Source organism: Giraffa tippelskirchi, chromosome X (genome assembly GCF_054371585.1).
Source record: "Giraffa tippelskirchi isolate mGirTip1 chromosome X, T2T-mGirTip1v1.2.pri, whole genome shotgun sequence".
NCBI classification, from domain to species: Eukaryota; Metazoa; Chordata; class Mammalia; order Artiodactyla; family Giraffidae; genus Giraffa; species Giraffa tippelskirchi.
This window is the reverse complement of record NC_137289.1, coordinates 111884500-111956588: the sequence shown is the minus strand read 5'-3', so window position 1 is coordinate 111956588 and position 72089 is coordinate 111884500.

The window sequence follows — 72089 nt, the reverse complement described above, 5'->3', positions numbered from 1 at the left end:
TGGTTCTCATTTGGAGGGTGTGGAGGTGGGGAAAACACTCTCCAAATGCAAATACCAGGCTATACTTTAGGCCTAATGAATCAGAGCCCAGAGCAGAGGCACCTCTTCCCTTCCTCTTCTTTTCCTATCCAGAAAAAGCCATGGTGCCAAAGAGCAGAGTGGGTTGAGGGCACTGGCATCTGTGGGTGATAAGTGTGGTACCATTTTGATTGTGCCAAGGTTCAACAGATGTCAAGAGAGAAATTATTGGACAAGAAAATTCCTGGGTACAAGAGACCTGGTTCAGCTATACTGTTTATTCCCTGTGTCTGAAAGTAATTGACTTACTCTCTTAACAATTTCTTAAATAGGAAATGTGCTAATGAGAATAGGTGCTTGATAAAAGTTTAGTGCTTGACTGTTCATTCTTGTTGTTGATGCTATTCATGCTATCAATGAAATGATGAAGAATTAGGTGTTATTATTTGCAGTGCCTTTGGAGAGTCCAGATGAACACTGGCTGCCTGGTTGAAGGTTGATTTATACTGAATACTTCCTCATTATGCTAACCACAGATCTCATGACAAAGTTGATTTCCCCTTTCTCCATTCTCAAATTTTTAGGAATACTCATTGACAGCGTATTAACCCTCTTGAAAAGAAGCTTGGCAATATGTATAAATGGGATCAATTAAACAGAGGGTTTCCCTGGTGACTCAGATGATAAAGAGTCCACCTGAAATGTGGGAGACCTGGGTTCAATCCCTGGGTTGGGAAGATCCCCTGGAGAAGAGAGTGTCTACCCACTCTAGTATTCTGGCTTTGGAGAATTCCATGCACAGAGGAGCCTGGTGGGCTAGTCTATGGGGTCACAGAGAGTTAGACATGACTGAGTGTCTTTCATTTTCACTAAACAGAGAGCTATCTAAAGAAATTGACAGACTCCTAAATTTTTTCTGTATCTGGGACAGTTGTTAACACTAAAATATTATTTGGATGAAGTCAGGGTTCCTTTTTGTTCACTACTGAATTCTCAAGACCTAGCACAATGCCTGGCACAGGAAGGTATTCAATAAATATTTGTTTAATGAATTAATTAATAATTAAATGCTACCTACATGTCTCTGGATAAATCATTAATGTGTCTCACCCTCATTTTTCTCTCCTATAATACAGGATTAATAATACTTAATCCTTGGATTATTGAAAAAAAAATAGAGGTAGTGGATGCTATGATTTGCAGCCTGGATTCTCTTTAAAGCATGAAGCGCTCATTCCCCCCACTGTTGGAAGTTTAACAGCTGACAGCTCTCAACTGAGTCCCACTTTGTGATTTGTCTCAGCTGCAGAGAGCCACCTAGCCCGAGGTCATGCTCTGTTCCTGGGACAATCCCACCCCCACTGCCTATCCACCACGGTATATGAAGGCTCAGCTCCCTTCCTCCAACTCAGGATAGCTCTGTTGAGCCATTTTAGCTCTAGAGTGCCCCCTGAGATCAGCTGAGGCCTTCAGTGGAACTACATTATAGTCCAACTTCTTTGTCTGCCTACTTCTGCTTCTCACCCCTCCCTTCCCTAGGTGTTGATCCCAAGAGCAAGCCCTAATAAATCTCCTGCATTCTGATCTCTGTCTCAGCCTCAGTGTCTGCTTTCACAGAATCCAACCAGAAACGGAACCTTGTTATTGTTGTTGTTGTTCAGTCACTAAGTCATGTTCGGAGCATAGTGTATGCTAAATAAAACACTTACTGGGTCTGGCTGTCAAAGAAGGATCCATTAGAATACATAGCTGTTTCTCCCAGCTCAAGAAGCGGGCTCTTTCATGAGTTCTGACAGTCCTAATAAAAGTATTTTCTGTTAAATCCTCATGGATGAAGATCAGGGAAGGAGTTGCTGTATTGGCCTACCCACCGATGTCTCTTCCAGTCAGTGCAGTGTAGTAGGTGAGCAAGTGGATTTTGGAATCAGACAGCCCTGAGTTCAGATACCAAGCTTGCCATTCACCAGTTATGCAACTTTTGGCAATTCATCTTTCTTACCCTCGGTTTCTTCATCTACAGAATGAGGATTATAAGAATTCTTAACCTCCTAGGGTTGTTATGAGAATTAAATGAGATAAAGTAGGTATTGCTCATAGCATGGGGCTAGTTAGCGCTTAATAAAAAGAGTTGTTATTATGCCGTGATCAATGGAGATTTATAACACAATCAAGGCCCAGAAATGACTTTACAGATATAGAGAGCTGGGCTCTGATCATGTAGGCAATTGTAAACATCTCTGCGTTAAATACAGAGATGTATCAGGCCCAGATCCCACTCCAAGGAAGGACTTTGTACTCCAGCTGTCAGCTTGGTCTGGGTTTGCTTCAGCTGTGGGAAGCCACCTCAGTCCAAGAACACATGGCCTTTACAATGACCGAGGGAAAAGAGGGGAATAAAGTCCCAACCGTTTCAGTCCAACACAGGAGTGCTCCCGGGCTCCCCAGGAGAGGGGGGATTGATAGAGATTTTGTCCAGCCTGCAACACATTTCAGCTTCTCGCTCTGACCCATCGTGCTTCCGCCTCCCCCTCTCCAGAGCTGTGGAGCCCTCATAAATAGGCTTCACCCTAAACCCCATCTCAGGGTCTGCTTCAAAGAATCCAGCCTATGACAAAGACTGAGAGTGCAATGAAAGGGTACCTCTTCAGTTTCCACTCCCCCATAACGCCCCCCCCACTCCCTTTGTTCATCCTTTTATCTTTCAATCTTATCCCTTTGTCTGTGTTTTGTACTCTCCATATTCAGAGCATTTTGTTTTAATGGCCTGTTGTACACAGCTTGTCCACGAGCTGTCAGGTCATGGCAGAAGCCTATTTAGACAAGTTGTCAGGTTGAACAGGAGAAGAAAAAAAATCCTAAATCAATGTGTTTTCGCATGCAATCACACGTGGGCTAATTTATCTGCAGCGCGTTCTACCCTGCCAGTTTGGCATAAGGGTCCTCAGACAAGGGGGCTGCGAGTTGGCTGATTAACAGAGCGATTTTTATTGGGAGAAGGACAACACCATTGTTTTATGGTAATTATCACCATTTGAACCTGTGCACACGCTCATGGGGAAGATTAAAGGAAAGGCTCTGTATGGATGATGAAGCAGCTCCAAACACGCATGGGCTCGAGGGCTAGAACTATTTAGAATATTAACATTCTCTACCTTGGAAAAAGCCCCTGGGACGTGACAGAGTGGCTAACTTTTTAAATAGTTCTTGTGCCTTATCCGTGGAACTGAATGCAAGTGCGTTCTGTTTCTAGGGTTGGGAAAACAGTAGGATGACTTGCTTGGAGATTAACAGTCAAGTCCATTTCAAGGCTAAGAACAGAGCCAGTCTTTTTATGAGGTGTGAACTAGGCCATTCAACATCCTCCCTTACACGTTACAAAAACCAAAACCAAACCAAAATCCAAAAAGCAGCACTCAAACACGCGTATGAGGTTTTATTTTATTTTTTTCAGAGAGTGTTGTGGCTGTGGTGGTTTTACACTTGAAACACACCACAAACTTTAAAATACTTACTGGGTGAATTGAAAACTCCAGCTGGGGAAAACACAGACTTTAGTATTTGTTTTCTTTGATATTTGATAATTCTCTTGGCATCTTTGTCCATTCCTACTGCCATATCTGAGTTTAGGACAAGGACAAAGCGAAATAAGTCTGTCACTGCAAGGCAAAGCAGACAAGCAGAGAGCTATAAAAATGGCTTGCCGACTGGAAATGGCTGCTTTAAGGGTTGGTGGTATATGATTAACTTAAAAGAATCTTGCTCAAATTGTTAAGAACAAAAATCTTTGGGGTCTGCAGGTGTATCGGTGGCTAGAATTAGAAACACACGGTAATGGGGACTATGACTTTTGGAGATCGCCCGACTTCTACGACTTTCTCTGCTTTTTATTTTTATTCCCTTTACAAGTAAGAATCATTAAATGCTCTTCTTGTGGCTGGAGCAGGAAAGAGAAAGGGCAGGGGCATTTCTGAGAATCATTTTGTTAAGAAAACCCAGGCTCACGGATCAAAACAGCTCTCTTCCCTCCAAAATGAAGAAGATACATGTCTGGGCACTCTGGAACTCCTACCCAATCAAGAAATGCTTGCCCCATAAGGGAACATTGGGAAGCTGAGCTGCTAAGAGCTATTTTAGAGCCCACAACCAGACTTCCATTCTGCTGCCATTTCTAGAATGTCTTAGAAAGACAGAGAGATTTCATAATTGAAAAATAAAACATTGGACATGCAAATGTAATAGTTTGTTTTCACCTTTTGTAAGGCCACTGAAAATTTTGCTCAGGGAGAGGAAATCAATTCTCCATTAAGAGAAGATGCTCAGTGTAAATAAGGGATATCATTTGCTTTGTAATTATGAACTTAGATGAAACTGGCAATAGGATATGAACCAGATATATGTTTCAGCTGTAGCTTCATGCTTGAGCTTTTTTTTTTTTTTAATCATTATCTGATTTCTTTCGATTTACTGAAATTTTCTAGAAAACAAATTTTGGCCTCCATTTGTTTTTTCTCAAAATCACCAATGATCATTGATTTACTCACTGATTTCTGTGGTATAGCCAGCCAGTGGCAAGTACTGTGCTAGATGCAGGAAACATAGAGCTAAAGGCACAGCCTTTGCTTTCAGGTTGCACACGGTCTAAGGGAGGAGTGGACAAAATGAGAATTATTGAGCCAGTGAGTTATGAGAACTGACACTTTGACAGTTTCCTTACTGTCCCCCAGCTACTAGCCTGAGTGCTTCCATGTATCATCACTTAATCCTTATGACAACCCTGTGAAGTTGTTGCTCAGTTGCCAAGTTGTGTCCGACTCTTTGTGACCCCATGAACTGCAGCATGCCAGGCCTCCCAATCCCTCACCATCTCCCAGAGTTTGCCCAAATGCATGTCCGTTGAATTGGTAATGCCATCCAACCATCTCATCCTCTGTCATCCCTTCTCCTATTGCCATCAATCTTTCCCAGCATCATTTTCCAGTGAGTCAATTCTTCGCATCAGGTGGCCAAAGTATTTGAGCTTCAGCTTCAGCATCAGTCCTTCTAATGAATATTCAGGGTTTATTTCCTTTAGGATTGACTGCTTTGATATGATCTTACCTCCCCTGTGAAGTAGGTAACCTTATTAACTCCAGTTTTCACATGGGGAAAAGGACAGAAAGGTTGTTATTTGCTGAAAATCACACAGCTAGTAAGTGGCAGAGCCAGAATACAAAGGCAGTTGGACAGGTTCAAAGCACATGCTCTTCCCCAATACTAGGGGCTGGGTGGGATTGAGGTGGGGACTTGGAATGGGGAATAGTCAAGGCAAGCTCTCTAGAAGAGATGACATAACAACCTCAAAAATATCTTCATTGGCCATGTCGGGATGAATATGTATGGAAACCTAATTACTGTGTAAGGCAGAAGGCTGAGGGCAAGGAGCTAGAGTTTCCAGGACTTGTCTCCAGGGAAGAAGGATCCACACTGCCTGAGGATGGCAGTGCTGTAGGCCAGTGTTTCCACAACTGTGGTCTTGAAACCTTAGTGTTCTCTGAGTCAATGGTGCGCACTTGGACAAAGAGGATTCCAGGATCAAATAAGCCTGGGAAACGTTTGGTTCAACAGAGGAAAATGGGTTTCTTCAGGTTTGAAAGACCCTTAACAGACTCATGTACCCTGTGGAACACCAAGAGGGAAATAGAATCCGAGCACAAATTCTTCCTTCATAGAAAGTCCTATGAAGACCTCATAGAATAAGTGGGTCCCAGAGAACACAGTCTGTGAAATGATATCTTCCAAGAGGCATGGAGGGGCTCAGGTGGGCTAGAACCCCGAGGCCTGCTCTGTCCCTTGATTGGATGGTAAGAGAAGCCCTACATTGGGTGGCCAGTGCTGGATTTGGTGTTCAGTGCCTTTTATTTTGTCAGTGACCAGGCTCGTGTCTAATTATTTGAGCCCTCTCCCTGCTCCTTTGGTCCCTGGTCTCCTCCTCAAGGTTGTGGACTGTTCTAGTCTACCTTCCAGGACCTGTGAAGCCAGCCTGTTTCTCTAGCAGATGGTCAATTTCCAAGGTTTGCAACCAAGAGAGCTGCCTGGTACACCCAGGACGTAGACTCCATCTCCTCTGGGCCCTCGTAGATGTTCCAGCGCCAGATCTGATGGCCAAGTCTAGTTCCCCTGGACTTGGCCTTTGACCATGAAGACTCTGTTAGCCTTAACTTTCCAGTTGGCTGAGCTTCTCTTGCTAGTTTTTCCTAACTAAACCTTCCCTGTTTCTCCCTGCTCTTGCTTCCTCTGTTTTTCTCTCCCTCCTTCCCTTCTACCCTTCCCTCCTTTGACATTTACTATGCAAGTTCTATGGGAGCCACTGAATTAGTTTTTAGTGCTGTCTCACATGATTTCTGGTTCCAAACCAACTAGCTAAACTCAGGTCAAATGACTGTGCCATAGCTTGGTGAGTGGAGGGACATAGTTATTGTAAGGGCATGTATGAGGGGCTGTGTGAAAGACTAGACAAGAAGCATATCCTTCACATATGGTTTGCAAGTGCATGTAAATCTTGTTGTGTGCAGATACTACTGGGATTCATAAAATATATCTTAACTTCTATGAATTAATATTGCTTTTGTCATGTATTTTTTTAATCAAAGCATACTATAAATGCTATTATCTTGTTCAGTTCATTTCAATTCAGTTGCTCAGTTGTGTCCAACTCTTTGTGACCTCATGGACTGCAGCATGCCAGGCTTCCCTGTCCATCACCAACTCCTGGAGCTTACTCAAACTCATGTCCATTGAGTCTGTGATGCCATCCAACCATCTCATCCTCTGTCATCTCCTTCTCCTTCCATCTTCAATCTTTCCCAGCATCAGGGTCCTTTCAAATGAGTCAGTTCTTCGCATCAGGTGGCCAAAGTATTGGAGTTTCAGCTTCAGCATCAGTCCTTCCAATGAATATTCAGGGCTGATTTCCTTTAGGATGGACTGGTTGGATCTCCTTGCCATCCAAGGAACTCTCAAGAGTAGTGTCTATGAATTCTTTGATATTGAAAGGGGTGGTCCTTTATTCTGCCTTAACCTCAGGCTTTGGAGTCATCCCAACTTGAGGTCAGATTTCACTTCTGTCACATATTACCTCGGTGACTTTGGGCAAGTTGCTTAACTTTGAAAACCTTAATTCCCTTACCTGAAAATGGAAATCATACCTACTTCATGGGTTTCCATGGAGATGAAATGAAGTCATAAATGTAAATCATCTGACAAGTTGCATTGTGGCTCGATAAATAATTATCGATATTGTTAGGAAGAAATAGAAAGGAGGTGGGGAAGAGAGATGATAGTGATGGAAAAGCATTAGCCATGAGCTAGGTAGGAGATGGGGATACCAAGGGAGATTGAAAACAGCTTTCTCTGCCATTATATGTCTTCTGCTGTATCTTTGACTCTTCTGAGGTTTAGCAGAAGTTCATGAACTGAAAAGAACAAGCAACATTCTGACAGACATGCTGACCAATGCTAGGAGACACTTGTATTTTTGCTACCCCACATCTGAGTCACATTCCTATATTCCTGGATGGAGTTTGGTGGGAGACAAAGGAGGGAGTGGCACCCAGTGTTTAGTGGTGACCTCCAGTGACAGTGGCAGCGAACAGAGGCAGCAGTGCTTGGGATTCTTGCTGCACTAACCTATATGTGCTGGTGGTCACGAGCTTCTTTTATCATCTCATCTTCTTGCTTTTTTGTCAAGTCTGTGAGCTAATCAATATCTTACCCACAGATTCTTCTTCAGCCTCCATTCTCTAGGGTCAATTTCTGAGGTTTGCAAACAAGAGAGCTGCCTGGTACACCCAGGATGTAGACTCCATCTCCTCTGGCCCCTCTTAGATGTTCCAGCTCCAGATCTGATGGCCAAACCAGAGCTTTTCTGCCCAGCCCCGCTTACATGGCAGAGATGTTGTGAATGCCATTCTGTCCTGGTTCTACAGCCTGTCTGCCAGCGTGGTTGGTGTCAGAAACCCCATCATACTGTATTTTCTCTCTGTCCTTCTGTGTCTGTCTCTAGCTGTCATGGCAGTGGGACCAGGGGCAGGGACAGTGGAGGAATGACTGCAAAGGCTGCCTAGCGCCATGTGCAGCAAGGTCCTAACTGGTGGCTGTTTTACTGATGAGTTATCTTTGTAGGGTCACTTCGTTGCAGAGATGACAGCAGTTAAACCCACGTGTGGGGCGGCAGACAATGCTAATTCCCCCTATTCTGTCCTCTCCTCCCTCCCTCCACATATTGTCCCCCAAGAATCAGCCCTCCAGGACACCCTATGGATGCCCTGGTCCAGGTAACGCTCTTGTTTGTTGTGGAAGAAGACGAGGCAGGGGTGAGTGCTGCTCTGAAATCTCAGGCTCCCTGAAAGTGCTCCATGGATCCCACATGCCTGCAAAGCACTCTTGTTTTGTTTTCGCATTTCAGATGTTAATTATAAGGAAGAGAATTAGGCATATAAAACAAATTACATTGGCAGCATTTGCTTCACTCGTTCACCACGGAGCCCAGGCGCCCCTAATGAGATGTGACTACAGATCATCGTGCTTCCTGCAAACAGCCAGTTGCTTCTAACGTGGTAGAGCCTTCCTTGTGTTGCCTGAGAATTAGCCACAGGTGTAGCATTTGACTTGGGCGAGCATCACCCGCCCAGGGATGGTTGGTTAGGTCAACAGCAGGAAGAGCAAGGGAGAGAAGAGAGAAAGCGAGAGGCAGATACCCAAGGCTTTAAAGCTTCCTCATAATTTCCATTAGGCGCTCCTCTTCCACCCCAAATAAATGCATAAGCCAAGAAAAAGCAGTGTATCTCTGTCCTTTCTATAGCAAGCAATTCTGCACCTGCCACCAGATACAGGCAGTGAGTGGTGTTTTTTTTTATCAGCATTTAATAATACTAATGTCCCCAGCGGAGAACAAATGTGCATTCTACCATGGGTCGAAAACTGTTTGTGGGCTAATTGGAAAACATTACTTAATGTTTTCTTTAATTGAAATTAATTACAAGACCAGAGTAAAGAAATAAGTCCATACGTGAGATTCTAAGACCTCACACTATGATGTGAAGTTTCCCTAGGAGAATTTGTCCTAAGAGAATACCTGTGGCAGCCTATAGAATATGTGTACGTAAATATCTGTCTTCCTTGTGAGCGTGACTCTTCTAACATTATTGAGATCAGCACAGGTATAATTGACTTGCTGGCTTAAAAAAAGGAGAAATATGATATTGGATCAGAGGAGCCTACTTAGAGAGAGGCTGTGACTTCTTAGGTCAGTCAGCTACTAATGGCTATGGCATTTGGAGCCTCGGTTCTTTCATCTGTAAATGGCTGGACTAGAGCTCTCTAAAGTAATTCAAGCTTGAGCATTCCGGGTTTCTCATTTCCTACCCCAAGATTTTGTCTTGAGATTGCTAACCATGAGACATCAGAATTGAGGCGGGGGGAAGGAAAGTTTTTGAAATAATGGAACAGTTCTAGAGAAGTTATTTTGATTGGAGTTCCAACTTTTAGAGATAGTCAATGTATTTATCTCTGAAAACTGCATTTTTAAAGGAGCAATACAGCAGTTTTTGAGCTGAGTCAAATGTGCCTCTGAGAACAACCCATTAGCAACTCCTGACTACATATGAGTTTGAATGAATCAAGCTGTATTCTGCAAAACCATATGTGCATGTAGGTACAACCATCCTGTGCTGTAAACATCTCCCAAACCATGTTCTGAGGACCAGAAGTATTCTGGGATCTATAAGTTTGGGTGCAGTGGAGAGGGAAATTCTGTGGTTAAAGAAACTTTGGGAGTGCTGAAACAAATTATTTTGCAGGTTTCTTCATAATAGGATCCACAGAGCATTTGCCATGCCAAGGGGCTGTGTGATTTTACTGGGTCATTCAGTTTGTGGTGTGTGATCTTATTTGACTTTTGAACCCCTTTATGAGTATGTCAACAATTCATGGGAGACCAGTGTCCTGCAGAATCAATTTAAGAAAAAACATGTTATGTAATCAGAACAAGTTATTTTAAGATTTCAGCTAAAAGTCCAAGCAGAACAAGCATAGAAGAAAGAATAAACTAGAAAAATACAGAAAAATGTGGACTTTGATCAGTTTCCTTAGTGAAAGGATTCAAATCAGAATAATTATTGTTAGATTAGGTGCAATCAAATTATTTTTTATAAGTGGAAAATGCAAAACCCAATGATATGTTAAGTAAATTTGATTTCTTTAAAAGATAGAGAATTCTGTTTTTATCTTAGAACATTTTTAAGTTGTGTTGTTTAGAAAAGATACATGATTGATGGCAATTTTATTTTTCCATTTTAATAGCTAGTAAATCAAAATCTATTCACATAAAGAAGGAAACATATTTTCCTTGTGCTAAGAAACCAGCGGGTAAATGTCTTAGTGCCATGAAGGGGATTGTGGGTGTGATGTTCTTGTTATTAACATGAGTTAGGTATGATATATCCAAAGAAATTCTGTTTTGCAAATAAACATTAAATAAGGCATCCTCTAGAGAACAAAGATGACCCCTAGAATGTAGTTAGCAGGACAACCAATAAGAATGTAAGAGTCAGAAGTTACCAGGATATTTCTTATGTAGGTAGAAAATTATTTTTTCCCAAAGTCATAAGATTGTGCCTATCAACAAAACAGATGTCTCAGGAAGAAATTTTAAAGTGAGTAAAAAATTTCATCCTGAGCATAAAGAGTTTGTTTGTGTACTCATTTGTTAGAAATGCCATCTAAAACTCAATTTATTATTCTTTATTTTGATTAACAATATGTCTTTGTTCCTCTTTCTTCTTCCCTTCCCCATGTTGCTTAGCACCCATTATCGGTGATATCAGGAGGAAGGGGAAAAAAAAGGATTAAAAAATACCACAGAATAATTTATCAGAAGGAGTACTTCCTGAATGCACTGTAATTTTGCTCTCAAGTAAGAATTTTAAACCTTCACTGAGTGATTCTTTGTCTCCTGGGAAAAGGAGGTTTCCCTTCCTGGGTGGGTCAGCGCTCCCGTCTGCCTCACACCAGACCATCCCTCATCGTAACTGCGGCTATTATGCTGCTAGTTGAAAAGACCCTGGATTTATGCTGTACAGCATGGGCAAATGGGACACCAGCCTGTAAAGTTTGATTGATCGGATCTATAGGAGGCCGTCTGAATGCCACCGAGGCGTGTGGCTGGTGTTCCTTAGTCCCTGCAGCAAGCTGCCATGGTGGGGCTGAGCTGGGCCACTTCAGGCGGCCTGCACTTCTCAGCCTCACTCAGCTTAGCTGTGGTGACACAGGCCAGGGGCAGTGCAAGCTGTTTGGGGCTGTGTGCTAACCACGAATGACAGATACCTTTGCCACTGGCTCGTGCTTCCCAGCAGTAGATTCTTAACTAGAAACAGTGGGAAAACCACCCTTCTCCTCCAAAGGGGACTGCAGAGGTGAAGCCTGACTTGTATTTCACATTGTAATGAAAAGATGGTTACATGCCAGCAGGATATTAAAACTATAAATACTGTAAAAGATGAGTTGGCAAACACTGTTTCCTCAGAGAAGTCTTTTCTTATGCCTCAGACTGGGTGAGGACCCTCTGTTGTATAATGCCCTGATTTCTTCCTTTGTGGCATTCACAGGTGTTGTCATAAATGAATGCATTATTTAATTATTATTTCTTGTGCTAAGTCACTTCAGTCATGTTCGGCTCTTTGTGACTCTGTGGACTGTAGCCCATTAGGCTCCTCTGTCCATGCGACTCTCCAGGCAAGAATACTGGAGTGGGTTGCCATTTCAATTATTTCTTATTGGTCCCCAAATATTTAATGTTAATTCCATATAGATAAAGACCTTTCTGTTCCTGCTGCCTAACACTCAGGGCAAAATACAATTTTAGCCCTGCCCTCCCCTCCCCTCCCTTTTCCTTCTCTCCCCTTGCCTTCATGAATAATTTAGTCCTAAAGCCATTAGGTGGGGCAGAACAGGATAGGTATCCCTAGTGGCAAGGGGAGTGGCTGTGGAGGCCTACACCTAGATATCAGAGCCCTTGCAGGGGGAGGATGGCATCCATGCCCTCACACAACAAGAGGAAAGGCTCCTATAACTTATATCCCATAACAGAAAATTCTTGGCCTACTCAGCCACTTTGGGAAGCAGGGAGAGGGCCATCAAATTTTGAGTGCAATTAGACAAAACATCTGTTAGATTGATTTTTTTTTTCATTGTTTCAACCAGTTCTTGTGGCCTTGTAGAGACAGACCATTAGTTAATTTAGTTTGATGGCCAGTAGTGTATGTGCTAATTGAATTTTTGACTGGATGTTTGGGAATCATAAAAAGATATATTTGTGTGTGTGTGTGGTGTAACAGAAAGACCACAGCCTTTGAAATCAGACAGATTTGGCTTTAGCCTCAGTTTCCTCGTTAATATGATAGGATTGATAATAGATTTGCTTGCACAGTTGTGTTAATTACATAAAATAAACTGTCCATATTCATTCATTATTGACTCTTGACATAAGATTCTCAAAGACAGGGTTGCTTCATATTTTGTGTGCCAGGGACCCCCTTGACAGTCTTGTCAACCCTATGGATTCTTTCTTAAAAGAATGTTTTTAAGATGCTTCAAAAGTATACAGAATTAAAAAGGGATCCAATTACATTGAAATATAGTTATCAAAATATTAGTAAACACACTTGTGATAAAGTAATTTATATGTTCTATTGATATATTCAGTGGCAAGATCTAGTGACAGATTCCATAACTGCCAAAATTTTGAGGCAGAGATGGGCATAAATGATATACTGAGATATCTGAACAACTGTAATGATACAAACAAATCTGTGATATTTATTGGTAGCAAAGACATAACAACTACTATTAAAACTGGGGTCTGTTTCCTATACTCATAAACAAACAAAATGCTACATTTTAGTTAGAGGTTAGCTTCTATAAAAATGTCAGAGTTTTCCCATCTAAGTTCATGGACCTCTGAATGCTAGTGTCAAATTTCTCCATGGAGCTCAGGTTTAAAACCCTGATTCTAAACTAACATTGGGCTTCCCTGGTGGCTCAGTGGTAAAGAATCCTTCTGCCAGTGCAGGAGATATGGGTTCAGTCTCTGGGTCGGGAAGATCCCCTGGAGGAGGAAATGGGAACCCACTCCAGTATCCTTACCTGGAGAATCCCATGGCCAGAGGAGTCTGGCAGGCTCCATGGGGTCGCAAGAGAGTCAGACATGACTTAGCAACTAAACAACAAGATAACACTGACTTACACAAATCTTTCTATGCCTCTCACCTTTTTCTGAAAGTTAATACATAGAGCCTCTCTGATGGCTGAAGAACTTTCTGCCCTCCAACTGTCATTATGGGTTTGTCTTCACCTGGAGATTCTGGAGCCAAGGCCTGAGGCCACCTGCATCCCCCTCTGTTGTATATTTGATGCGCCAGGGCCTGACCCAGCAGAGCCTGGGTATGCTTAGACCTTTGAAATGTCCAAAACAAGGTGGCCCTGCTTGCTCATTGAGGCCATGTGTATGCCCAGCAATCTTTATGCTTTCTAATTCCCAGCACTGGCCAAGCTGGCCAGGCTTGCTTCTGAGGAAATTCTAATGTAGCCATAGCCACTTGTGTTAAAAAATGATCTCCCTTGCCTCCAGCAAACTATTTGTCCTCTGAACTTTATTTATAAACACCCCCATGGTTAAGGCATCTGTTTCTTCACATTCATTTCCTCGGCTCCGGTCTTTCTAGCCCAGAAGGACAGTTTCAGCCTGTGGGTAGGCCAGGTGAGAGAAGCAGGTAGCCTGTGAATGAGGCTGGGAAAAGAAAGGCTCACCACAGGCCCCACCGAACAGGCAGATGGAAATGCCAGGGAAGCGCTCTCTCTGTCCTCACCTCCTCTGGAGGTTCGGGGGAAGCAGTAAAACTGAAACGTGATTTTTGCCTCTGCTCAGGCTGTAGAAACAAAGGAGGTGGAGCAATGAAGAATCCAAGAAGAAAATAAAAGCTCCAGTTTCTACATCAGAAAAAAAAAAAGCTACAAAAGTTGGAAGAAAATATCTCCTTGCTTTTATCATTGATAAAGATAAAGAATATGTGTGGCTTTTTCTGCTTGGAAACTGGCCTCTCATGTCAGCTCAGAAGAAATGATGAAGAAACAACATGGACTTTGCCACTTTGCAGTTACTGTTGGTAGCTGAGCTTTTCACAAACTCCCTCATGCCTCTTTTGGGAAGGAAGTGGAGGAAACTAGGTCACTTGGAGTTGAAAACAGAGAAAGGAGAGAAGTGTAATTTTGTGCTGGCTCAAGAGGTGAGCTGGAAATTACCAGTGAGAGGCCTGGGCAAGGACTCCCTGAGGTAGCTTCTTGATGTATTACATTAACAGTGCAAACTGTCCACTGAGAGAGCAGAGAGGACTCTTGGCAGGCAGAAGAGGAAAAAGATGGTGTGCTAGACAGCTTCCATCTCTGTCTGAGGAAAGGATTTCCCCTCTAAGGCACCAAGCATTAGTAGCAGTTCCAGGCCCCTGGGTAAAAGAGGACAGAAGGAAGAGAGGATGATTAATTAAAAGGGCAGGCTGACCCTGAAATGATCAAATGAGTACTAATGACTCCTATCAGCCTCCTTGGTAGAAAACAAATTATGCTAAATGCTTAGAACCACCATGAAGGTCCCTATCAGGCTACTTTTCTGACTCTAGTTTGGCTAAAGTCTCACACCTGATTTTTACCATGCAATGTAGTCAAATTTCAGGCCTTTGAGAATGTCAGTGTGTTTATCTGTAAGATAAACTTTCTCTGACAATAGTTACAGCTATCCTCAGTCAAGGACATGTTATGCAACCGAAGTGGGGGCCTTCTGAGATAGAATGAAGGAGAAGATTCTGTAACCCCGATGCTGAGATCTTTCCTCTTCTTCTGTTTCTTTAAGTAATGTTGACATTTTCTGTGACCAAAAGCCATACTTCTTCACTGTACATCATTAAGTACATAAAGGGAAGAAGAGAGAAAGGGAAAATGTAGCCTCTAGTTTTACCACCCAGAACTGACCATGGTTAACAGCTTATCTTCTTTATTTCTTCTCTTTCCTTGGTTTCAATTTTGTCTATAACATTATAGATTAGATTAGATTTATTTAAAGCTATTTGTTAATGGGAAGAGAAACTGATGGAGGTCACTCCTTTGGCTTCAGGTTGCTCACAGTTCAGTGCATCACACAGTTGGTCACTTGCCTGACTTCCCCCATTGGATGATGAGTAACTTGATTGCCCCAAGCAGTTAGACCCTCCTGCTTGGTGCCTCTTGCCATTTTGGATGGCCCTCTCTTATCATATTGCCAGTTCTTGAAGTGCTATTTTTTTCAAAGACCATTCTTTTAACCAACAATAGCTCCTACTTTAGGTCAGGGCCAATGCCAGCTGCTTTAACATACTTTATTTTATTTAGTTTGGCTCATTTTTATATTCTTAAGGTGGGGCCAGTGCCTGACACCCAGGAAGTTGAATTTTAAAACTAAGGTATTTTGGAAGGAATGTGAGCACTGGAGTTAGACTGGGTTTGAATCCCAGCCCTTCTGTATATCTGTGTGACCTTGGGCCAGGGATTAAACCTCTCTAAGCCTCAAGGTCCTCATTTGTAAAATAGGTATAATACAGTCTTAAATAGAGGCCCATGGTGAAGATGAAATGAAATGATAAATGGAAAATTGTGACTCATGCTATGTGTTCCATACATAGAAAATGAATGAATGAAAAAATAATGAATGACTGATTAGAGTCCAAGATATCAATCTAAGGGCTACTCTGTATGTTTACATGGAAAAAGAGGAAGAACTGAGACTCAGCCTTTGGGCCCTAGGGTCTTCAGTCTCTCCCCTTCAAATCTGGTCTCAGGAGAGGTACTAACATGAACCACTGAATTTTAGGTGTGAGTTTAAGTGGACATGACTCTCTGAGAAACATTTGCATTTTCAATCAAATTTCTAATTGTCTTGTTTAAGTTTGGAAAATTTTAGAGGGTTCACGGTTTCCCCTGGAGCCCATCTGTGAACCCTCTGCCACCCATTAAGGACCCCTTATGTCTCAACAAGTATTGATTGGGAGGTCACAGAGAAGTAGATGAGAGACTTGTCTGGTAGGATGCATTTTAATTGGAAGCAAATCAAGATGCAATTTTAGTAATTGAGGCAGGAAGCAATAACCGCCTGTACTCTGGTGGTACCCGTCTGTGTGGAAAGGAAAAACAGATTCCAGAGAGCTTAAATGGTGAGAGTTGAGCATCGTGAGGTCTAACCAGATGTGAGGAGAGAGGGAAAAAGAACAATTCGGAGAGGCTCTCAGCTTCAAACCTGAGCAGCCGAGGTAATGGTACTTCCCCTGGGACCTATAAGATAGCACAGAGGGGAGCTGGCTCTCTGGGGGAATAGATGATAAATATGGTTGTGCATGTGTGCGTGCATACTCAGTCGCTCAGTTGTGTCTGACTCTGCAACCCCATGGACTATAGCTTGCCAGGATCCTTTGTTCATGGAATTTTCTATGTGAGAATACTGGAGTGGGTTGCCATTTCCTCCTCTAGTTGTAGCCATGAAGAATTTGCAGTGGTTGGGAAGCAGCCAGGGTAGGGGGGATGTCTACCAAGCAGTTGTTGTTGTTCAGTCACTCGGTCATGTCTGATTCTTTGTGACCTCATGCACTACGGCACACGAGGCTTCCCTGTCCTTCACCATTTCCCGGAGTTTGCTCAAACTCATGTCCATTGAGTCATGATGCCATCCAACCATCTCATCCTCTGTCACCCCCTTCTCTTCCTGCTCTCAGTCTTTCCCAGAATCAGGGTCTTTTCCAATGAGTCAGCTCTTCACATCAGGTGGCCAAAGCATTGGAGCTTTAACTTTAGCATCAGTCCTTCCAATGAATATTAAGGGTTGATTTCTATTAGCATTGACTCGTTCAATCTCCTTGCTGTCCAAGGGACTTTCAAGAGTCTTCTCCAACACCACAGTTCAAAAGTATCAATTCTTCAATGCTCAGCCTTCTTTATAGTCCAACTCTCACACTGGTACATGACTACTGGAAAAACCATAGCTTTCACTAAACCGACTTTGTTGGCAAAGTGATGTCTCTGTTTTTTAATATGCTATCTAGATTTGTCATAGCTTTCCTTCTAAGGAGCAAGCAGTTAGAAATGCAAGGTCCTCAGATGGCTTCACAGCTGAATTCTACGAAAAATTTAGAGAAGAACTAACACCTATCCTACTCAAACTCTTCTAGAAAATTGCAGAAGGTAAACTTCCAAACTCATTCTATGAGGCCACCATCACCCTAATACCAAAACCAGACAAAGATGCCACAAAAAAAGAAAACTACAGGCCAATATCACTGATGAACATAGATGCAAAAATCCTTAACAAAATTCTAGCAAACAGAATCCAGCAACATATTAAAAATATCATACATCATGACTAAGTGGGCTTTATCCCAGGGATGCAAGGATTCTTCAATATTTGCAAATCAATCAATGTGATACACCACATTAACAAACTGAAAGATAAAAACCATATGATTATCTCAATAGATGCAGAGAAAGCCTTTGACAAAATTCAACATCCATTTTTGATAAAAACCCTCCAGAAAGCAAACATAGAAGGAACATACCTCAACATAATAAAAGCCATATATGATAAACCCACAGCAAACATTATCCTCAATGGTGAAAAATTGGAAGCATTTCCCCTAAAGTCAGGAACAAGACAAGGATGCCCCTCTCACCACTACTATTCAACATAGTTTTGGAAGTTTTAGCCACAGCAATCAGAGAAGAAAAAGAAATAAAAGGAATCCAGATTGGAAAAGAAGAAGTAAAGCTCTCATTGTTTGCAGATGACATGATCCTCTACATAGAAAACCCTAAAGACTCCACCAAAAAATTACTAGAGCTAATCAATGAATATAGTAAAGTTGCAGGATATAAAATTAACACACAGAAATCCCTTGATTCCGATACACTAACAATAAGAAAACAGAAAGAGAAATTAAGGAAACAATTTCATTCACCATTGCAATGAAAAGAAGAAAATACTTAGGAATAGATCTACCTAAAGAAACAAAAGACCTATATATAGAAAACTATAAAACACTGTTGAAAGAAATCAGAGATGACACAAATAGATGGAGAAATATACCATGTTCATGGATCAGAAGAATCAATATAGTGAAAATGAGTATACTACCCAAAGGAATCTATAGATTCAATGCAATCCCTATCAAGCTACCAATGGTATTTTTTCAGAGAACTAGAACAAATCATTTCACAATTTGTATGGAAATACAAAAAACCTCAAATAGCCAAAGCAATCTTGAGAAAGAAGAATGGAACTGGAGGAGTCAACCTGCCTGACTTCAGGCTATACTGCAAAGCAACAGTCATCAAGACAATATGGTACTGGCACAAAGACAGAAACATAGATCAATGGAACAAAATAGAAAGTCCAGAGATAAATCCACACACCTATGGACACCTTATCTTTGACAAAGGAGGCAAGAATATACAATGGAGAAAAGACAATCTCTTTAACAAGTGGTGCTGGGAAAACTGGTCAACCACTTGTAAAAGAATGAAACTAGAACACTGTCTAACACCATACACAAAAATAAACTCAAAATGAATTAAAGATCTAAATGTAAGACCAGAAACTATAAAACTCCTAGAGGAAAACATAGGCAAAACACTCTCTGATGTAAATCATAGCAGGATCCTCTATGACCCACCTCCCAGAGCATTGGAAATAAAAGCAAAAACAAACAAATGAGACCTAATTGAACTTAAAAGCTTTTGCACAATGAAGGAAACTATAAGCAAGGTGAAAAGACAGCCTTCAGAGTGGGAGAAAATAATAGCAAATGAAGCAACTGACAAAGAATTAATCTCAAAAATATACAAGCAGCTCATGCAGCTCAATTCCAGAAAAATAAACGACCCAATCAAAAAATGGGCCAAAGACCTAAACAGACATTTCTCCAAAGAAGACATACAGATGGCTAACAAACACATGAAAAGATGCTCAACATCACTCATTATTAGAGAAATGCAATTCAAAACCACAATGAGGTACCATCTCATGCCGGTCAGAATGGCTGCTATCAAAATGTCTACAAACAATAAATCTGGAGATGGTGTGGAGAAAAAGGAACCCTCTTACACTGTTGGTGGGAATGCAAACTAGTACAGCCACTATGGAGAACAGTGTGGAGATTCCTTAAAAAACTGGAAACAGAACTGTCATATGACCCAGCAATCCCACTGCTGGGTATACACACCGAGGAAACCAGAATTGAAAGAGACTTGTGTACCCCAATGTTCATTGCAGCACTGTTTATAATAGCCAGGACATGGAAGCAACCTAGATGTCCATTGGCAGACGAATGGATAAGAAAGCTGTGGTACATTTACACAATGGAATATTACTCAGCTATTAAAAAGAATGCATTTGAACCAGTTCTAATGAGGTGGATGAAACTGGATCCTATTATACAGAGCGAAGTAAGCCAGAAAGAAAAATACCAATACAGTATATTAACACATATATGTGGAATTTAGAAAGATGGTAATGATGACCCTATATGCGAGACAGCAAAAGAGACACAGATGTAAAGAACAGACTTTTGGACTCTGTGGCAGAAGGCAAGGGTGGGATGACTTGAGAGAATAGCATTGAAACATGTATATTATCATATGTGAAACAGATCGCAGTCCAGGTTCGATGCATGAGACAGGGTGCTCAGGGCTGGTGCACTGGGATGACCCTGAGGGATGGGATGGGGAAGGAGGTGGGAGGGGGGTTCAGGATGGGGAACACATGTACACCCATGGCTGATTCATGTGAATGTATGGCAAAAACCACCACAGTATTGTAAAGTAATTAGCCTCCAATTAAAAAAAAAAGAAATGCAAGGTCCTGCAGGAAAATGGTTCCTTTCAACACTGACGACATTGTGATTCTATGATGACTGGGTGGGGGGGAGGCGGAAAATGGGGCCAGAACATTCATTTGGAAGTCTTCACCTCACCATGTGAGATGGGAGGAGCCAGGAAGGTGAATACATTGCCTGAGAAAAACAATGTGGAAAAATTCATATAGGATCAGGTACTGAATTTTGAAATAAAGCCATTTTTAGGGTCCAAACTACAAGAAATCAAGAGAGAGAGAGAGAATGCCAAACAGGGGGATATCTCAGCAAAGTGTGGACCACCCAGCCAGAAGAATTAGGACACAGGCACATTTCAAAAGACTGAGACAGATGGAGACTGAGAGGGGCCTTACCTCCTGCTGATGCTGAGCCATGAGCTGAGATCCTGCCCAGGAGAAGGAGAGGGGGCAGCACAGGGAATTCTGAGTTTGTTTGAGTTTTAATCTGGATGACTGAGAAAATCACTGAAGTGTCTGACAGCCCATTAGTGATCAGACTGTTTTCTGCTTCAGACAGATGGGAGTACCAGATAGAATTTAAGTCCAGTTTATAGGAAATTTTAAAAAGGTATGATTTTGTATAACTTGAGTCAGTGACTATAAAATTCATACTGTCCAAACCATAATTGCTTGAATGCAGAGAAATATCTATTGTCTTCTCTCTTGACAGGTGTATTGATAAATCACCCCTCCATTATCTGATTTGATTTTCCTCATGAAACAGGTAAAGCAGATGTCAAAGTTTCATTTTACAGAGGTGGAAACTGAGGCTTGAAAAGAGAAAGGAACATTGCCAAAGTCACAGGGTTTATGAGTGGCCATGCAAGAACCATAACCCAGGGCTTAGGCTACTGAGTCAGAGTTTCTTCTATACCAGAACCTCTTTTAAGGATAAGGGCAGGGTTTCTTAATAGCCCCTTGGGAATCTATTCAGTTTATTTCTTTCAGGTTACATAACCCAAGTGATAGAATCTAAAGGATCTTTGCGGTTAATGTGCTGACATTTGTGCTTATTAATTGTTGTAAAATAGGAGTGTTTCATGAGCATGTATGTGCATGCATTTTGGATAAGATAATTCAAAGATGATTTTGAACCATGGGCCTTTCAGCATCTCTCAAAGTGTAGGATAAGGTAGCAGCCAAAAGTACTGATTTTCTATGTAAATCTGGACACATTCTCTCCCTTCCCTTTGCCTCTGCTTGTTACCTGTAAAATGAGGATGATAATACCTATTTTGTAGGGAGGCTAAGAAGATTAAATGGGGTCATTTGCATAAAGTCCCTGGCTCTCAGATCTTCCTGTTGTGAGCACACCACACCCCGTGGCCAATACAAGCAGTACCTGGTGGAAGGCCACCCAAGATGGTTGCTCTCCTTCCAGGTTCCAGATCATGTTAGGGGGACTGGAGCTGCTCAGGTATGACAAACTGTGGTCTGGAGCTTGGCCATCTTCCTAGCCCCTTCTTGAACCTTGTGGAAAAGCTAATTAGGGCAAAATGGGGAGCGATGGATACAAAAGTAGGGCTTGGGAAAATTATCCAGCTGGATGTCATAGAGAGACTGCTTCACAAAAGAGAATTTTTTCTGGAAAAAAAAATGACTATCTTTTAAGAAAGTTAACAGCAAGGGCTGGGTGCTCCATGGTGTTTTTGACCAGCCCTTTCCAAGTAATGGCTACAATTCTCACACAATGAATCCATAAGGGCAGAGAGTTCAGGGAGACCAAAGGGGAGATAAAGAAGAAACTTGGATGCTGACAGCCATGCCAGTGGGCAGGAAGCTGCCCCAGCCCTGGAGAGAGAGCCGGGACTCTTGCAGGCTTTCTAGGGACTGCAGGCATTCAAAGAAGGAGCTGGAAGGAAGAGAACTCTGCGGGGGAGGGAAGAAGGCGTGAAGAGGTATCAGAAACCTTAATGTTTCCATCAGTTTTATATAAAATGTAACAGATTTTCCTGCATGACCCTAAAACTGGCTAAGGAGGTAGTCTTCAAAAGATAAGCTTGGAAATTAGTTGGAAGAAAGCAAAGGGTGACCTTCCGAGGAGATACACACAGAAGGTAGTCAGTCCCTGAACTTGTGTCAAGATGTCCTCCTTATTACACCCTGGTTCATGACAGGGGCCCAATAAATAATTGCTGGTGAAACCCATGAATTATATACACACCTCACACTGGTCATTGGAGGTAAAACCTCCGTTTGGTTCACAGGTAGAATGAAAGGCTGGACCAGCCCTGCCAGTTCGACTTGAGCTAAATGAAACCATGCTCTGAAAAGAAGTGACTTAGAAAAACAGAAATCATTACTGTGCCATTTATATTGCAACTCTTGAGGTGGGTTACATCTCCCTGCTCTCCTGATCTAGATAGCAGTCGGAAATAGGAAAGTGTGTGTGGGGCAGGGCCGAGAGACTGTAGTGCCCTTCTTCTGTCAAAACCTCCTTTGCTCAGTGACTAAGCTTTTCCAATCAAACGTGTTGTCAATTTACATCTATGCTTCTTCTGGTGGTGTTTGCATTTTAAGCTTCTTTTACAGTGAAAAGAAAAGCATGTCCCCGGCTAAAAGGATTTCTGACATTAGGGAGCATGTTGGGAAGGTTTTGTGAGTAAGCATGAGGGCTCCTGGAGTCTTGGAGGATGGGCCGTTGCTGCCCACTGAACCCTCATTGCAGCTGGGCCTGATCAGTACCCTTGCGAGAGACTCTAGGCCCTAGCAGCCCTGAGTACAGTGCATTGGTCTTTCTATCACCAACTTTGGTTGGAGAAGACAGTTCACCTGCCTTTGGGCTGCTTAGCTGGGTAAGGATAGTCTGCTGGAATAGAATTCAGAAGGGGCTGATTCTGTTCTTCTAGCATCAGAGTCCTGAGTGCCCTCAGGAGAGCATGGTGCCTACTCAATCCTAGTCATCTTTCAGCAACCAGCCAGTCTGTGCCTTCTGGTTTCTTCTCAGGCCCTGGCTTGCCCTACTCCTCATCGAGATCTCCTTTCTCTTTCATGTAGTGGTATCTATAGTCTATGTCAGCAATTTTCATAACTGGTTATATGCCTGAATCACCCAAGAAACTTACACAATATTGGGGATAATAGTTCCTGCTTATTACATGTTGGGCATTGTTCTGAGGAGCCTATGTATGTTAACTCATTCATTCTCACAACAACCCTGTGGAATAAGATTCCTCTTAGTGTCACTACTTTGCAGATAAGAAAACTGAGGCTCAGAGGGATGTGGTCCCCTGATGTGCATCACAGCTATGATGGTATCAAGATTCAAAATGGAGAGTACGCCTTCAGAGTTCATGCTCCCTACCACTCCACCCCACTCTCAAGAGTCTGCTTTTCAGAGTCCTAGTACTGACCTCCCAACTCAAGAACTCCTTGGAGTAGAGAAAGAGCAAGATATTTATTTTTAACACTTCACAGGAGGCTCTGATGTGAACCAAAAGATAAGGGTTGTTGTAAATAATGAGAACTAATTCTATACTTGGCCAGGGGAGAATATGTAGAATTTTCCAGGAGCTGGTAAATGCCCTGTAAGTGTCAAGTTTCTGGGACAGAGGGCAGCCCACCCTTACCATCTCCTCCTGGAGAACAGAGACTATACCTTTGTTTATTCATTCATTCAACAAAATGTGACAGGAAGCCTACTATGTGCCAGGTGCTGTACTAGATCCTGGGGAACATGGAGCTTATATTCTACATGAGGGAGGCAGACGCTCAGCCAATGAATGTATAACCTTCCGTGTAGTGATAAGTGCTATGAAAAACAATAATGCAGGTGAAAAGATAGATGGTGGAGTGAGAAACATGTGGATGACTTCAGATAAAGGAATTTGGGTAGACCCCTCTGGTAAGGTAACATGTGAATGAAGTCAGGAAGGAAGAAATGCAGATGTAAGGGAAGAGTGATCTAGGCAGAGACAATGCCAAGTGCAAAGGCCCTGTGGTGGGAGCAGCTCAGGCAGGTTTAAGGGCCATCAGGGAGGCCAGAGCAGCTGGAGTGTTCTGGGACATCCCAAAGTTTAGAATAGGGAGAAGTGAGGGGGATTCAGGGAGGTGAGAATGAGCCAGGGAGGTGAGAACTGAATCAGAGACTGCCAAGGCTGAGCCAGATGAGATGGAGCACAGATCACTGTGTTTGACAACATGGAAATCCCTGGTGGCCTGGGGGAGGAGAATTTCAGTGGAGTGAGTGAGGCCGGAAGCCAGACTGGAAAGGGATACAGAAAACCTAGTTGAAGAGAAAGTGGAGGCAGCAAACTTAGACTGATTTCATTTTAGTTTCACTATAACCTGGAGCGGGGAAATTGAGCAGTAGCTGACAGTGACAATAGGGTCAAGAGAGCTTGTTAAAGGTGGGACGCACTTCAGAATGTTTATAGGCAGATGGTGCTTACCCATTCAGAGCAGGAAATTGGTGATGGCAAGGGGAGCATCTTTGAGGAGCTGAGAACCAATAGGATTCCAGGGCACAATGGGAGGAGTTGGTCTAAGGGTGTTGTGAGAAGACCCCCGTACAAGGCAATGTGGAGCAGAGCGTTGAGATGCAGGGAGGTGGGAATAGTTGGTGGTCAGTTCATGTGGGATTTCAGTTCTGATGACTTCAGTTTTCTCAGTAAATAAGAAAGAAGGCCCTGAGCCAAGAGCGAGGGAGTCCTCTATCTTATTCTGCTGTGTGGAAGAGCCAAGAATTTTAATTTAAAAGTTATCCTTATAGGTTTATCTTTTAGATACATCAGTAATCACTATAACATATTTATATGAGTTTTCAGGCACAATTTTTGGGGGGACTCAGCAATTTCAGGCATGCATGGTTTTGGGGGAAGTTCTCTTCATAATCAAAACCAAAAGCACTGGTCTCCACCTCCCCCAAGGAAACATCAGATAGGGTCTTGTTAACATTATAACATGAATTTGAAACAGTTATTCTTGTTTTTTTTTTCCTCTAGTTTTTGGTCATTTTGCTTTTTTTTTTTGTAGATATTGATAACATTCACTTCATTCATTTTCATCTCATTTCAGAAGTCATATGAGAACCCACTATGAATCCTAATGTTTCTATCTCTTTCCCTGACACACATAAAAATGCTCCTTTAATTGACTCTTCAGTAGATATCCCTGCCTTGTTTTTCCTGATACAGTGGTTGTCAGACTTGAATGCACAGCAATATCCCAGGGAGGGTTCGGTTAAAACCTAGTGCTGGGCCCCACCTCCAGAGTTTCTGATTCTGTAGGTCTTGGGTGTGGGGTCCCAAGATCCTGTATTTCTGACCATTTCTCCAGGGCTGCTGCTGTTGCCAGGCTGTGGACACACTTTGAGAGCCACTGCCCTAAGAGCTTCTGTTTATAGTCTCTTCCAGTCATTTTGAGGCGGACTAGGCAGCTGCAGGGCCTCTCTCTGGACCTGCAGGAGTGATGGGGAGGATGAGAGAAAGGAGGACAGCTCACCAGCTTGCTCCGCCCCCTCTCTTCCCCGCAGAAGCTCTGGAGCCACCCCTGACAGAGGAGACCCTGGACTGGGTGGACCTTTGGTCGCCCCTGCAAGCATCTCCGATAATTCTCCTGTCTGTCCTTGCCTGAGAGCAGTCATGACTACAGCATCCCAGGATGCTTTCATCTTTCAAGTCCTGATTCCTAGTGCCCCTTCCCACCCTCCTCTCACCCACATTGCCTGGCCCTGCTCAGATCCCTGATCTCTGGCTTCCTCCTGTCTGCTGCCAGTTGCTCCCAGTGAGCTCTTGGTACAGGATGGATGGGCCTTCATAATAACCCTGGCAGGCAGCTGTGGGGCCAGGGCCTCCCCTTTGAGGCTGGTGTGTCTTTGATTTCTCGACAGATTAGTAGCACACAGAAGCGAAGCCCGTGTAAAAGGCTGGAGTAAAAGGACCAGCTCACCACATGACGCGTGCCTGTAGTACATCGTGACTGGCAGGTAAGGGGAAAAGCTATTTGCAGTGCCCAGCAAGCTTGACACTTGTTCTGAAGAGCCTGCACGGCCTAAAAATACCACAAAGGGTGGGAGGGAGAGAAATAAAACTTTAGCATGGAATATTTTAAAAAAATTAAAAATAGAAAGGCTTTAGTAAATGAGAGTCACCAGTTGCTGTGCCACTCCCCACCTACAAGGCTTTTAGGATTCCCAGCAGCCAGCCAGTAGCCGACGTGACAGGAACAGTGAAGTTATTTTGGGGAACGGAGTCAGGCCACCCGTAGATGGATGGCGGAAGCAAGGGCGGAGAGATGAAAGTGCCACGTGGTGGGCTGAACTGATTGGGATTGACAGTAAACCGGTCTGGGAATTAATGAGATCCAATAGATGCAGGGATCGCCTCCGATTTGATGAACCACTTTGTCAGGCTTGCTTAACGTTGGTCTCAAATCAGTACAATTGAAAGTCAGCAACAGGACTGATTCTGCTCCTCTTCTTGTGAGGGTGCTACGATGCCACCTTAGAGCTCTTGCACTGCTTCCTACTCCCCCTCCCCTCCCTACAGCCTCTTCATTCATTCTGAAGCTCCAGCAGATACATGATTTGGTTTAGTTTCATTCCTCTTGTCTGTCTTGGGAAATGCCTGGATGAGCGAGGTAAACAAACGTCCTCTCCATGAATGAGTTACCCTGATCAAGGACCTCTTATGTAGACAGACCTGGCCTGGCACGAGCAAGATATTGAGGGACCAGAGTAGTCATGTGCTAGCAGAGTCCAGGTTTACCTTGTACCTCTGTCCACTTCTATGAGAAAATGGCATCTGAAAAATGCACAGAATTATGCAGAGGAGGAAACTGGATTTCTGCTCTATAAGGAGTTCAGTAATTTAGCCCATGGTGAGGCGTAGGGGTAAGTTGGGAGAGGTTGAAAAAGGGGGTACATGCTCTTAAAAAAAACACCTCCCTGAGGAGGCCCAGAGAAGAAACATAGACTGCAGGCTCTGGAGACAATCTGACTTATTTTTCAGTTCCCATAGAAGAGATGAAGCAGAGAGGCCCCCCAATAAATGTTGGCTAATTTCAAATAAATGAGTGATAAACTGGGCTGGCATTTGTGCCAAACTCTGGGACTTAACCATTAAGGTTGTTGCATTTGGCTAAAGTGTTTTCAGTGAGGAATGTGATGTACTGTCTTAGGATACTATGAGGACTGACTGCTTATCACCCCAAGAGTGCCTGCGTCACACATTCCCAGCTCTCAAATTACCAACTGCATGCCAGGGATCAGGGCCAGCTCCACGCAGGGAGACAGTTGGCAGGGCCTCTGTGCCAGCACCACGGGCTGGGCATGACCTTAAGCTGCCCTCACAGTCCAGCCCCCTCCCGCTCAGCTCTTGAGCAGTGTTGTCAGGCCGATGTGTATTTGAAAACCCCTGTTCCCATGAATGAATTTGGTTAATAGGTATTAAAGTTTGTTGAATTTTCATGGCAATCTCTGAGAATTTCAGAAGGCTTCATAGCATGGATATTCTTAACATGTAAAATGTGGTATCATATGTTGTTGTTGTTTATAGTCACTCAGCTGTGTCTGACTCTTTGCAACCCCATGAACTGTAGCCTGCCAGATTCCTCTGTCCATGGAGATTCTCCAGGCAAGAATACTGGAGTGGGTTGCCACTTCCTTCTCCAGGGGACCTTCCCCACCTAGGGATCAATCCCTCGTCTCCTGCATTGGCAGGTGGGTTCTTTACCACTGAGCCACCTGGCAAGCCATCGTATATGATGCATTAAAACCCGCTAGGAGTGTACTAGGAGGCACCTAGGTAAACAGATAATCTGGGCAAAATAATTGTCTCTTATGGAGTTGATAGTTTAGGACTTAAGGGTTAAAATTGGCAACCTGGGCTTAGAATGGAAGACAATTTCATATATCTTTCTATGCTACCACATGACTGTTCCTTTTCATGATTGGATGTTCACGGTTTCACAAGCAGCAGTGGGAGGAGGATGAGGGAAGAAAAGGTGACTGAGTATGTTTTTATGTGCTTTGCATGGGGCCCAGTCTTTCACATACATGAGCATGTGCGTGTGTGCTAAGTCGCTTCAGTTGTATCCAACTGTTTGTGACCGCATGGACTGTAGCTCACCAGGCTTCTCTGTCCATGGGATTCTCCAGGCAAGAATACTGGAATGGGTTACCATGTCCTCCTCTAGGAGATTTTCCCAACCCAGGGATCGAACCCGCGTCTCCTGCATTGGCGGTCGGGTTCTTTACCACTGAGCCAGCAGGGAAGCCCATACATGAGCATATCTAATTTTTAATGTTCCCTTGAGGTAGGTATTAAAAGTAATATTTTGCAGTAAAGGAAACAAAGATTCAAAGAAGTGGCTAGACCAGAACACTAATTTTTTGGCAGATGAATTTGACTACAAAGACTCTAGTTAGTCTACATAACCACACACCAGACTGCCAACCAGATTAACCCAGAGGGCTCAGTTGATAGGCTAGAACTGCTCTGGTCAACTGCCAGAGGACAGAGCACTGAGTTATGAGATGGGAGATATCACCATGCCCTTGATACATAATAGAAGCCTTGCATTCCTTCTTTGGTGAGCAGTAAAGCCATAGCAAAATTAAAAATAGAAAAGTTACTAGAAAAGAATAGCAAATTATAAAACCTAAGACACAAAACAGTGTTTGACTCATCCTAAGGCCCTAGCTGCTGCTTCTATCCTTTTAAAATTCACCTATTAAACGATGACAGTTGGCTCCAACATTGAAGGAGCTCCTATAATCTTTGCAGAGTGGCTGAATGAAAAAAAAAAAAAAAAAACTTGTTTCCAAGCATCTCAGAGTTCAAAAGGAGGACCAAGAGGCGGGAATTAAAAGAAGGCGGCTTCAAAGCTAACAGGAAGAACTTTCTAGCAAATGGATCTGTGTGACTAAGGGATGGATGGGCTACTTCAGAATGAGTGAAGTTCTCTCCCTTGGACATGCTTAAACAGGTTTGGAAATACCTTGGGGATTTGGCACTGGCTAAATGGACTCCGTGGTCTCTTAGAGCCTTTAAGGATCTGAGAATCCATGACATATGGCAAGAATTTTCAATTGGAAATAAATTTCATTCTTATCTGAGCCAACTCTGGTCTACTATTCAGTGCACAGAAAAGGGTTTGGGGACTAAGACCCAAGCCAAAGGAGTATGTCTGGTTCTTCTTGAGGAGTTGGAGATTTAAAGGGAAGAGTGGATGGATGCCACAAGGAGTCAGGTCTGTCCAAATCCTTTGGAGGTAGTTACTTCTGCTTACTAAAGGTGGCCCAGGTGAGGGCAGCTATGGCTGGAGCTAGACTTGATATGGTGTGGGAGGCCAAGTCATTGCCTTTAAGGTCTCTTCCAATCAAAGAATCTATGTTTGTTTTTTTTTTTTTTTTAATGAGGAGCCATTTAGGAGCAGGAACAGTGCTCCCTGCCAGCCTTTTCAGGTTAGGGAAACCCTCACCTTTTGTCCAAAGCAATGTGTCTAACAAAGCAAACTTATGCCAGTCCTGTAATTTACCAATCCACTTCTGGGTATATACCCTATAGAATATATCTGAGGGCTTTTACATCCTCCAAAAGACATCATTAAAAATGTTCATAGCAGCTTTATTTATAATATCCCCAAAATAGAAACAACTTACAATGTACATCAGCAATGAAGTGGGTGAGAAAATTGTGGTGTATTCATACAATGGGATACCATGGAGCAACAAAGACATGGTGGCTCCTGATACATGCAATGCTGATGTGTCTCATAGATGTTGAGTGAAAGAAGTAAAAAAATACAGACTGTATAATTTAATTTATATAAAGTCCTAACTTAGGCAAAAAAATTATAGTGAGAGAAGTCTGAACAGTAGTTGTCTTTGGGAGGGTTGAGGTGATAATTAACTGATATGGGGCATGAAGACAGTTTGGGGATAGATAGCTGGAAATGTTCTATGTCTTAATCTGATGGCAGATAGATACAAAAATTCATGTAACTGTGATCTTTCCATTTTGCTCTATATAAGTGCCTTCTCCCGCTCTTTCTTTCTTTCTAGATAATAGATATATCTGTAAAAGAAAAAAAAAAGAGCAATTTTTTTCCCATGGAGACTGGGTTATATTCTGGATTTTTTTGGCATTCCATGTTAAAGGAAAATAAATGATCTCATGGCTTTGGTAAATTGATATTTAACAAAAGGAAGTATTGGACTGGTACTACTGTAACCACTAATTATGGAAGATAATATAGTATTATCACATGCATTTCAAAATTATTTGAATCAAATTTTGGCTTCTAGACTTGAGTATTACTTCCAGGTACACCTCTTACTTATTGTACGTACTCAATGTTTTTATCTTTGGAGACTCAATATTCTCGTGAATAAAATGTGGGTCATTCATTCATTCAATAAATATTGAACACCTACCATGTGCAAGGCTAGATGTGTGGGAGAAACAGATAAATCAGCTCTCAGAGTTGAGAGACTCAACTGGAACATTACATGTAAAATCACATTATAAAGAGGAAGAGTTACGGCAACACAAGAATTTATTAAGGCATGACAATTATGGCAAATGCCTGATTCAGTGCAATAAGGTAATTCTTTACCCTGGGAAATTAATTATTTTGCCAAAATATTATTCTCAGTCTTCTGTATATACAAACACTGGCATCTAACTTGAAATTTTACTCTTACTGAGATTTTTCAAGTTCAACACCACCTTTAGATGTTAATGTGATATGAATTGAGCAAGATTTAACATAGAATTTAGTGTGTTGGATATAATACAGTTGTTCAGTATTTGGAAACCAAGTGTGTTTTCTGTCTAGTTGCCTTTCCATGTTCTGGAGAGCTACAAAATGCATAAGTAAGTCACAAATGCAAACAGCAAGTATAATATGATACTATTTATATAGAGTTCAAAAACATGCCAAGAATGCTATCTATTGTTTCTGAATACATGCACACACATCAGTGATAGAACCATGCCTGCCTGTAAGCAGTAGACAATTACAGGAGAGCTATGTCTTAAATTGCATTCCCATCCAGCAGAGCCCGAGACCACGACTTGGGTGTAAGGCATTTATTAAGGGGTGATCCCAGGGAGTAAGAGTGAAGGAGCAGGGAGAGTGAGACATGAAAGGGGAGAAAACCAGGAAAGGGTATGTTATTGAGGTCACAGCTTTAGGGAAAAGGGCTCAGCCCCACTTCTTAGAATTGTCTGTCCTAAGGGCATTTGTACAAGGCTCTGACCCATGGGTTGATGGTTCTCCTGGGGGTACTAATTCTCCCATCCATTTGTGATGTGCTCTTGAGGGTTGAGTGCATTCTTGAGGGTTTGGAGGAAAGCTTTGGAGTAAAGAAATAAGAGTCATGGGTTCTGGAGGTGGGAGACTAGCAGGATGACTGAAGGCTGAAAGCCAAAGGTGTGCTGAGGGCATGCGACATGTTGCACCAACCACATCTCTTTTAAGTTCCTACCCCTGGGGAAAGATGGAAAGGAATGGGATAAGAAAGTGTTACACAGGTAACTTCAACTGGATCTTTAATGTGTTATTTCTTAAGAAAATATAGCAAAAATATTTTCCAAAAAGCTGCATGGTAGGTGTATGGGTGCTCATTGCATTTTTCTTGGTACTTTTCTGTGTTCTTGAACTACTTCAAAATAAAAAAATTGGGTTGCATCAGCATTAATTTGTTTCAGGGGAGCTCTGATTGAATAGTTATGCAGAGCAGTAATGTGTCAAATAGTAATATAATTTGCCACTAGTTCTTAAATTAAGTTAATGTACCTAAGTATAATTTTGATGGAATTTGACTAACAAAATACTGAGTTTCATCCCAAATGTCATGGTTTAATTCTTATTCTAGTTGAGAAATCTCACTTGATAAACTTTTGATTGCATTTCCAGTTGTCTTAGCAGGGCACTTTGTAAACAGGGGATGATTTATCCATTTTCTGGTTGGGAAAGCCATAACTCAGAGGAATTCAGTAATTCATTCAAGATCATTCAGCAGTAGAAAGGCAGGAGAATAATGCAGGAGCTTTGCCCTTTTAATCTGCAAGTCCCTCCTTGTTTTACTCAAATCTTTGCAAAATGATCAACAGAATCATCTAGGGAGCACGCGGTGGTGTGGGCATTGTGTAATTGTTTGCAGTATATGTGTATGTGATTCAGTCAACACAAGGGTATTTGATGGGAGTTTCTGCATTCAAGGATTTTATAATTTAGTGAAGATATGATTAAACATAGCTGTATTGTCTCTCCCAAGTGTGGGAAATGATCACCTTGGGTTTTACATGTAGAACAGTAGCAGCAGCCACTGCCACCACACAGCTGTTGACTGGGCATCCACCGTGCATGGGGGCTCTTGTTAGCAATGCTCATTTCCAGACTATCTCAAGGTTACCAAGTTCCTCTTAACTTTTCCTTAGCTTTGTGTACACTTTGTCCCCTGGGCCGACAGCACCTTGTCCAAGGGCAATTTGTTTGTAGCAGGAGGTGTTCTGAGGAGCAAGCAAACTGAAACCCCAACAACCACAATAATAACCACAAAACCCAACACAGCCCAACCTTAAGGAAACTCCCCCTTTGTAAGGCCACTTTTGAGACTTCATGGCTCCACTCAAGTCAAACATTTCAAGTGGCTGAACTAGGAACTTGGACTCAGAACGTTGTTTTTCAGAAGGAACTTGCTCGGCTGTTTAAATGGTCACCAGTAAGACTGCAGAACAACAGCTGCAGACCTCTGGGCTTTTGACACTTAAAACAACTGATGGAAAATGCCTTTCGCACCCCTTGGATTTAGATGAAGAAAACCCATTGCTAAATTACAGCTGAAAGGATTGTTTTTCTTTCTGCCTCTTCTGGCTGAATGGCATCTGAATTGAGGCATTCTTGTGGCACAAAGGCAAGGGGACTGACTTGGCCTCTATAGACTTTCCAGCCCCATCACTGAACTCGTGATTAAATATCCCCTTCAATCCGGGCTCCCTGAGAACCGCACCCTACTTTCTCAAACTGCTCTCCAACTGTTGGCAATCCCAGCCTTCCATTTGGTCTTTGAGTTGTCAGGGTGGGCAGTGTCAGAACTAGGGAGCTCAGAGTTACCACAGGAAAACAAGGCACCTTGACTGCAGTTCCTCACTGACAGCTCAGTTCCTCAGTGGCTCCAGGGGGACCCCGTTGGAGGGAGCTCTGCACCCTCAATGTCTCCATCACTTCCCACTGTGGACATGGCACTGTGCTGTTTGGTTTTTTTCCCCCTCCTTTGCTGGCAGATGTTGTTGATGCCCTAGCTATGTCTTCTGGTTCTCAAACCATTGGTGGTCATCTGATAGTTTCTTACTGTAAATACCTGCACCCTCTCTGCCTGAGGGTGTTCTGGACCATGTTGTTCTTAGGCCCGCAGGCGGTGGGACAGGGTGGACAGGTACTAGGTGACTAGATAGACCAGAGAGTTAATGCCCCCCAGGGTGATCCTCAACCAGTGAGAGATGGGAGATGATAGGCAAATTCCCCAGCTGGAGCGGGCCTATTCTGGGGTATGTTCCTCAGGGTTTCTCAGAGGCGCTTCAGCAAGATGGAGCTCCAGTTGGCCACCTACCATTAACCTACCTTTATGCCTTTTCTCCCTTCCCTACTTTTTTCTCTGCTCCCTCTCCAAGTTTCCTGAGATCACCTCACAAATGAACTTCTTGAATCCAAATCTTTGTCCCAGGGTCTGCTTGGAGAGGAACCCAAACTAAGATAAAGTCCCTGAAATTTTATGCACATTTTTGTTTGATATGATGAATATGAGGAGCCTTCATTAACTTTTCATTAACTTTTCAAAAGGCTCTAGGATCCCAAAGAAGTCAAGAACCAACCCCTAACCCCTCTTCTTGAGATCAGCTCATCTTCTCCCGAAATCCAGACACAAAGAGACAGGTGCTTTCTGTATGTATCCCACTGCAGGTCTCCCCAGCATTTCACACTCAGATGTCACTTGTGGATGCTGTGCTTGCTCCCAGCACCCCCACTAGGACAGAAGGACCACCTCCTCAGCTAATGGCTCAGCTGTCAGCCCTCCTCAGGGACTGCCTTCAGCTGAAGGGAGTCATGGTTCCCTTCATCCAAGGTTCCATGCTGCCTCCCAGGGTCATCTGCATCCAGTGGCTGGGTGATGTAGACCGACAGGAGTCTGAATCCCTTGTCTCAACTCAGGACAGCTCTTGTGGGGCCCTCCCAGCTCCAGATGCCCCCGCCCATGAGTTTGGCTGCGGCCTTTGTAGAGGCTTCATCACAGTCTAATTTCCTTCCCTTTCTGCCAACAGGAGTCAATCCTGAGAGCATTTTCCAATAAACTTCCTGCATTCCAATTTCCAAATAAGAGTCTGATTCCCAGGGACCGTACCTGTGATAACCCGGGGATTATCTCTGTGTCCTCTATTTTCATATCCATCCCTATATGATTCATCGCTCACCCAATCAAAACTTGAGTCTTATTGATTGTGACTTTGGATACGTCCATGTTCTCCCTCTCCATTCTGATGATCTCTCTCCAGCTATGGCCTGGATATCTGACACAGCCTCCTAACTGCCCCCAGACTCCCATTTTGCTCCTCTCAAACATGTTCTTCCCACTGCAAACAAAGCAGTCTTTCTAAAGAATAAATCTGGTCTTGTCACTATCACCTTTCAGTGGTTCACCATTACCCTGAAGATCAAGTTCTTAATGGGACTTCCACTTTTATGACTTCCATCCCTTATGGGCCCCTCCAGCTTTGCATCTCCCCATGACCTGCCATATGTGCACTGCACTCCAGCCAAACTAGACTGCTTGCTGTTTTCCAAATTCGCCACAACTTGGGGCCTTGGTTCACACTCCTCTCCCATTGACAGTTCTGCTTTCCCTCCCCCACCCAACATACATGCACACACACAAGCATATGCCAGTGTTTCTGCTTCTTAGAAGATATTTCTGACCCCAGTGCACCCCCCACCCCCACCGGGGACCTCCACAGCCTCACTTTGGTATTCCACAATTGGTGCATGTCTTAGGTTGGCTTTCCCAGAAGTAAACCCTGAAGCAAGGATTCCTCAGAAAGCAATTTGCTAGGAAGTGTTTCTAGGAATAACCAGTAGGGAATTGGGGAAGTAGGAGATAGAGGGAAAGAAGCTGAGCCGGGGTGAATTTATTAGGTCAAGTTCCCTGGAGGGTAGATAAGATGATTCTAGTTCCAATTCCAATGTGTGTGTTTTCCTTCACACCACCAAGGTGTTCTCTAGTAGAACTCCATTCCGACACTATCTACCTGTAGTGTCTGATTGCACAGGTTAAGAGATTAGCCCTAAAGGGCTGTCCCGACTTCAAAAGCCAATTGCAGATCCAAGTTGTCACCTGTACTTCTGATATAAATCAGAGATTCTTATGACCCCCCTCCTTGGGTTCAATTAATTTTCTAGAGCAGCTCACGGGACTCAGAGAAACATTTTACTTACTAAATTACCAGTTTATTTTAAGAGGGTTTAAGTCAGGAAGAGCCAGAGGAAAGAGAGCAAGGTGTGGAGAAAAGGGCTGGAGCTTCAATGCCCTCCCTGGGCTCACCACTCTCCCCACAGCTCCACGTGTACACCAACCTGGAAGCTCTCTGAACCCTGTCCTTTTAGGTGTTTATGGGGGCTTCCTTACACAGGCATGAGTGATTAAATCTCCAACTCTTTCTCCCTTCCCAGAGGTCCAGGGGAGTTGGGCAGGGGGACTGAGAGTACTAACCCTCCAATCACAGGGTTCATTCCACTGGCAACTAGCCCCCATTCTTAAGTGCTTTCTAAAATCACCTCATCAACATAACAAAAGACAAATTCTAAGGGCTTTAGGAGCTCTGTGCCAAAAATGTGAACAAAGACCAAATATATATTTCTTACTGTGAAACACAGTATCACAGTAGGTGACTTTTGCTTGGTCCTGGAGGGGAGCTCTGGACACAGTGAAGACCACACACCTCACTACTGTCCTAAACAGGAAGAGGAAGCCGGAGAAATTATATTGATCAGTACTAGATACGTATGTAGTATTTATATACCCCTTAGTCACTGGTTAAGGGGAGGGGAGAGGAAAGTTCCTAGGTACTTCTAGCTTTCTTTGACACAGGCAAGTCCAGCTCCAGCAGCCTGAGGACAGTCCTCTTACAAAGGGGCATGGGTGATCTCTAGAGGCGAAAAGTGTCTTTAGAGCAGGCCTACACAGAACTGGCAAAGAGGTCCAAGGAGATGAGGTAAAGCTGTCCAAGGGGGCAGAGACTGGCAGCATCTGCTATGGGGTTCTTACCACGCTGGACTGTAATGGCCTGTTAACTGCCTGTAGCCCCCTGCCCCACCCAGCCAGGCAGTTAGTCCGTTGGGAGCCTATGTGTTCACCATGGTCAGCCCAGCACATAGTAGGTGCTCACTCTATGGTTGTTGAGTGGATGAATGGCTACACGGGTGGCTGAATAACATCTACCTCTGAGGGAGATTCTTCAGTGAGAACATCAGCATATGGGTATAGTTTTCCTGCATGTGGAAATAATTTACCGTTCTTGTGAGAGGAATGTGCATATGTACTTAGAAAGAGAAGAATTTTTTTTTTTTTTTTTTTTGCAGGGACCTGGGCAGAACGGGGTTTATGTTTCATGCCAACCACATGTTTCACAGAAGTCTCACTCTCCCAGCTAGAGAGGTCTGGTACCAGCAGGCAGCAGGAGCTTCAGATCTCACAATGAGAAAGCAACAGGTAGCTCTGGGGTTCTTCAGGTTGGAAGGCAGCCAGGAACCAGAGTCTGTTAGCCCTGGAAGGGACTTGGAAATAACAGTTGTCCTCTGAATTCCTGTCCTTTCTCAAAACACTTTTTTCAGTAAACTTTATTGAGATATAATAAATATGAAGCAAAATGTGCCAATTTTAACCACCCAGTTTGAAAGGTTTTGTCAAATTTATATACTCACATGTGGTATGTACTGCCACTGCAATCAAGATATAGAACGTTTCTAATGCACCCCCCAAATTTGGCTGCCCATTTGCAGCCAAACCCACTCTAACTCTCAGCACCAGGCCACCACTGATCTGCTTTCTGTCAGTACAGTTTTATGAGTACTCAAATGTCATATAAATAGACTCATACTGAGATTTTTTATGATTTTGTGGTCTAGTTTCCTCCATTTAGCATAATTATTTTGAGATTCATCCGTGGTGTTGTATGCCTTAGTAGTTTGTTATTTTTGCATTTCTTTGTATGGAGGTACCAAAATGTGTTCATCCACTCCCCTGTCCTTGGACTTTTGGGTTGTTACTAGTCTTTGGCTCTTGTGAAGAAAGCTGCTATGTGTGTTCTTGTACAAGTCTTTGTGTGGATATATGTTTTCATTTCTCTTGAGTAAATACTTAGAAGTGGAATGGCTGAGTCATATGGTGAATGTGTATTTAACTTTATAAGAAACTGCCAAGCCGGTTTTTCAGTGTCAGTAGCAATGTAGGCCGATTCTACTTCCTCTGCATCCCTGCCAACACTTGGTATTGTCAGACTTTTCATTTTTAGCCATTCTAGAGGGTATTTACTAATATCTCATGTTTTAAATGACATTTTGAATAATGATGTTGTGTACTTTTTCATACATGTCTTGGCCATTTGTAATTGTCTTTGGGGAAGTGTCTATTAAAATATTTTGTCCATGTTTTAATTGACTTCTTTATTTTATTATTAAATTCTAAGAGTTCTACATTCTGGATATGAGTTCTCTGATAAATATATATCAACTGTTTTCTCCCAATTTGTGGCTTCCTTGTTCATTTTCGAAAAGGTGTCCTTTTAAGAGCCGAAGTCTTACATTTCAATAAAGCTCATTATCTAGTTTTTCTCTAACATCCATGCTTTGTTGTTGTTGTTATCTAGGAATGTTTTGCCTACCCCAGTGTCACAAAGATGTTTTTATTTATCTCTAGACATTTGATCATTTTAGCTTTTACATTTAGCTCTATGATCCATTCTTGAAGCCCTCTAACCTCTCAAAACTTGGAAGGCATTTCCACACTGAGAGCTGAGGGTCTGACCAGTGGGTTCAGGGGCAACAACGTACCACTGAAGTTTGTCTCCTCTTAGGTCCTCAGTACATCTGGGGTCAGTCTCCAGTAGCACTAGTGTCATGTGGTATGTAATAAGGTGTCTCTGAAACAGTGTGGAGTGCTCGCCGGGTGAGTGGAGGGTGATCATTTGACATTTCCAAGGCTGTACTTTCATCTGTAAAGTGGGGATAAGAAAACCTGTCATGCAGGGCAGCCACCAGCATGAAGTGGAGAGTGGATGTAAGGAAGCACTTAGCAGGGTCTGACCCATGGAGGCCCTCACTGCTGTTGTGGCTGTGTTGCCTCAGCATTATTTGAATGCCACATAGATGGCTTGGCCCGGGTTTTTATAAAACTGAGCTGATGGCATGTGTTGATAGCTCTCTGCTAGCTCATTTGAACCTTTTTAAAAATAGGGCGCTCGCTATATTTGGCAGGTTGCTGCTCTGCTATGAAGGGACTTTTAGGGCCATGCTGATGAAGCAGCTGAGCATGGCTCAGGGGTGGCTACCAGTGAGCGATGAGTCAGGACGCCTTTGGCACGCTCCTAGCATTATTTAAAAAATGAGTCCACGTGGGAACTTTCCGTTTATTCTCAGGAGCAGAAACAGATGGGAATTATGGGAAAGCCTTAGTCTTCACTCTGACAGATGATGTAGTCATGTCGTCTCCTCCCCAGCCTTCCGCAAAGTCAGAGACCGTGCCCCCAAGTGTAGTTGAATAGAGGCAACAGGATAGAAGTGCTTATGGATCTATTTTCAGGCTTGTAGTTTTATGCCTTGGATTTACTTTCCTCTTAAACTTTACCTGTGCAGCTGAATACTCCTTTTCAAACTGCTCTGGAGAGTGATGCTTTAATTCTGGCATTACTGGTTGAGTGCCTGGTTTAGTTCATCCTGTGTACACAATGACAGCATACAAAAAGTCATGTCATCCTCTGTGCCTCAGTTTTCTCATCTGTAAAATGGGGCTGACAGTAATGCCCTATGGATTTGTCTGAAGATTAAATTGGTTACTACAAATGAAATGTTTGGAAGAGTACCAGGCACGTGGTAATAAACAATCTAAGTGCTATCTATTAGTATGATTTTTTTAATTCTACTTGAAGTTGCCTTTTATCCCTCTGTGAGTATGTGTGCACACACACTGAGTATCCGGTGAGTGTTTGGGAGAGTCTTATCTGCACTTACATTCTTCCTTTGATCAACTGAGTGTCTGTTTTGGAAGTCCTCAAGTGGTAGGCAATTAGCAATTAACAACAGCCGAGATTCCTCTTAACCTTTATTTAACGTACTGAAATTCTCCTTGTTTCAGTGACATTGTGTGGCTCCCCTCCCCCACCACAAGCAATTTCTGGAGAGCTGCAGGAAGTTTGGGTTGAGTATAGTGTAGAAACATGAATTCCTGTCACAGCCTGTTGAAAAGTACCTCTTCAGCATTCTTAGCACTGTATGTCTTCCTACTGAGAGGCGCTCCTTCCCTCGCATTGTTCCTTCCATCTGGTCAGAGGAGCCTAGCCCTCCTCTTCAGTCTCTCAAATGTTGTGCAAGGCATCATCCCATCAAAGTAGTTGGAGAGGTGGGAAAAGTTGAAGTGTGTGATGAGGGTGGAATGGTGGGGGGCGGGGGGCGCCTGTTCAGCTCCAAAGTGTCAGAGAAAAGTAGAGGTGGATAAGCTCCACTGCAGAGGGCTGGTGGGGGGGGTGTTGCAGTGCAGAGTTCTTACTCCACACCACATGTGGGAAAACTGGTTCACAGGAAAGAGGAGAGAAAAAAAAGGCTGAGGTCTGTGTTCTGAGCCTCCGCCAGGGTCTTCCTACCCTAGGATGGTGAAGGTGAAGGCTGCCACCCCACCCTGGTTCAGAAGCCATAGATCTCTCAACCAAACACAAAGGACCAGCCACCCTGGCTTCAAGGGCCTGCAGCCTGTATAGGAGTAGCACAGAGCCCTGCGTTCAGAAGGGCCTCATGCTTGGGGATTAATGTTCTGCGATTGTTACCTTGAAATTCTTCATGATTTTATCATCAAGTTTGTATTTTGTAACTGGAACACAATGGTACTGGGGCTTAGGGCATCAGCTCACAGGCGTCCTGCCTCCTGCTCCCCAGGTTGAGTTCCTGGCTGATGGCTGCCCTGCCCACACCCTGTAACTCCTGCCACCTTCTGCCTTCATAGGGGGCCTGGGTACAGGTGCAGGAAGGGGTGGGGCCAGGAGCACGTGCCCTGCTCATCTTGGCGTAGGAGCCTCTGCTCTGAGATTACAGTGTCATGGCACCTTTGGAGGGTATGGGCAGGTATGGGTCGCGGTGACTGGTTTACAGGAAGAATCTGGCTGGGGCATAGCATGTGGGTCACACATTTGGTGGAATGGGGGAACTTAGCAGCTGATGGGCCATGCACTTTCACTCTTAACTTCACCTCCCTCATCTCCTTTCCTCCCAGTGGCCATGCATTCATCCCCACACAGGGTTATTCAGAGACTGCTGTGTGCCAGTCACTGTGCTCGCGAGTAGAGCATATGAGACTGGGAAAGCTCCTGCCCACTTGGAGCCTATCCCAGTGGAAGTGGTTGGGAAACAGAGAGAAAGCAAGTAAATGCCTCAGGTACGAGTGAGTGCTCTGAAAAAAAATACAGCAGGGAAAGGGGATAGACAGTAACTAAGGATGGGAGGCAGGGTGCTATTTTAGAAAAGGCTTTGCTGATGAGGTGACATTTGAGTCCCAAAGGAATTGAGATTGAGAGCCACACAGCCATCTGGGAAGACGGAACAGCTAGTGCTAGTACCTCACTACAGTGGAAACAACGCTTGTCTTGGGCCTGGAACAGCCAAGAGACAGGGGCAGGCAGTGGGGGACTGGAGCAGAGTGAGTCAGAGAGAGACTGCTGCAGAGAGGGCTGGGGAGCCAGGCAGGGCCACCTTCCTGAGGGACCTTGTAGACCATGGTACATACTCCACATTGTGTTCTGAGGATGACAGGAAGACACCGGAGGGGTTGGAGCCGAAGGAGGGCATGAGCAGTCTGCCACTTTAGGAGGATCACTGTGGCTGTTGTTTGGAGAACAGACTATAGCACAGGGGCAAGGGAGGCAACAGGGAGGCCACTTGGGAAGTGATTTCAGAGATCAAGTGAGAAGTGGTGACAGGTTAGAACAAGCTGGAGGCACTGGGAGTGGGCAAGTGGTCAGATTTGAGTTGTACTTCGAGGGTAGGATTAATTCTAATAATGTCTCCTTCAGACTGAAAACACTTTGGTGGCTTCCTAGTGCCCTTGCTCTTGGGATCAAGTCCAAAATTATGAACACAGGCCCAGTGCCTACCTGGGCTTCCCTGGTGGCTCAGATGGTAAAGAATCCACCTGCAATGCAGGAGACCAGGGTTCGATACCTGGGAGGGGCCGATCCTCTGGAGAAGGGAATGACAGCCCACTCCAGTATTCTTGCCTAGAGAATTCTGAGTACAGAAGAGCCTGACAGGCTGCAATCCATGGGATCGCAAAGAGTCAGACAAGACTGAGCAATTGAATACAGTGCCTACCCACCTCTCCACTTGGTACAATGTTCTCCTTCAGGTTCTGTCTTTCAGCCCCAGTTTTTATTACTCAATTCACATACTGGTCCTTCTGCCTGAAACAGTCTCCCGCTGCCCCTACTTAAGTGTTACTCTTTTTCTCAGATCCCATCTCAATCAAAAGTCCCTCAGAGGACAGTTCTCCGACTACCCTCACTCCAGGTGGCTCCTCTTTGGCCTTCCTAGTGCACCACGCTGTCCCCCATGGTCCTTATCACTCCCTTACATTCCCTTGTATGACAATGTGACCATCTGTCATGCCTAGAAGGCTGTAAGCTTCAAGAGGGCTGGGACTCTGTTGTTTCTGTCATTGTACCTCTTGCCCCAATACATGCTAAACTCAGTGACTCTTGTGGAATGAATAAAGATACAAATGAGGAATTGTGGATGGCAGGAACAGAGATGTTGCCTCTGGAGCACCCCCAAGCCAGTGCCATGGGGAACTGGCCAAAACAGCTGAGGGAAGAGGGAGCCCTTTCCAGGGTTCTCATTGTAGTGATTGGATTGATGCTAGCCTATGCCTCAATATTGAAGACCAGGCAGAGTGGCAATCTCATTTGAAGCCAGCAGCTAACAAAGGCCTGTGGCACACATTATAACTTGTGTTTTAGTTGTAGCTCGACTTGTGTGGGTAGGTAAAGAGAAAATTATTCATTCTTCCTTCCATCACCTTATCAAACACGATTTCTCAGATAGCTCTTTCTCTCTCCTGGATGAAATCTCAGGCAGGTCCCAGAGGTTTTCAATCCCCTTCAGTCTCAAGTGCAATCTTGTTTCAGTAAATAAAATGTCCCATCCAGTCTAACCCGAAAACTTCAATCTTTTATTCAATTTCTAGCACCTTCCCCCCAATCCCCTACTCCAGCCTTCCTCTGACTGGGACCTGTGCAAAGGGAGGGGACAGAGAGGAGCAATGATGTCCTCTGTCCCTGCTTTTCTGCCTTTCACTCTCTCCCCCAGTCTCTGGCTGCCCTTTCCAGTCCTTCCATAGTTGGTGCATAGGAAGGGGCTGAGGACAGGGCAGGGCACCCTTCAGGAGATGGGTGCAGCTGTTACTGGCAAGGGAACTTCCTGAGTGTAGAGTGTGTTCAGTGTTGACTCTTGGCAGTTGTCATGGACTTCCCAGGTGGTTCAGTGGTAGAGAACCCACCTGTCAATGCAGGAGACGTGGGTTTGATCCCAGGGTCGGGATGATCCCCTGGAGGAGCAAATAGCAACCCCCTCCGGTGTTCTTGCTTGGGAAATCCCATGGACAGAGGAGCCTGGAAGGCTGCAGTCTATGGGGTTGCAAAAGAGTTGGACACAACTGAGCGACTAAAACAACAAATTGTCCCTCAGAACACTTCACGTTGCTGGGAATCTCTCTCCAGCAAGGCCTCTGGTGAGGGTGAGCATTCTCTGGCTGGCTTTGGTACAGTCTATCCCTTGGTGGGATCAGCTGCTTTCTAAGTGGTCCTCCAGGGCAAGAGCCCTCTCAGGACCACTCAGTCCAGATCCCTTCCAAGGGCCACATTTGGTTCAGGGAAAACGTGAATGCATCTTGGACCTTTCTGTCAAGGCAAGTGCTGGTGATTCCATGGCAGTTAGCTCTCCTTACACTGCTTCCAGGGTAGGTCAACCACAGGCTCACACCTTCATACTTCCCTAGGAGGGAGTCAGATGGCTGCATTTGTGTCCCTCAAGCTTCAGGGAGCAGAGGTCAGGCTCTTCGTGGTTCTCATAAAGCCCTTTTCACCTGGTTTAAGATGAAGAGAAAGAACCCGCTTCCCCTCACTCATGGCTATGGGGACACCAGCACTCCAACCAATCTCTCGCCACCTTCACTTGGCTTTTCCCATATGGCCTGTAGTTGGGTAATGGGCAGGATGACCTTATACTTTACTTTATCATCCAGAAAGGCTCACCTTTTTTTTTTTTTTTTTTGTAGTTGCTTTGTTCACTTTCTATAAACTTAAAAAAAAATTGAGGTGTAACATTCATCTAGCAAAATGGACAGATCACAAGTGCACAGCTTGATGAATTTTCACAAAATGAACCTATCTATGTAACTAACACATAGATTAAACAACAACAAAAACAGGACACCTACTAGCCCCTTCGTGTTCTCGCCAGTCACTACCCTTCCCTCTGGGGTAACCACTATCCTGACTTCTAGGACTGTAGATTTACTTTGCAGACCAAGAAAAGTTTGAGATCGGAAGGGGCCATGTGGTACCTTGTCCCCCCAAATGGCAGCTATCAATTCCTTCTCTTCCCATAAAGAGGGGCTATGTTTCCATTAAGAGGAGTTAACCATTCTTACACTCCCTTGAATCTAGGCTTGCCTGTGACTCCTCAGACCAATAGAAAATTGCAGGTATGATGCTTTGCCAGTTGTGGGCCTAACCTTTAAGAGGACTGGGGGTTTCTAATGCCAGCCTTGACCTTGAATACCCATAAAAGAGGTCCTGGCTACTCTGCTGAAGAGACAGGCCATGTAGAGGAGCACTGGGGTGCCAGACGTGTGAATGAAGAAGCTGATCTTGAATGTTCAGCCCAGTGAAACCTTCAGGTGACTCCTGCCTCAGCTGCCATCTGACTACCAATGAGACTCTCACCCTTGAATCTTTAAGCAAAAAATTTGGTCCCCAGCTCCTTTAACCCCATCGAAGGGCAGGAAACGTGACTCCCTAGAGCAGAATTGCTCACTAACTCCTTTCTCATTTCCCCCAGATGCCTTCTGCCTCCTTGAATAAGCCTTGACTCTCATTTCATCTACAGAGCTTTGGCATGGAGGCCATTCTGTGCTTCTCTGATGAAGCAAAGAGCCAAGTCTTATTGACGGATGGGAATTAACCATAATGAGGATGCCTTGAAGGTATAATGGACAGAGAACATATCATCTGCTCAGAAGCAGACAAAAGTCATTCAATGACAGATTGTGGTATAAAGCTTGGTGATGCTGAGCTTCTGCACAGAGACTCAAGGGCAGCTCTTGTGCAGTTAAATGTAGTGGCATCAGAGAAGAGCAAATAACAGAGTACTGCTGGCCCCACTCAGGCCTCACCCTATTTCCCCTCCACTCTTCCAAGGCAGATAGCGGATGGGCTGCCAGACAAATGCCCCCAGAGTACTCAAGGACAGAGGAAACTAAGTAGATTTAGCCAAGCTTGGATGGGAACCAATGGTAGAATGATTTGTACTCATCCCTTGGAGAAGAGCCATTTTTCCTTTCTGCAAACTTAGGGTGTGTTATTTTCCATTTGGCTTTGATGTGAGGTAGCAACATCTCTAGGTTTCACTGTCAGTTTTTCTCCTGGAATTGAGACTTCTCCTTATGTAGCTATTTTTTTTCAAAATTATATAAAAAGTACTGGTTAATTGTAGGAGAAATATGCAAGTAGAGACAAGATATCAGCAATTTTTAGAGTCTGTGTTTCCATACTGTCGGGCATATCAATCCCTATTCACTTTCACTAGTGACATTTTGAATCCACGATCATATCACTTGAAACTTTCTCCTATTGGCACTACAGAGCTTATCACTTATCAATATTTACATGCCTGCAGAATGTAACTGCAACAGGTCATATCCTAGGAGGGGAGCAATTCACATACAAAGTTCATTTGGCATTTTTTTCACAGGTTACACTTTTCTACAAGGCAAATAAATACTCTGCCCACATGGCATCAATGATTTGAAGTATTGTGATTGCTCGGGGTTCCTGTTGTATCATATATTTTTGTATTCTGTGATGTGTTTCACCTGTTTCCTATTATATGAAGTAATTTCTTCTGAACCTTATCTGAAGATACGCTAGAAATGTGAAGAACATGGAAGAAAGGAAAATGAATAAAATGTGTTTCAATTATCTGTTGCTATGTAGTAAGCCACTATGACATTTAGTGGCTTAAATAGCAATGATTTATTATATTGTGTGATTCTGTGGGTTGGCTCAACTTAGTTGGGCAGTTCTTCTCCTCTGCATGAAGCTGGCTAAAGTCACTCATGTGGCTGCATTCAGCTAATGGCAGGGCTGGAGCTGTCAGTGGGACACCTTGGTTCTTCTCCACATGGCCTCTTCATGTTATTAGCTTGGACTTTCTTATACAAAAGTGGTCTCAGGGTTCTAAAAGCAGGAAAGTAGAAGGTGCCAGCCTCTTAAGGTCTCAGCCCAGTACTGAGAAATTAAACTGTACCAAGTACACACTGAGCCACCAAGTCAGCATTAGATTGAAGGGGAGAGAAACAAATTCCATTTCTATATAAAAGGGATCAGCATGTACATGAAGGATGGGAGAAGTTTTGGGTGGCCATCTTTGGTGATAGTTAACCACCAAGGAGGGGGAAGTATAAGGGAATGGTGAAGGAAATAAAACCCACAGAAATTAAAGAATGAAAACGCAAGCATATAATAGGGATACTCTATAAATATTCATTCATGTGTATGTTACCAACATTTAGCATAAAGTGTGGCACAAAGAGGCTCCTGGTTAATGTTTGTTACATGAGTGAATTTCATAAAGTTTGTGTGGCAGAGCCTGGCTAGTTACTCATCAGACTGCGTTACATTCTTCCTGGGCACATAGACAGACCTCACTTTCCAGCCTCCCTGTGGTTAGAAATGGCCTGTGAGTTCTATCTGATGCAAATTCAGTGGAAGCACCATTTCCATCTTAGATCCAAAGAGACTTCTCAGATTGCTTCCTTCATGCCCTTTCCCTCTTCTGCTGCTGCTGCTGCTGAGTCGCGTCAGTCGTGTCCGACTCTGTGCGACCCCATAGACGGCAGCCCAGCAGGCTCCCCCGTCCCTGGGATTCTCCAGGCAAGAACACTGGAGTGGGTTGCCATTTCCTTCTCCAACGCATGAAAGTGAAAAGTGAAAGTGAAGTCGCTCAGTCGTGTCCGACTCTTAGCGACCCCATGGAATGCAGCCTACCAGGCTCCTCCGTCCATGGGATTTTCCAGGCAAGAGTACTGGAGTGGGGTGCCATTGCCTTCCCTCTTCTAGATTCCTAGAATGGAGACAATCTCCAGGGTGACCTTGTGAAGACAGTTAAGCAACAAGGTGGAAGGAGCCTAAGCCTAATCATCACTTTCAGGAAACCCACCTGATGAGGAATGCCCACTTTACATGGTTATTAACCTAGTTTATGTTAAGGCAGTGACATTTTAGAGTTTATTTGTTATAGAAGTCAGTATTATCTGAAGTAACACATCTCTGTCTCCCAAGCATCCTGTCATTTCAAGGCTTACAATGAAGTTCAAATTCATTATAACTGATATTGTTAAGCTCTAGTTGGTATGGTGACAAGTATATTTGGAATCACACTGGGGAAGGCAGACTTCTAAATGGCCCCCAATGATTCCCACCTCTTGAAATCCATATAATCCTCTTCCTCTGGTTGTGGGGGCTTCCCTCATGGCTCAGTGGTTAAGAATCTGTCTGCAATGCAGGAGATGTGGGTTTGATCCCTGGGTCAGGAAGATCCCCTGGAGGAGGAAATGGCAACCCACTCCAGTATTCTTGCCTGGGAAATCCCATGAACAGAGAAGCTTGGTGGGCTACAGTCTATGGGGTCACAAAAAGTCAGACACAAATGAGTGACTAAACAACAACAACCTGGATGTGGACAGATCTAATGCTGCTGCTGCTGCTAAGTCACCTCAGTCGTGTCCGACTCTGTGCAACCCCATAGACGGAAGCCCACCAGGCTCCCCTGTTCCTGGGATTCTCCAGGCAAGAACACTGGAGTGGGTTGCCATTTCCTTCTCCAATGCATGAAAGTGAAAAGTGAAAGTGAAGTCGCTCAGTCGTGTCAGACTTTTTGCCACCCCATGGACTGTGGCCTACCATGCTCCTCCATCCATGGGATTTTCCAGGCAAGAGTGCTAGAGTGGGTTGTCATTTCCTTTTCCAGAGGATCTTCCCGACCCAGGAATTGAACCTGGGTCTCCCGCATTGTAGGCAGATGCTTTACTGTCTGAGCCACCAGGGAAGTCCTGCAAATTCAGACTTAAATTGAAGAAAATAGGGAAAACCACTAGACCAATCAGGTGTGTGTGTGTGTGTGTGTGTGTGTGTGTGTGTGTTAGTTGCTCAGTCATGTCCAACTCTTTGTGACCCCACAGACTGTAGCCAACCAGCTTCTCTGTCCATAGAATTATCCAGGCGAGAATACTGGAGTTAATTGCCATTCCCTTCTCCAGGGGACTTCCCAACCCAGGGATCGAACCCTGGTTTCCTGCATCACAGGCAGATTCTTTCCCATTTGAGCTACAGGGAAGTTTCTAATTAATAGGTCAAAGATAAAGGTCACTTTCATGATTAGATTACAAGAGATTGTGCCTTCCCTTGTGCTAGCAGATTTCTTTCCCTGGCTTTGATGAAGCAAACTGCCATATTGGAGAGGCCCATGTAGCAAGGAATTGAGGATGGGTTCCACCCAACAGCTAGTGAGGAACTGAGGCCCTCAGTCCAACAGCCTCAAGGAACTGGAGCCTCCCAAGAACTCCATCAATGAGGTTGGTAATGGATCCTTCTCCAGCTGAACCTTGAGATGAGACCAAAGCCTCAGTCAATATCTTGGTTGCAGTCTTGTGAGAGACTTTGAGATAGAGTACTCAACTAAGCTTTACCCAGATTCCTAACCCACAGAAACTGGGAAATAATGAATGTGTATGTATTGTTTTAAGTTTCTAACATTTGGGGTAATTTCTTGTGTAGCAATAGATAACTAATACACTCACACATTTGGAGTTTAACCTGGGGTTTACCCACAATCTATTAACATTGGTAACCTTCTAATTTCAAATAGGCAGTCTTAGAGATAAATGTCTGTTGAAGTGTTTCTGGTTCCTGTTTGCATTTTTAAACCATGGACTTCTGGAAAAATTGCCCTAGCACACTGCTCTGTTTACCTAATCCATTATGTACTATGAAGAAAGTCTGTTTGGTTCAGTGTCTGAAATTGTAGCAGGAAAAAAAGTCTGTAAGAAGAGAAGCATGGAGAGGCAGACAGAACTGAAACATGAGTGTTGTGTACCCAATGACCTAGGCTGAAGAAATCTGGAACATTCTACATCCATCTGAAAGACAGGAAAACCAACAGGTGCTTCAAGAATAACAGAGAGACTCTAGGAAAGTTATTTATGCCTTTGTCCTGGTCAACAGCCTATTTTCAGGAGATGAGTTAAGGTCTGTGGAAAGAGCATGGAGCAGCCTGTAGGCGAAAGAAAAAAAAGTAAACACATTTAGAAGGTCTGGCAGCAATAGTTTCACAGTCCTTCAAGACAACTGTTGACTGAAGCTATGGAGAAGCTGACCCTTCTGCATGGAACTTGTCCAGCTAGTTGTCCAATTAGTTCCCTACTGACCCTCACCCTGAAGTCATATCCTCTTATCCTGTTTATACTGGGTGCTGCTCTTCCCTGTAGTTAGAAATATTATTTTGTTTCTGTATTGCTATTCAAAGTGTTGAAGGGGAGGGGAGCTAGACCATGAAGGTCATGTGATTTCAAGACAAACAGAAGGGGGCATATTTCATATTGGTGGAAATTCAGCGTTTAAAAAGCAGATTCAACACCCGCTGCCATCGCTGATGTTATCTACCTCATCCCGGAAGGCATTTGACTGGGAATTTGATTCGAGCTCTCTACACTTAACTAACCTCATCTAAATAAACAGACTAGACTAGTTGGACCTTACGTCTATGACTGCCCTCAAGTTTTATGACTCAATGACTCTTATGGTGGAAATTTCAGGCCAGGAGGAAAACCCATTATAAGGTTTCTTTAAAAGGAGAAAGAAGGCTGACTGGGAACAACTTTATCGTTAACTTAACTGATGATGCTACAGGGCAAGTTGAAATTATACTAGGTGATAAGGATTCATCCCCAACTGTGCTTTTAGTACAACCCTGATATCATTCTTATTTGGCTAAACGAATGGGAACTTTCCCTATTCTGGCAGCTGAGCCTCGTCCTAAGAAAAGATTAACTGGAATCAGCCTCTTCCCCAGTGACTCTGCATTTCTCAAGTGCTGAGTCACTTGGAAGAGATTTCTGGTGCTGAAAATATCCACTCCACCAGGCTTTGAAATATCCAAGTATTTCCTTCATTCTATATAATCCACGAGAACATCCCAACATGAGCAGTCCTCCCACAGGGATTGTGTTAACATGTCAGTTGAACCTCTTTATATTACATTACCCCATTCTCCTTTAAAAAACTGAATCATGGTCATACTATTTTACTTCCTCCCCTCAATTTTTGGACCTCTCCAAACAACCCATACTCACCTGATATTTCAACATATAAAAGTCTTTCAGGGTCTGTATGCAGTTGGTTAACAGATATCAAACTATTAACACTACTCCAGGACTTATTCTTGTTTCTCTTCTCTCTTCACTCAGCATACTTTCCATGACTTGTTTTATCTCAAGGTTTCATTTACAATCTAGATGTAGATATCTTCTAAATGGACCTCTTCTGTCATAAACTGTACCTACACTTCAGTCAGCTCCACACCCTTCAAACCCTACATGTCCCAGAGCAGAATTCATCATTTTCCCATTCAAGCTCCTCTTCCTCACTTCTCCATTTTGGTGAATGGATGTCACCTAAGGCTCATCTTTCCCCTTACTCACTACAGCCAGTTACCATACTCTGGCAATTTTCCTTTTAACCATTTCTTGTATATGTTACTTCCCCTTAGCTCCCACTCTTCCTCCTTTGTATTAACCCTTATAATCTCTAAACCCATACCACTGCAGTGGAACTTTGGACTTCCTTCGGCCACAGAGTCCCAGGATGAGAGTAAAAATCACTGCCGGAATATCTATCACAACACTGCCTTTCTTTTGCTCCGCCCCTAACCATCTAATGGAATTCCAGATTTGCTCAAATGAGTTCTAAATGGTTGTAGTATTCTCCAGGGAGTGTTTCAGAGGCAGTCTGGGAACCAGTCTTCTTGGCTATGCCCCAAGAGCTGCCATTTTCCTACTTCAGCTAGCTCTAGTGATATGCTTTATCATCATTGTCAAAAACAGCAAAAAGTTCAGTGTTGTTTGTGTCTACCAATGCCCCCGGCCTTGCCCACTGAGGTGTGGTCAATACTGCTGATGTCAGGTCCCAGAGCACGGTTTCTCATCCCATGGAGAGTATGGATACTGAGGCTGCCAAAGGACAAGTTCTTGCTGCCTCATGGGTATTTATGCTAGTGAACTGCATCCTTTTTGAAAATATTTTATTTGTTCTTTTTTTTAATTAGTTTATTTTCTATTTTTTAACTTTACAATATTGTATTTGTTTTGCCATACATTGACATGAATCTACCATGGGTGTACATGTTTTCCCCTTCCAGAACCCCCCTTCCACCTCCCTCCCCATCGTAGCCCTCTCACCTTAGGACTTGAGTATGACTCCATGAAGCCTGCGACAGAAGGCAATCTTATTGATTGAATCGTTATCCTTCCCTTACAGCTTTATCCTATTGCCCTTGAATAAACATGGCACATCTATTCTTTTTTCCCTTAAAGAGAGTTATTTGCCAGGATGCATTTCAGCTCCTCAGACATTTCCACCCCATCCCCCAGCCTTGTATGAAAACAGGCCTAAACCATAGGAAGAACATACTATATGCTCAGGAGTGGGCTGCTGGGAGCTAATAAACACAAACCACAGTTTTATACGAAGATTTTTCAGCTGAAGACAATAAACTTATTGACCAAGCAAGGAAAACAAAGGTTTAGTGGGCTTTGGGATGCCAGTCCACTCTCCACAGTGTTGGCAGAGTCATTGCTCTAAAAAATAAAACAGCTCATGTTTCAAACTTCCCTGGTTAAAATCTCCCCTGATTAAAATCTTAGTGATTTCCTAAAACCCAAAACACAATCCAAAGTCTTCAACAATGCAAGTAAAACTCTTCAGAAATCAGTCATAGCTTCCTTCTCCAGTAATTGCTTATGAAACCAGAAAAAGTTTCCCTAAATCAGCAGGTTCTTGATCATTGTTTGTGTGTGCATGAACCACCTGCAGTATAGCAAAGAGATTAAGAGCATGGGCTACCGGTTCAGACAGGTCAAAAATCAAGTCCTGCCTCTGCCTTTCCCAGCTATGTGATTTTAAGGAAGTTAACCTCTCTAAGCCTCAGTTTACATATCCGGGAAAATGGGAATAATTATAGTGCCCATGTTGTGGACTAAAAGAATTGTAAGTGTTTTCAACATGCTTTTTTTTTGGGGGGGGACATTGAGAACTGAGACTTTTTACTGCAGTAAAATATACATAGTATAAAATTTAGCATTTTAACCATTTTTAAGTGTATAGTTCAGTGGCTCTAAGTACATTTGCATTGCTGTGCAATCGTCACCATCATCATCTCCAGAATTTGTTCATCATTGTTGTGAAAGTGTCAGCCACTCAGTCATGTTTGACTCTTTGCGACCCCATGGACTGTAGCCTCCCAGGCTCCTCTGTCCATGGGATTCTCCAGGCAAGAATACTGGAGTGGGTTGCCATGCCCTCCTCCAGGGGATATTCCCAACCCAGGGATCGAACCTAGGTCTCCTGGATTTCAGGCAGATTCTTTACCATCTGAGCCACCAAGGAATCCTCAACATAACATTAAATACTAACTCCCCATTTGCCCCTTCCCCAGCCACTGAAAACCATTATTCTACTTCCTGCCTCAATGAATTTGACTATTCCAGGTCCCTCATAAAAGTACAATCATACAATATTTGTCCTTTTGTGTCTTCCTCGTGTCACTTAGTATGATGTCTTCAAGTGAACTGTGTCTTCTGAAACTTGGATGCCAAAGACAGAAGCAATGGTGAAAATGGAACAGAGTGGAATGGTATCAAGGAAGAAACATTTCCTGAACTCTGAAGCTGGAGTGTCTGCTTTCAAAGAAGTGATTGGGTTCTTGAGTGCTCCTGAATGTCGATGTGAAGCAAGCCTCAAATCAGGGTATCAGATCACCAGCTGCAGTACAGGTTTGTGGAGGATAAGAACCGGGTCCTTTAGTTTGCTCGTAAGGACCGTTACATATGGGAAACAGATTGGTCCACGCACTTGGTGACCTATGGTTCGGACTCAGGGTCAACATGCTTCTTTTAGTGTCTCCTGGCCGTGGGAGGGCAGAGGGGGTGTCCTTTATTGCTTGCTTGGCTTTTGAGGTCTTTGCTGGCTACTCAGGGTAAGGAGAGGGGTTGGAAAGAAGAATGGTAGCACTATTTGTGAGCACAGATGAGATAGGGAGAAGAAGGAGAAAGAGAGTCAGACAAACCAGCAGCAGGACAGGGGCTGGAAGGCCAAGGGAGAGAGAAAAAATAAAAAGACAGGTTTTGGAAAGAACAGGGTGTGAATCAGATTCTAATTAGTCTTCCTATATGCTTCATGATAAAACTCCCCCTCCCCAGCATCATCTCAGGAGATCTTCAGTGCTTTTAAAGGCTTTTGGTAATTAGATTTTTGTTTCTTTTGGATATGCTGAGACAGAGGCTGGCCTCAAGGCAACCCAATTTTATTTGGGTTACACTTAAAACAATCAGGTTACTCAGGGCTACAGGGTAAATGACCAGTTTCTCTCCAAGGGAGACAAATTATGATGGAGGTGAATATAATGCATATAATTTTCTCATTCAGCAATTTTAGAAGTTGTCTTTATCTTTTAAGAATTCAAGATTAGAGCCAGCCTACTTGTGTTCAGATAGATCTTCACTCTTCTGCTCAGTAGCTGTGAAAACTTGGGCAAAGTAGTCACATTCTCTGTGTCTCAATTTCTTTATCTGTTAAATGGAAAAAATGATAGCTTATCCCACAAAAAAGCTGTTGTGGAAATTAAATGAGCTAAAACCTTTAAAGAGCTTAGAACAGTTCTTGGTACATAGTAAGCACACCAACAAAGTTAGCTATTATAGTATTTTTAGTTATCTTCCAAAATAGATAAATTAGAGCATACAAAAAACATTGGAAATTAATACACACACATACATATATTTATACAATTATATTTTATATATTTGTTAATACATATGGGTATACGCGTGTCTGTTAGTCGATCAGTCATGTCCGACTCTTTGCGACCCCATGGACAGTAACCCACCAGGATCCTCAGTCCATGGAATTCTCCAGGCAAGAATACTGCAGTGGGTTGCAGAATACTGCAGGGGATCGTTCCAACTCGGATCAAATCCAGGTCTCCTGCAGTGCAGGCAGATTCTTTACCATCTGAGCCACCAGGGAAGCCCATAGGTATACATAAATACGTGTGTGTGTGTGTGTGTGTGTGTGTGTGTGTATGAGAGAGAGAGAGAGATGAATGATGCTTTAGCAATTAACCTCAAGAGACTTTCCAACACTTATGTATCCGTTCATTCAACAGATTTGTAACACTCCTCTATGATCCCAGCTAAAAAGCCAAGACTCTAAAAATGTGCATACCAAAGGTTGCAGTTGCTGAGGCCAGCACCATCTGAGACTCCAGAGAACACTTGATGATGTTAACAGAAAAACAAAGAATGATCTGGGGAGAGGATGAAGTGAAATGATTTGTCCAGAGCCATATGTTTTACCAGCATACTTTGGAATATAGCAGGTCAATCTGCTAGTCCCTTATTCTCTCTGCTTCTCCACCTGTGCAATGGAAATGATCACAGCAGCTTCATAAAGGGATTATGAGGATTTGTGAGTTAAATCTGAACTCTTACTGGCTCAAGGATCATCCTCTACATTTCATAAAACAACTTTGTTTTTAAAGCAGAGGGATAATGACAGATGGCATATTTTCTGTGTGCCTCGTGTTGGTGTTACAGTCACGCCTTGTTTTCTATTAGCACTCATCCAGGGATGCCCATGGAACTCGTGGGTCTTGTTCTGCAGTTGAGGCAGGCTCTGTTAGGGGACTGGAGGCTATCGTTAGAATTCAAGGGTGAGGACAGGAAAGCAGGGCTGAGACTTCTGCAAACTAGAGATGAATTGAGGACCAGCCACTTTATTAACTAATACATAGAAGAAACCCAATCAGATAGTCCTCTGACACATGAGCCCTTTGTTTATCAGCAGCCTGCCTCTCTGTGTGTTTGTGAAAATATATATGAGGGCCATGTATACTTGCAATTCTTACTTCTGCACTGTGAGATCTATGTCAACTCCCAGCCCTGTTTCTCTGGGTATCAGGTTAAATTCTATGATAGCACAGATGGGGAGTGAAAAAGGAGAACTATCTTCATCAAATCTTGACCATGGTATCCTCCTGTAAAGATTGCATCTGGGAGAGCACAACCCATGCTGCCTTTGCAATTTCACATGTGTAATGGGGCAGTATTGGTTTTGAGTGGTATTTTCAGGAAGAGACTGTCGCCACTAGACTTCCTAAAATGAAAATCTTATCTGTGTCATTGCATTGTGTGTGAACTTTCAGTTGGATCCCTGTTGCTTTTGGATCCAGAATTTCTTCATGTGGTGCAGCATAGCCTACCCTGCCAGTGTCATGACTAGGCACGGCCCCTTCCACACTCCATAATCCAACCAGCCAGGATGATCGGGGATTAAATGAAGCAGTCCCCATGGTGGCTTAGAGCATAGGTTTGAGGTGCAGACTCTTGGTTGGAGTCCAAGATTGGGTAGCCTCAGACAAGTTACTTACTTCTCTGTGCTTCAGTTTCACCATCTATAAAATGAGGGGAATAATAGTGTCATTAGGCCACCGTGGCAAGTACATGTGATAATACAGATAATGTGCTTAGAGTAGTACCTGACACACAGCAAATACCAAGAAAGATTAAGTAGCATCATTATTATTTGCGGTGATCTGAGTGTGTCCTTCTCTCTGTTACCTCTGTGCCTTTGCACATGCAGTTTCCAAAGCCTGTCACGCTCTCTCCCCTTTTGTGCCTGAGAGCTAAATGGCTTTCAACACTTCTCTCAAGTGTCATAACTTCTTTGCCTCTCTTTGTACAGCCCACTGTTTGACATTTACCACAGCAGATTATCGCAGCTTTTGAAAAACAGGTTTTTCTTTTCCTATAGGATTGTGACTTCCTTGAGGGCAGTGGTTGTCTTCATTTTTGTATCTCTAAGCCCCAGAAGTTTTGGCATGAAACAGGCCTCAAAAATTATTAATGAATCCACCAAAAAAAAAAAAACCTTGTATAAAATGTCCATAGCACCATTATTCATAAGAGCCCAGAAGTAGAAACAACCCAAATATCCACCAAATGATGAATGAGTAAACAAACATAATATGTCTGCACAACAGAATATTACTCACCCATAAAAAGGAATGAAGGACTGACACATGCTACCACATGGGTGAACTTCTAAGACATTATGCTAAATAAAAAAATCCAGACACCAAAGACCACATACTATATGATTCCATTCACATATTATATGAATTGACAAGAACAGGCAAATCTAGAGACAAAGGAGATTAGTGATTGCTTAGGGCTTGGGTTGGGAATGGTAGGACTAGGGGGTTTAGTTAAAGGCCATGAATTTCTTTTAGGAGTGATGAAAATGTTCTAAAATTAACTATAGTGATGACCGCAGAACTCTGAATACTTGAAAAACTGTCTAACTTTATATTTGAAATGGATGGATTGTATGGTATATGTATTATATCTCAATGACACTGTTACCAAAAAAAAAGAAAAAAAGTATCAATATAATGGTGAATGAATGGGTGAATGGAGGGCATTTTGCATTAGTGTTTAAAAATAAACACACCCAAGAACAAAATCTCAAGTGGCCCCCTCCCTGAGCCAGGGTGGTTTTTGAGGCTCCTTGCCATCCAGCCTTCCTGATTCCACATATCCCTTCTCAAGCACCTGCTTCCTTGCTTGCTACACCAGGCTGCTTATTCCCCCTGGCCCCTCACTGCCATTCAGTTTCCCCTCTTCTCTCCTACTTAGATTTTCTTTTCCTCCTTCACAGTCGACCAGCCCCTTCTGGCAGTTTCTGCAATACCATGAAGGGTATGGGACCTTCTTGGGGAAACTGAAATTTGAGAGCCCAAAGGGACCCTAGGACACATTCTTTTTTTTTGGAACATGGCTTTACAGAAAAAGAAATGTAGACACAGATAGGTCAAGGGTGTTTGTTGCCTAACCTCATACATGTCTTCTGTTCACCTGCTTAGTACCATGCTTAGCACAAGGTCTGCCTTCTTCACTTCCTACATACCTACTTCTAGGCCAGAATGCTCTGGAAGCCAAAGCAGGTAGAACCAAACTACATAATTAATCAGTCAGTTCAGTCACTCAGTGGTGTCCGACTCTTTGCAACCCCATGGACTGCAGCATGCCAGGCTTCCCTGTCCATCACCAACTCCTGGAGCTTACTCAAACTCATGTCCATTGCATTGGTGATGCCATCCAACCATCTCATCCTCTGTCGTCCCCTTCTCCTCGTGCCTTCAAACTTTCCCAGCATCAGGGTCTTTTCCAATGAGTCGGTTCTTCACATCAGGTGACCAAAGGATTGGAGTTTCAGTTTCAGCATCAGTCCTTCCAATGAATATTCAAGACTGATTTCCTTTAGGATGGACTGGTTGGATCTCCTTGCAGTCCAAGGGACTCTCAAGAGTCTTCTCCAACACCACAGTTCAAAAGCATCAATTCTGCGGCACTCAGCTTTCTTTATAGTCCAACTCTCACATCCATACATGACTACTAGAAAAACCATAGCTTTGACTAGATGGACATTTGTTGGTAATGTCTCTGCTTTTTAATATGCAGTCTAGGTTGGCCATAGCTTTTCTTCCAAGAAGCAACCATCATTTAATTTCATGGCTGCAGTCACCATCTGCAGTGATTTTGGAGCGCCCTCAAATAAAATCTGTCACTGTTTCCATTGTTTCCCCATCTATTTGCCATGAAGTGATGGGACCGGATGCCATGGTCTTAGTTTTCTGAATGTTGAGTTTTAAGCCAACATTTTCACTCGCCTCTTTCACTTTCATCAAGAGGCTCTTTAGTTTTTCTTCGATTTCTGCCATAAAGGTGGTGACATCTGCGTATCTGAAGTTGTTGATATTTCTCCCAGCGATCTTGATTACAGCTTGTGCTTCATCCAGCCTGGAATTTCACATGATGTACTCTGCATATAAGTTAAATAAGCCGGGTGACAATATACAGCCTTGATGTACTCCTTTCCCGATTTGGAACCAGTCTGTTGTTCCATGTCCAGTTCTAACTGTTGCTTCTTGATCTGCATACAGATTTCTCAGGAGGCAGGTCAGATGGTCTGGTATTCCCATCTCCTTAAGAATTTCCCATGGTTTGTTGTGATCCCCACAGTCAAAGGCTTTGGCATAGTCAATAAAGCAAAAGTAGATGTTTGTCTGGAACTCTCTTGCTTTTTCGATGATCCAATGGATGTTGGCAATTTGACCTCTGGTTCCTCTGCCTTTTCTAAATCCAGCTTGAACTTCTGGAAGTACATGGTTCACATACTGTTGACACCTGGCTTGGAGAATTTTGAGCATTACTTTACTAGCGTGTGAGATGAGTGCAATTGTGCAGTAGTTTGAACTTTCTTTGGCATTGCCTTTCTTTGGGATTGGAATGAAAACTGACCTTTTCCAGTCCTGTGGCCACTGCTGAATTTTCCAGATTTGCTGGCATATTGAGTGCAGCACTTTCACAGCATCATCTTTGAGGATTTGAAATAGCTCAACTGGAATTCCATCACCTCCACTAGCTTTGTTCATAGTGATGCTTCCTAAGGCCCACTTGACTTCACATTCCAGGATGTCTGGCTCTAGGTGAGTGATCACACCATCATGGTTATCTGGGTCATGAAGATTGTTTTTGTATAGCTCTTCTGTGTATTCTTGCTACCTCTTCTTAATATCTTCTGCTTCTGTTAGGTCCATACCATTTCTGTCCTTTATTGTGCTCATCTTTGCATAATGAATGGCTCACTACATATCAGGCATTTTCTGTTCATTCTCTTCCAAGAATATTTCAGATAAAGATAACATCTCATCACATTGAATTCCAATATATTTAAGATTTTTCCTTTTTGGCACTTTTTTCAGTTGTATTTAATTTATTGCTATGCAATTCACGATACAGTAGAGAGACTTCACTGGGAGAGTACAGAGATCTAGACCCTGGTTCTCACGTGGTCACTAACTAGCCATGTGACTGGAGCAAGCCCTTTAACAGCTTTGGACCTCCCTTCCCTCACTGTAAAACTAGAGGTTGGGTGAAATTCCTCCTCCACTCTCTCCTTCCCCAGCCCATGGCTCTATAATTTGATAACTCCAGATTGAAATAAAGAGACTACCAGCTAAGGCTTAGAGCTCTTTTCTCTGTAGAAATTTTCTTCCAGAGATACTTGTGATGACTGACCAGTGTGAACAGTTTTTCAACAGTGTATAAACCCAGGAATAATTGAAGAAGTATTTTTTGTTCATTCTGAGTATCATTATGCTAATTTGGGATATGACTGCTATGATAATAAGGAAATTAGAACCAAGATATACTGAAATCAATGCTAGAGATATACCAGGCACCTTCATTTCTCAGTTTGACTCCCACAGGAACCTTATAAGGAAAAGAATATTCACCCACTGTACAGATGTGAAGAGTGAGGTTTGGAAACATCACCTAACTTTCCCAGGGCAACAGTGAATTATGGGTGCCACAGGAATATGGCACTAGGCCTCCCTACTCTCTGAGTTATGTTTTTCTCTACTGCATTGGCTTCTCAGAACAGTAACTTTCTTAATAAGGGGTCAGGGATATTAAAAAAAACAAACAAACCTAAAACGCCTGTTTTGGAGTCTTGATCCCTGACACTGTCATTACTTCTAATACTTCACTCCTTTCTATAAGATAGTTTATTGATCAGATATGTTACTTGGTCCCAGATAATTTCTATTTTACAATAACTGCTCTGTGGCATTGACTGACCTAGTTTGGCTAGGCAGAGTTTGTGGTGTAAATGGATGTTGAAAGAAACCTACCAGACCTGTAACCCTTTCTGCCATTTGAGGTTGTTGGGCTGGCTGCAATTGTAGACCTAATGAGAACTGCCCTTTGGGAGACAGATAATCTTAGTAAGAAGAGATCTTTTCCTGGGGAATTTTCTAAAATTTGAAAATTCTTTCTAAAAGTGCCCCAAATTACAACACACACAATTTGACTTGTTCCTGTTCTCCTGTCACCTTGTCACCAGGACTTCCCTGGTAGCTCAGCTGGTAAAGAATCTGCCTGCAATGTGGGAGACCTGGGTTTGATCCTAGGTTGGGAAGACCCCCTGGAGAAGGGAAAGGCTACCCACTCTAGTATTCTGGCCTGGAGAATTCCATGGACTGTATAGTCCATGGGGTCACAAAAAGTCGGACACGACTTTCACTTTGTCACCTTGTACCTTGATCCGAGACCCAAACAGATGCTTCAAGTGACGAGGCTCTGAAAATAATGTGTGCTGTTTTGTACGTATATAAGTTTGTTTGGTGGGGGGGGAAGAGAATCCATGGTTTCATAAGACTCTTAAAAGGCTCCATCAACCAAGAAAGGCTAAAACCCCTGGCTAGTTTCAAGAAGCCTTCCCTGATCACTACCTCTTAGGGCTATTCCTCTTGCGGAATTTGTGACTTCTTTCCCCTGGGGGAAGGTTGACTTGGGCCTGCATCAACCCCAGCCCTCCTAGAAGCAACCTGGAGAAAAAGGATGTTCGAAATTAGCAGATGTGTGCTCCAATCCTCACCTCACCATTGTCTTAAGATGTTTTTGTAATTGAAGTCTGTTCCTAAGTGTGGTTCGAAAGAACAGACTGTGGGTGCTAAACAATTGGCTGTCTTTGTAAGATTTAACTTCATGTGTAACTCTTCTCATTGACACATGAATTTAAAATATGCATTTTATAGTATACTGTTGGTGGCTGGTCTACATCCCATCCAAGTCAGTGATGACCTATGGTGGGTGCCAGAGGGTCTTCACCTTGGGCCTTGCTGGTGGGGCTGACTCAGAGTGCTCAGGGGTTAACCCCCTTGAGAGCATCCCTGAGCCAATGTCAGATGGGAGTTAGTTGCAATTACTCTATCTTCCCCCGCTTGGATAGGATAATTATTCATACCCTCGCCCAGAGATCCCTAACAGGGCTGAGCCCTGACTCTCCCACCATGATTTTTATTGAGCCCTGCCTTGCCTCTATCCCCCTCCGTGTGTCATTTCCCCACCTCCCAACCAGTGCTTCCTGGGGTCACCTCCCAAATAAACCACCAGCCCCCAAATCCTTGTCTCAGGTCAGCCTCCAGGGGAAACTCAGCCAAAGACACACTTAAGAATAAATATTTACACATATGTTAATGCATACATCATATTTTATAAATGTTGGGAGAAGAAAATTTTTCATATACAGTCTTCTCCCCAACATCAATAAAAAGGCAAATTGAGAAATGTGAGATTTAATATTCCACAGTGAGCTGTCAGCAGTTTCAAAGCCCAAAGATGTCTGATAAAACATGTAATTTATTCAACCTCATTTCCTATGATCCTCCAATATTTGCTTAACTGTATTAATACTGTGGGACTCATCTGCCTTAGTTGGAAACCCTCTCCTTAAATTCTTTTTTAAATTAACTAACAAAAACTTCTAACAAAAACCTCTGCTTCTGAAATGTATATCATCCGATACTATTCTATGCTCTGGAAGGAACATGTGAAAGAAATAGCCCTGTATTTCTCATAGCCTGTGATAGATGTTTCCTTACCACTTTTCTCACTCCCCTGCCTGCCCTTTATGAGCTCTCCCCAGCCTTTCCTTAACATCTAGCTACATGTCAGGAGAGATAAATAAGTGAATGTTTTTCATCTAGGACTTAAGTATGCAGGATGCTTTTCAAGATTCAGCCACAGCTACCCAAACCTCTCCTGGAGCATCCATCTGTACCTTTATATGGTTAATGGGGCTACTCTGGCTAGATTAGAATTAGTGCTATGCATGTGGTTTTCCGAAGGACCCACTGATATTGAGGAAGAGCAACAAGAAAGGGAGATGTGGATTAGATGACTCTATTCTTTGTTCTACGGTTCATATACGGGTCCTGTGTTGCCACAACACAATCCAAACAAAAGTCTTGTTTATAAGGCTCGAAGTTATTATTGGCAAGAATCCCAACAGCTCTTCTTTGGGAATCCATGCTTATTTGCCCAGTGGAGGGAATGAGGGGAGAGAAATGGGTAGTTAGCAGAGAAGGGCCACAATAAAGTTCTGTTCCTGTTCATCCCTGTCACAGCTACCTTGGCCTATCTCAGACAGCTGTCACTGTGGGCTGCGTAACGGATGACCCTAAAACTCCATGGCTTAAAACAATAATTTATTTCTTGCTTGAATGTCTGTGCATTGACTTGAGGTTAACTGATCCAGGCTGGTTCCCACTGGGTTTGCTTCCAGGGTGTAGACTGGATCCGTGTCTGCTCCTCTGATCTCTCACCCTCCTTGGATCTGCAGAATATATGTGGCATGTTCTTTTCATGACAAGGAGAAATACAAGCAGGAAGGCTCAGTTTAAGCCTCTGCTCATGTCATGTCTGTTAACCTCATTGGTCCAAGTGAGTCACAGAGTGAAGCTCAAAGTCAAGGGGCAAGGGAGTATTCCACCCACAGTGACGCCATGGTGAAGTTGTATGTGTAGGCGGAAAATATCAGAGTAGTGAAAAATTGAGGTCAATCGTTTGGCCTACTAGATATTCTTATCTGGGCACCCAGCACTTTAGACAGGCCATCGCATGGCACCTCTGCAGTGCCTTAGCCTTATGTGTCCATATTTCTGAATGTGCTACCGGACTGAGAAACCAGAGCTGGGCTTATTTATCTTCGAGTCCCCAGGACCTAGGAAAGTACTTAGTACACACTACCAAAGCAGTCCAGTGTGAGCCCATGGACACTCAGTAAATGAGGTCTTCAGAGTAGAATAGAATTGAATTGAAAGGACTTGAGAAAAGCCTTGCAAAATGTGCCTTTTATCCACCCCTTAGACATTTCCCCCTTAATATAGTATGTATAAAGCACCTACGAGTTTCATTTGAATCTTCTTACATTCACAGTAAGATGCAATTTTAAGTCATCTATCAACTAATCTTTCTTTTAAACATGAGATGTTTGAATGGCAACATATGAGAGTCATTGTGAATGTCGACTTTCCTAGTCTAATCTCATCATTCAATTTGGCCCCCGATTCTCTTTTTATTCCCCCTTTTATAAGAACTGTCATTCTTCACTCCTTATTAGTCAAAATTCTATGGTTTATCCTTTTGTTGTTGCTAAATTATTTTATTACATCAAATTTGTTTCTAAACCACGCGTCCTTGTCTCTCCCAGAACATACACTAATTTCACAAAATATAATTGACCCACTTCCATCTACATTGGTTTGCATAATCCATATATGTTAAAACTATAATGGGTACATTTTAAAAGAGCTGACTATGTGCCAGATACTGAGCTCCATTGTGTGACAATGAGACTAAGGGTGAGGTATACCCGGAACCTCCCCCAGCCAGGCTATCTGGTTCTAAGGCCACATGCTTAACCACTAGGCTATATTGCCTTGAGATCTTTAATCTCCAGAGTGTTAGCAAGAGCATGGACCATGGGCAGGAGACCTCAGCTCAAATCCACCTCCCTTTCTGACTACCTCTGTGAACACTGGAAAAGCATTAGACCTCTGTGAGCCTTGGTGTCTTATTTTGTAAAAGTAGTAGCTCACAATTACCTTACTTACCATGCAAGGGAGTTCTATGTGGAAATACTTTAAAAAATGTAGCATCCAGCTCAAGCTCTAAGGAATCTTGACTGTATTCTCTTCTACTGTCCTCTAGATTCCTACACTGACCATACTTCCATCAGAAGTGATCTTGCTCCTTGGTTTCCTCTCCACATTTGCTGACAAGGCACATTTGGTCATCTGTCCTGAGAAATTTCATTTCCCTTGAGCCTTCCTATTTGTTTGTTGAACAAACCACACATTCACCAGCAATGTCATATTCCCAGACTTTCTCGATATTTCTTGATTAATTTCCCCCTTGTCCTTGTGGCTTCACTGTTTTCCCAGGCTCTTCCCTCAGAGGAGCTGCAGATCGTGTCTGATTGTGTCTGCACTTGCCAAAGGCCAAATGGGAATTTGAGAACTTCAGTTTTTTTTTTTTTTTTTAAAGTTAGTATTTCATCTAGTTGGCTCCAAATATTTGATTATTTTCAAAAGATAACAGTCTCATTAAAAAGAAAAACTTTGACCTAATTATTCAACCTTACAGTTTCTCTTTGGGATTTTCATCTCTCACTCCATCTCTCAATTCCTGGGTATATAATGAGGACCAAAAGCAACAGAATTCCTGCTTCCTGTATTTCACAGTCTCAGCGCACGCATGTGGGGGTGTGTGTGTGTGCGTGCGTGTGTGTGTGTTTATGATTGACCTGGTGCTAAATATTTCCACTTAACTTGTGTTGGCCTAATAAGAAAACGACAAAGGCAGATCTTATATGTTAATGAAGCATTTGTGCCGAATGCACATTGCTTGAGCCAAGGTTTCCTAGTAATTTGAAAATAATTTGCAAAGCACTGGGAAAATTGAGCCATTGTTTGACCTGTGGTTGTGTAGGCATAATGTCCCCTCTCATACTCTTAGTGACAGTTGCAGTTTAGTTTCAGCAAAACAATATTATCCATTATTTTAAATCAACATTGTTAATTAGAATTGCACTGCTGTTATAGTTCCACTTACATTGATTCGTAAATGTTGAAGGGCTTTAAATATGTAGACAAGCTAAAATAAAGGAATCTATATTATGTTTGCATGTAATGAGCAATATTTTAATTAAATATTTGTATTTGAGTCAACATCTAAGAAAAATTTTTCTTCAAAAAGGTCTGAATATTATTCAAATTTGAAACACACGAAAGCTTCAGATTTTTCTCTGAACCATCACCAACAGCAGATACCAATGAAGAATACATCCCTCCCTCACCTCTGCCATCACTGCCTTTTGCTATATAGAATTATATTATATATGGTATAGTTATCTATTACTATAAATAAGACATATGCACATGAATATTACTGTATCTACAATATACATGCGTGCCCATGTGTTACAGTACAGAGTCACATACCCCAAAATATGTGCATGGTACTTCGGGGAAATGCCTTAAGAAATTTTTCATGGGAAATTGGCTAGAGATTACCTACTGGATTTAGAACTTCCATATTTGATGTCTCAACTCTTTTTGCATTTTGTTGTTGTTTTTTAGTCACTCAGTCATGTCTGCCTCTTTCATGACCCCCACGGACTATAGCCTGCCAGGATGCCCTTGCATGGGTTTCTCTTGGCAAGAACACTAGAGTGAGTTGCCATGCCCTCCTCCAGGGGATCTTCCTGACCAAGGGATTGAGCCCAGGTCCCCTGCATTGCAGGTGGATTCTTTACCACTAGCACCATCTGGGAAGCCCAAGACTTATCATAAGATCTGGCAGTCCTGCTCCTAGATATTTACTCAAAAGAAATGGAAACATGCCCCCACAAAGACTTTTGCACAAATGTTCATAGCAACTTTATTCATAACTGCCTAAATATTCCCCAACAAAAGCATGGCTAAAAAAATTCTACTGTGTTCATACAGTGGAATACTATCTAGCAATAAAGAGGAATGACTTACTGCACAAAAACAATGTGAATGAATTACAAAGCCATTTTGCTGAGTGAAAGAAGCCAGACACCCACACAGAAACACATACTGTGTGATTCCATTTCTGTGAACTTCTTAAAAGGACAGATCTAACCTGTAGTGTCAGAAAGCCATCAGTGGTTTCCTGGGGCTAGGGAAGTATTAACTGAAGGAACATAAGGAAAATTTAGAAGTTGATGAAAATACACTGTATTTTGATTGTGGCGGTGTATGTATTTGCTAAAATTAATGAACTGTACACTTAAAATTTCGTTTTCTGTTGCTTATATTTCCCAAGGTTGTTTGTAAAGTTGAACAACAGTTTCTAAATTAAAAATAAACAGTATTGAAAGTACTCATCATCGATTTCAATGCCTTTGAAAGAAATCCTTTGCTTGTCCCCATGGTCCAGGCACTGCTGACATTCCACTGCCTTCCCTTGTTTCAGAAGCACAGACCTGGTGCTTACCTGCCTTTTCTGAAGTGACAAAAACCAGTGGCCAAGGTCAGTCTCAGACCCCTGCCACTTTACCTCCAGCATAGTTCATGGATTTCTCACCACCATCTTTATAAATGATTCCCCTGCTTTCTCAACTAGCCTCAAAACAAGGCTGCCCTTGGGACTAAGGTTGGAGTGTTCACCCATTTCAGCTCAGAGCTGGCACTAAAAGGGTGCTTGTACACATGTGTGTGTTTAAGTCTAGATTTTTTCATTAGACTAATAATTAATCTTAATTAATTTCCTGGAATCGCCATTCTATACCTGCTTTGTTTTGTGGGACTCCTTAGATCCAAGGTAACTTTATCTAGCATTCCTTGTTACTGGGTTTGTCTGGGATCCAGCTATGATGGAAGCTGTTTTGATGTCCATGTACCTGGTATGGAAAGACAAAGTGCTTGGAGCATCGTGCCATCTTTTTCCTTGCTTGCTTTCTTCTTCAGCAGGGAGGGGTACTGACAGCTGAACAGCCTGCCTCATTAGAATTCACTGGGTGAGCTGATTCTCTGTTTAACTGATGAGGGAATTCTTGCACCAAGGGGGTGGAGGAGAGGCTGATTCTCTCAGCTTCTTTCTTCCTGCTTTGCTGTTGAGGGGGCAGGGAATGGCTGGGAAACAGTCTCAAATGACTTGTACAGGAGATACCTGGAAACACCAGACCACTCTTCCACCAGGAAACACTGAAAATTGTTTCCAAAGATCTGCTTATTTTGTCATGTCACACACACAATATCTTCCTTTTGAAAGATGGTGACTACATTTTATTCCCCTTAGAGAACAGAAAGCCTATGCCAAGTTGACATTCCTTTCCTCCTGGACATTCCTTATGCACAGAAACTTTGGTCCTTCACTAAAGGGGATGGAGGAAGGAGAGGCTGTCCTCTTAGGTCACCCTGAGGCTTCAATATCATCATTCCATGGTGATCACACCATGGAAAATTCCTTTCAACCACTAACTTGTCTGACATGTTGCAGAGCAAAACCTGGGTTTCTGCATTTGCTTCAAGCACTAAGCTTCATAACTACAAATGGTCTTCAAGACCAAGTCTAACCTCTTTGTTTCATGAAGGAAGAAGCTAGAAGGGGACATGAAAATCTCCCAGTTACAGAACAGAAGACTCTCTGAGATCTCTGCTGAGCTGAGATCCTAAAGACCACATTCTTAACGCTCTTCAAAGTCACATCACAATAATTCCAGGTTATGGACTCCAAAGCAATTGCTCCTCTTTGTTTTTAGCTTGGCTTGAACCAAGTCAGTTTATGGTATGGCAAACTGAAGAGTGTGGGGATACGTGCAGAACGATTTATCAATCCCCAAGGTGTTTGTGCTTCTTATCTCTGCATCTCTGGAGTGCTTTGCCCTGTGCTTGCAGCTATTTGGAACAGGATCTATTTTCCATGAGATGGCAGAAGGCATCAAATGGTGGTTTCCTTCAGATGAGGGAGCTGAATAGCCCGTGACAATCTAAGTTAAGTGTACCATAAGGGAAGGTGGTTGGAGAAGCTAGTGATATGAAAAGTGTACAGAAGATTTCCTCTCTCTTTTTAAAAAAGACTTTCTTTTCCTTTAACTTTCTCTTTCATTTTTCCCTTTTATTTTCAAACTAAAAAAATGGTTTTAAAAAATTCAAACAATACAGAAGTGCACTTTTTTTAACCAGTTACATATTGCTATAGAACAAACCACCCCAAATCTTAGCGCTTTAAAAACAGCATTTATTGTGCTTTCGAATCTGCAATTTGGGCAAAGACAATCAGAGATTCTCCACCCCATGATGCCTGGGACTTCAGCTGGGAATGTCTGGGAGGCCTGGGGGCTGATTGGACATTTCTCTCTTTTTCCTCCTGGAGTCTCAAGGCCTCTCTATGTGGTCATTTCCTGTGCTCTTTCAACATCATAGCCTCGAGGTGGTCAGCCTCCTTCCATGGCAACTGGCTCTCCCATAGCAAGCACCCTAAGAGCCCTAGCAGAAGCTGCAAGGCTTCTCATACTTAGCCTTGGAAGTCCCAAACCTCACTTCCCCTGAATGCTATCTGTCAAGTAAGTCACAAAAGTTAGCCCAGTGCAGCAAGTGAGGCATTGATGCCACCTCTTGATGGAAAGAGTAGCAAAGAATTTTTGACCGTCTTCAATGTCCCACGTGGTCATCTTTACAAATGCTGAGTCACACACCCTAGAGGCAACTTCTGTTAACACTTTGGTGTGCATTTTGAGCCTGTGTATTCTTTGAAAGTGTAAATATCACTATTCTGCATGTGACATCTGTGTATTGGGATCTGAGTTAGATTTGGTTTTTATTTTGTAGGGATGTGGTAACGAGTGGGAGGGGGCTGTGAACTGTAAGTTCTGCAATTATGCCGTGTGCTTTTGCTTTTCCAAATCCTAAAGTCCTGCTTCAATTGTGCGGTTCTCTCAGGAGTTTTATCTGTGGGTGAGCACCAAAAAAAATCCATGATAAATATTCTTAGTGGTCCTTGTGATGCTTTGAGTAACTCAGAATGGTAGAATCACATGTATCATCTCATTTTGTCTTCCCAGCTGCCCCATGAGGTCAGTACTGTGGAATTGTATTGTACCTACTATTAGCATCTGCTGATACTTCCAGTCTCATTTTTCAGATGAGTTTAGAGAAGTTAAGTAACTCACCAGTGTCACTTAACTAGTAACTGGGAAATCTCGACTTCAAATTCTAGTTAGCCTGATATCCAAACCCATACCCCAAATCCTTTCCATTCATCTTAATTTTATATAATAAATAACTAAATGTCAGAAAGTCATCTGGCAAGTTTCATTTCCCAGAATGGATGTAACAGGCACAGAAACATGACCATCTGATTTCGATATTCTGGAGTGTTAACCTCTCATGAAGTCTGTTTTATGTTGCCTATAGCAACAGTCTATTGCTGCTTCCACCTGTGGGAACTACGTCCATGGGCTTAGCATCTTGAGTAATCTAAGAGCAGTGGGAAAAGTATTAGGTGGAGGGGGCTAGAAAAATCCAGTGGATTTTCTAGCAAACTAAGAGATAAACTTGAGGACAGCTGGATCCTAAGTGAGGAGTGGAACATATATAATTTAGGAAACAGTTAAATTAATCATAGACACAAACACAATTTCAAGCCATCGCGACTTGAGGGTGGTTTTTTGTGTTAATTGTGACTTCCCTCCCATTAGAGCTATGAGAAAGCTCTGGATGCATCATTAGGCTGATTCTGGAACCAGTCCCCTTTATCTTTTGTCACCCATTTCTTCATTGTGTTTTGACTTGATTCAATGCTCACATGCCACCAGTTTCATCCAGATAGTAGCTGGACCGGTCACATCCCTACCGACAAATCGAGCCATTGATGCCAGGGGGCTTTCCGGCCCTCTGTTGGCAACCATGCAGCATTCAGACCAAAGACCTGCTCCTTTGTTCTGCGTGGACTTCCCCAGCTGTGTTTCTATTGCCCTAGCTCTTTCTGTCCCCACACACTCTTTCTTAAATCCATGCAGGGCTGGAGTGTAGCTCTCAGCTCAGCCCCAGTCTACAAAGTAATGAACTCAGCTGGGGCCCACTGCAAAATGTTTTCTACAAAAATGCCTGCTGCCTCTGGATGTCTATAAATGTCCTTGGCCCATGAGCGTCTGCCGTGGCTAAGATGGGATGAGTCTGGGTAGCTTTCTCGGGCTTTAAGAGAGAAGAGAAAAAAATTCAGCCCAAAATGCTGCCTGGAAGACTTTCCCCCATTATTCATTAATCCTTTAACCTATAGCTTGTTCTTTTGTTACCTCATTCATTCAACAGGCATTTTTTGAGGTCTTCTTCTGTGCCAGACACTGAATGAATAGATATTGGATATGTAAGTTCAAATAGAAAATGGTCCTGAGATGCATGCTGTGGGAGCTTACAGCGCAGTGATGATGCTTCCATGTCCTGCTTTTAAGTGTTCCTTGTTCCTTTCCCTTTTTTCTCCTAATGTCTTCCTGCCGACCATTTGAACAGAAGTTACCTCACTTAGATTTTGCTGTTAAATTATTAAATTCACTCTAAATTTCCATGCCTATTCTTGTAAGTTTTTATTATTATTCTTACAAGTTATTATTATTATTTCAAATCAAAGAGATTTTTATTCATATTATTTTTGAATTTCATGAAGATATCTACTCTTTTATTTCTTTAATCATTTTCAGGATCTTTATTTTATATTCTCCTTCAGATCTTTCAGTTATTTGCTGTGGTCAAGCTATATTCTTTCTCTTTTGTTGCAACTGCCAACTATTCCTTATGGTAGTTCATTTCCTTGTGCAGCTAGTCATTTTTTTCTTGTGAGTTTATCTTTAGATTTTTTTCCCTCTGTCGGGGGGGGTCTCTGTAGTCTTCAGAGTGATCTCACACTCACTTTTGCCAAGGCTCTAGGGTCTCCTAGGCCCTGGACTGGTTTTTATGTTCATTTCTCAGCTTGAGTTTTCTATACGCACAGGTAGCGTTACCTCACACTTCACATCTACAGGGAACAGAGGCTTAGGTTCTTGATTTTGTCATAGATGTATTTTTTTTAAGTTTTTAGTTTGTATTGGAGTATAGCTGACTAACAATGTTGTGATAGTTTCAGGTGAATAGCAAAGGAACTCAGCCATACATATATATGTATTCATTCTTCCCCAAACTCCCCTCCTGTCCAGGCTGCCACATGACATTGAGCAGAGTTCCATGTGTTATACAGTAGAATCTTGTTGGTTATCCATTTTAAATATAGCACTGTATACATGTCCATCCCAAACTCCCTTCCTCCATAGATGTCTTTTTTGATGTACCTGCTGAAGGCCCAAACAGACAGCAAGTGTCCTTATTGCTCTAATGAGCCAATGAACACTATCATTGTGTGCCCTTTTCATGAACAAGAAATATTTCTGAGGCTCCAAGCTCCATACATGTGCCTCAATTTGAGCTCTAACTTTGCATGGGCCTGAGGCCACAGTTTCTGTGTATGAGGAGGGTATTGAAGCCTCTATTGTAGACACTGTGCTAAAGCTCCCACGGGACTCCACGGCACCAGCGTGCATTGGCTGCTCTGGCTTTCATTTCCCTCTTGTCATCTGAAATTTGGGGGTTTCTCTTTCTTTCAAGCCAAGCTTTGTGCTTTTATAAAATTTGGAGAGGAATAGTACTATATTTTGGCCAGCTGATGTGAAGGGCTGACTCATTGGAAAATAACCTGATGCTGGGAAGGATTGAAGGCAAAAGGAGAAGAGGATGGCAGAGGATCAGATGGTTAGCTAGGATCACCAACTCAACAGGCATGAGGTTGAGCAAGCTCTGGGAGATGGTGAAGGACAGGGAAGCCTGGTGTGCTGCAGTCCATGGGATCACAAAGAGTCGGGCATGACTTAGTGACTGAATAACAACAGCAGTACTGTATTTTATCTAGATTTTCTATGTGTTGTAGCGGGAATGTTTTCTTTAGTTCATAATATTTAAAAATGTATTTTGGGTACATATGATGTTCTAGGCACTATGCTCATTAATAAATTGTCATCACTTGGAGGCAATATACTTTCTTCAACATGTTTCATTAGAAACAATAAATTAGAAGATGGAGTGGCCAGTGCTGCTGGGGATAGGTACGGTGACACTAGCAAATAGAGCTGAAAGCTGATAATAGCAAAGAGATGAGAGGAAAAGCTATTATAAGCAAACACACAAACAAAAACCATGACATTCTGGAGCCAGATAGTGTGAACAAACCAAGTTGAATGTCTGTATCCATGATATCATCATCTCATTACATCATATTAATAGTACAATAGCTGATGTTCACAATGATGTCCCCGAGGGGGAATATTCCCCTAATGGAAACTCTACCTGCTGTTGTCATCATATGTTTAAAGCATATTGATATTGTATATCAGCCACCTAAGGACTGTGAAGGCTTGTATGCACAGTTAAGGGTGTGAGGATGGGGACTGTGTTTCGCAGTGGTGGAGAAACTTGAATTAGTTACCAGGGAGAAAGTGGATAGGAGTTGATCCAGTGATGATCATTCAATGGACTTGGGTTGTGTTAATCACATCTGTCCTACAAGGAAATATCAAAGGCAGCCTCCCAGATTTCAGGGAACATGGCAAAGCTGCCTTAAAGTCTCAGGCTGCCAGGAAGCCTGGGCTGGTAGCTTAAAATAATCAGCAAGAAGCCCAGCCTTGCCTGAGGCCAGAGCAGCCTTGGCAATTTGCAAGTGAACTCTTCAGGAATGAGACAGAAGGGGTCAAGAGGAAAGGGAGGAATTCTAGAGACCAGGCGATGATTGACCTCAAGGGAGCAAAGATGATACCTGCTGAGGCAT